Genomic DNA, 72,089 nt, shown 5'->3' with positions numbered 1-72,089 from the left:
TGGTCTATGTATCTGTTTTGGGTACCAGTACCATGCTGTTTTGGTTACTTTCGCCTTGTAATATAGTTTGAAATCAGGTAGCATAATACCTCCAGCTTTGTCCTTTTTGCTTAGGATTGTCTTGGCTATACAGGCTCTTTTTTGGTTCCACATGAAATTTAAAGTAACTAAACTTTAATCTCTAACACAGGCTCTGTAATGATCAAATTAGAGTAAATTTAAATAATTAATGAAACACACATCACTTATTCCTTTAGTTTTCAACTTCATTTCTTCTGGCAGCTCTGACTCTAGGTCTTGAGGATCTTCAGAGTTCTGCCAGACACATCAGCTCTATTTTTTCTAAGAGAGTTCCTCTAAGAAGTTTCTTTCTGCACTCTACTTCATCTGTCACCTCTCCTCAATTTCCATCTTCAAAAAATGGATGAAATAACTTTTACTGATGGCATCTCTTTTTTATGAATTTATATTTTTATTTCTTTATTAACTTTTAATGAGGTTTTAGGAGAAAAAGAAGATAAAGAATTTCACTCAAATCACCTCTTTAACCAGAAGCCCACAAGGCATTTTAAAATGTTGTCATAATTTTTTTCCCAAATGTGCCATTCATAAATGCATATGTGCAACATTTCCATTCACTTGTTAAATAGACATTCTGTAATTGCCGTGATTTATTTACGTCTGTTGGCTTAATTGTAAAGTTTTATACAAGCTTTGTGGCCCTGTCATGTTTGTGGATTAGAATCTTTGGAGACTTTTAACAGGTAATGTATCACTCTGGCTAATTTCTTCCTATTCAGAAGACATTTCCTGCCATCTGCTGTTATTGTGCTAGTTATCTACAACTACATAACAAACAACCCAAGAAACTTAGTGACTCAAGCAGCAACCATTTTGTTATTTACCATCAGTCTGTGATTTCACAGGGGCTTGGCTGAAAGGTTCTTCTGCACTCTCTTAGGGTTTCTTCTGTGACTGAAGCCAGAGGTAGTCAAGACTGGAACATGCAAAATGGCATCTCCCTGGAGACAGATTGAAAGCTGGAATCTTCCTCTGGCAGCTATCTTCAAAAGTGAATGTTTCAAGAAAACAACCATTAGTGTGTAAAAGACACACAATTTAAAACTTATCAATTGTTTATTTCTGGTATTTTCTATTTAATATTTTTGAGCCACAGTTTATTGCAGGTAACTGAAACTGCAGAAAACAAAACCACAGATAATTAGGACTACTGCACTCCTTACTTCTCCATATTGCATGCTTTTTGCATTATGCAGAGGGCTTAACCCTTATTAATTATGGAAGCCCAACCATTCTTCAAAGCCGTGCTTAGATTCTTCTTCATTCAATAAGACTTTCTTTGATCCGTTAATAAATCCTATTTCTTCTTTGGTCTATTATATTTTAAAATTAAAACGGCTAAGTGTTATATTCAAAGTATATACAAACATATATAGATATAAATATGTAGATATATATAATGCTTCCTTTTAAGTAAAAATCAAAATCAAGTGTAGTGACTAAATCTTTCTATTTGAATAAGGTCACTGGTGAATATCTCACACATAACAGATCCTAAACACATAGTTATTGAATAATGATTGTAATTACTTAATCTATTGAGCAACATATATTACGTGTCAGTTTTTCTAAGTGCTTTACATATCTAAATCTCTTTTTCTTTCTGACACAGACACACACATGCCTACACACACCTAAAGAGAAGGCACTTTTTAAATCTCCATTAAAAAGATAAATTAACTGGGGTTAAGAATATTTTTCAAACTTTTATAGTGAATCAATAGTAAAAAAGGAATTGGAGTCAGTCAATCTTGAACCAGAGACCATGATCTTAGTCCTCTTGCTTTACTGAATCATTATTCATTGACTTAAGTTTCTCAAAACAAAAACAAAAACAAACAAAAAAAAACTATAAGGAAAAAAAAGTTTGTAATTAATATTTTTTTCCTACTAATCTTGTATAGAATCATAGACATTCATAGGTAAAAATAACTTTAGTGTTAACTAATGCTTCTTCCAAGGAAGTGGTAACATTAGTGATTTTTTTCAAGAAAGATCGAAGATATGATTTGAGATTCTCTTATTTCCCTACAAGCTGTTACACTAGATTTAATATCACAAAAGTCCATTCCTACAGCAATTATGAATGTTCAGTATACCAGAAAAATTGAGAGAACAGGAAATAGTGGTTTGGAAAAAGGTTTAAAAAACTCCTCAGAAGATTCTGGAATCAATTCAAAAGGCATACTTTTCTTTGACACTTGGAAAATATTTAAGAAATGCACCAGTACATAGAAGAAATTGGAATGTTAAAAACATCTATGTATTGGAGTATATGTAACATATCGAGAGAGCAACAGGGAAATAAAGGGAGAGAGAGGAAAAGAAAGGGATGGAGGGAGAGACTGAGAGAGAGATAAAGAGAAAGTGAGCCACAAACAGAGACAGGCAGGCAGAGAGAGAATCATGTCAAAAGTGAAGCCAACAATATACTGTGAAAGATTTGAAAATTGAAAACATCCAAAAGAATACACCCATTTTCATTATCCTTGCTGAGCTTGTGGATATGGAGCACACCCCAAGCTTCTACAATATTTGTATTTATATGATCAAATATCTGATGATATTCAGACTCTGAAAATATTATAATGGTGAGAGAAAAGTTTTTAGAAACTAAGCAATATATTAGAAAAGTAGAGAGTAGATTGCCAATAAAATAAATTTTTCAACCTTAAAATTTGCTTTAGAACTATTTTTCGAAAACCAAAATAAACCTTGATATTAATAGAAAATGCCTCACAAACCATTTTATGTAATGAAATAAAAATGTATCACTTTTCTAAATGTCTCTGAAGATAATTTTCTTTCGTTTGTTGAGGGGATGTAATTATTCCCCATTTCTATCTTTGGGTGTCTTCTCAAACACAAAATATCACAATAAGGACATGCAAATATTTTGCCATTGGAAAGTTTAGGAAGGCAACATACTAATTTTAAAACTCTCTTTTTGAGAAAAAATATGAGGAAATTTTATTTTTTATATACTTAACTTCTTTTTTCTTCATATAGGGTAACAACAAAATAGATGTTAGCTGAAAGACCTCCTAAGGTATTCAGAAATGACTTCTGGGAAATTTTACTTATTACAACTCCTATTTATAACCTCATCACAAAACCACAGTTATTTTGTTGTTATTGTTGAATAGAGTAATTCAAAGTCATTTCGTATTCCACAAGCATATAAAAGAAAAATACACTAAGATTGCCTTTATTTTAAGCTACCTATTTTCCTTCTATTGAGTGATTTTTACCTTGAAAAATATTATGTAATAAGGATTTAAAATCACATGTTTTAATCAGAATCCAATCAGCAAAACAGAAATCAGTCTAGTTTTTTGTTTGTTTGTTTGTTTGTTTTTTGTGAAAGAAAGGAAGGAGGGTCTAGATTTGGGATTAAATACAGAGAACTGGTTAAACAAGTTTTGAAAGAGCTAAGAAGACAAAGAAGAGGCAGGGAGACACATCAGAGAATTGCAAAGCCAGAAAGCTGCCAACTTGCATGGATCTGGGAGACAGAGGTAGAGGTGCCATTTCTAGGGTGGAGAATCTGGGGCCATTAGAAGGAAGCTACAATCAGCAGGCAGACTCCACTCCAGAGACAGAATGAGACATCCTTTAAGATGTGTAAGAAAGAGAGAGGAGATGCTGCCTCTTTAAGAGATGCCATGAAGCAAAAAGACTTCCTGTTCAGGTGACAACTAACCTGATAATAAAGAGCAAGAACCCAGCTAACTATAATTCTCAACTAAAACGTGAAAAGGGGGAAATACAGTTTTTGGATATCAGAGCAAATACACAATTGGTCAGCACAGTTTAGAAATCTTATTTGTCCAAATTACTTGTAAATGTAAATTTAAGGCAATTCTACAATAATTCAAGAATGTATTGAAAGTACTTTTGTTGAATAATTTCAATGTAAAAGTTAAAGTATAGCACTTTCTGGTTGTGTTTCCTACAATGATAGAAACATTCTGTACATGTATGGTCCAATATTGTAATTACAAACCACCGAGAATTTGAAATTTGACTATTATGACTGAAAAACTGAATTTTCATTTCATTTAACTATAATTAAAATTAAGAGCTCTATGTGAAATATTAGTTACATCCAAGAGCTGTATGTGACATATTAACTACCATATTGTATAGCACAGAACTAGACATTAAGACAACCAAATTTGCACAAACTAGTTGATCTAGACCTCGTATGATGGCCCAGCACTTTGGGAGGCTGAGGTGGGTAGATTGTGAGGTCAAGAGAACAAGACCATCCTGGCCAATAAGGTGAAACACCATCTCTATTAAAAATACAAAAATTGCCGGGCGCGGTGGCTCAAGCCTGTAATCCCAGCACTTTGGGAGGCCGAGGCGGGTGGATCACGAGGTCAGGAGATCGAGACCATCCTGGCTAACACGGTGAAACCCCGTCTCTACTAAAAATACAAAAAAAACTAGCCGGGCGTGGTGGCGGGCGCCTGTAGTCCCAGCTACTCGGAGGCTGAGGCGGGAGAATAGCGTGAACCCGGGAGGCGGAGCTTGCAGTGAGCCGAGATCGCGCCACTGCACTCCAGCCTGGGCGACAGAGCGAGACTCCGTCTCAAAAAAAAAAAAAAAAAAAAATACAAAAATTAGCTGGGTGTGGTGGCATGCACCTGTAGTCCCAGCTACTTGGGAAGCTGAGGCAAGGGAATTGTTTGAGGCAGGGGAATCACTTGAACTCAGGAGGCGGAGGTTGCAGGGAGCCGAGATCACACCACTGCACTCCAGCCTGGCAACAGAGCAAGACCCAGTCTCAAAACAAAAAACAAGCAAACAACAACAACAAAAATCTATTTGATGTAGATGCCTTTGTAATTTACCTGACACATAATAACTAAAAATAAATTGACAATTGTGTCAATCTCCAGCAGAAAAAAAGGTGAAAATAAATTATGTTATCTAACGAAAGTAAATTATTAAGTATAATTACTTTAGGGTATCTTTACCCACCTCTTGTTTTTCAATGATTGAAACAAATTGTATTCTCAGTTCAGAAATATTGTCCAGTCTACTCAGAAATCTTTCTTAAACATAAAAATGATTTTTACTAAACCACTTATTTGCTCCTAAAGTTATCAGAAAAAAAATGTTGTTGTTGTTGTTTTTAGGAATATTGTATATATATTCAAAAATATTTAATGAGTGAAACACGCATAGAAAAAAGCTCAGTGAAGACAGAGAGAGAGGAGCACTCAATTGAGAGAGAATATAAAAGTCTAAATTATATAAAATTACAAAATCTATAAAATGTATTTACTACTTTACATTTAAATCAAATAACAATGAAGTTATTTCTGCTTAAAGTGTTTTTAGTGGCTCATGTTGTACCTACACAATAACTTTAGTTTTGCAAAGATTTCTGACATACATTTAGTTCTAAGGGAATTCTCAAATACATTTGGTGCAAGTGTATTTGCTGTTTGGTATTCTGGGAGCTGAAGATAACTTCATGTATTTGTGTTTTCTAAGTCTTTATTTACAACTCCAGTGTTTTCTGGCATTTGCTCCCAAGTTTTAGGCTTGGGCTATGCCTTCTTACATAATTGAAATAATGTATAACTTTGTGCTATGTAAGTTAAAATTTTAAAATAAGCATTTTCTCATGTCATTACAATTTCATAAAGCATAATTTTTGATGTATGTATAGCATAGGTAGATTTTAATTTACAATATAATTTTTATATTAGTTGTTATTTCAGTTGCTTTTTAGTTTTGCTGCTTTTGATAATTTTATCTGAGCATATTTTGAATCATTTTTAAATGATAATTTTCTAGAATTATTAGGTCAATGTTATAACTACTTTTAAAGCTCTACATATATACTGCTAAACTGCCATCTGGAAATAATGTTTGCTTTCGACTCATCTATTAATAAAATATATGATGGCCAGGCACGGTGGCTCACGCCTGTAATCCCAGCACTTTGGGAGGCTGAGGCAGGTGGATCACGAGGTCAGGAGATCGAGACCATTCCGGCTAACATGGTGAAACCCCATCTCTACTAAAAATACAAAAAAATTAGCCGACGTGGTGGTGGGCAACTGTAGTCCCAGCTACTCAGGAGGCTGAGGCAGGAGATTATATATGAGAATATATAATAAATCATGTTATTATAAATAAAGTAAGAAACTTAATCCAAATTTAGGTTATAAATAAAATGTTGAACTACTAGTCACAGTTACAGAATCAGTACAGAAGAACATTAGTTTAAACTGCCTTTGGGGTTAAATGGTTTTCAAGCTTTATTTTACAAAAGTGTCACATAAATTAAGAGTGCACCATGCTTTTGTTTAAATCCCTAAGTCAGAGAATGAAATACACTTTCACTACGGAAAAACAGATAGGATCCTGAAAAAAAATTAAATATTGTGATGGTCAGTTTTATGTGTCAACATAGCATGGCTGTGGTTCATAGTTATTCAGTTAAACACTACTCCTGGTGTTGCCGTGAAAGAATTTTATGGTGGCACGTCTTAGTCCATTTAGTGTTGCTATGAAGACATACCTGAGGCCTAGTAATTTATTAAAAAGAAGAAAATATTTATTTGGCTCATGATTCTTCTGGCTAGAAAACTGGGCATCTGAAGAAAGCCTCAGGTTGCTTCCACTCATGGTAGAAGGCAAAGAGGAGCCAGCGTGTGCAGGGATCACATGGCGAGAGAGGAAGCAAGAGAGAGGGAGAGAGGAGGTGCCAGGCACTTTTTGGCAACTACCTCTTGTGGGAACTAACTAGGTGAGAACTCATTCATCCCTCCCCTAGGGAGAGCATTAATATATTCATGATGGATACACTCTTTCTATGACTGAAACTCTTCTCATTAGGTACCACCTCCAACACTGGGGATCAAATTCAAGCAAGGGATTTGAAGAAGACAAACATCAAAAAAATGGCAAGGATCTTAAGAAAATTTTTCTTGATAATCTGAGTGGACTTTAATTGAAGTCTTTGAAAAAGTTTAAGTGTAGAACCTGAGGAAAAAAAAAAAGTCACTATGGATTACAGCTTCATCTCCTGCCCAAGAGATAACAGCCTGATCTTTCTGGCAGCCTGCCTTATAAATTTAGAACTTGTCTGTTGAGCCACCAGAGTGGTGTAAGTCAATTCCTTGCTCTGTGTGGGGATGGTGGTGGGGGCGGGGGGTATGGGTGTGGATGTGTCCCCTAGTGGTTCCATTTTTTTAGTGGAATTCTGTCTGATATAGGTATTATAATCATTAATATTTACATAGTTACATGCACATTGGTATAATAATGACAAATTTATATATTTTAAAGTTTGGGGTACAATTATCTTATTTTTGCATCTTGTGTAATTATTTTGCAGAACACAACACTTGATCTCCCACCCAAACATGTTCGTTGCCTAGTTTTCACCAGCATTATTTTTTGTGATCCCACCCTTGTCTCTTCCAATTTCAGCTACGATAAGACACAGGCATAATTCTTTATAACTCCCTTGTTTAAAACCTTTCAAATTTGGCTTTTCATATTTAACATTAATTTTGATACTTATCACATGGCCTACAAGGCCCTACATTATCTGGCCCTAGCCCACTACTCCAATTATATCCCTTGTCACTCTGCTACTTATTCACATTGTTTTAGCCAGCTACCCTTTCCATGTTTCTCAGGAGCTCATCCTGCACACTTTTACATGCCTAACTCCTCAAAATTCTTCAATTTTTAATTTTGTATCCTTTTTTGGAAGAGGCTTTCCTGGGAGCTCCATAGTATTTATGCCTTCACAGAATTTAATACTTTCTCTCATAATTATTATCACCATTTTAATGGTTTACTCATTCAAGTAATTATTTGTTTTATATATGTCTCCTCAGCTAGACAAAATGCATTGTGGTGGGTAGGTACCTGTATTGGTTCATTTTCACGCTAGGGATAAAGACATACCCAAGACTGGGCAATTTACAACAGAAAGAGGTTTATTGGACTTACAGTTAAACATGGCTGGGGAGGCCTCACAATCATGACAAAAGGCAAGGAGGAGCAAGGCAATCTTACCTGGATGGTGGCAGGCAAAAAAACCTTGTACAGAGAAACTCCTGTTTCTAAAACCTTTAGATCTCGTGAGACCCATTCACTATCACGAGAATAGCACAGGAAATACCCGCCCCCATGATTCAGTCATATCCCAGTGGGTCCCTCCCACAACACGTGGGATTTATGGAAGCTACAAGTTGAGATTTGGGTGAGGACACAGAGCCAAACCTTATCAGTTCCATATCTATTTGATTGGTTAGTTTTTTTTTTGTTTTGTTTTGTCTTGTTTTGTTTTTTTCCTTTAGGCTGGATTTCCCCCCCCCCCAAAAAAACAAACCCTGAGTAAAAGGCTCATGTAGAGATACTTATTTAGAAATGAGTTCTTCAAGATAAAGCATGAAGAACAGAGGAAATATACAGAAAATAAGGGAAGACAACATGAGGATATCTTAAATTGGCTACCACTACTGGTGACTGACATTCAATTCTACTTTACATTCTGAGGATCCTGATAAAAAGCATGTCAAAACTGTCCCCCAATGTAGATGAAAATAAGGGGTGTATTTATTTCTTGGCATTGTCTTCCCAGCATTAACTCTCCCACCCATTAACATTAAATTGTTCATGTGTGAATTGAGTTCCTGTGTCATCCTATGATACCGAATAAGAGATATCAGCAGAAAATAGGAAGTATGTGTTTTGAGGACAGAGGCAAGATGCAGTAAGATTATATCTGTGCAAAAGTGATCAAAGTTTACAGAGTAATAGTGGACACAGAAGTTAGTGTATGAGGTGTGGCTGACAGGATATGAAACAGTGCAAAAATGCATAAAATACAGCTCACCTCTTGCATGCTCCTAAAGGAGGTACAAACTATTACAAATAATGTAATGTATGTGAGTTAATGAAATAAGCTACCAGTACCCACCACCTCAGCTGATACCAAGGCCATTAACAATATTTGTATTTTATTTCTAAATCACAATTTATGGTTTGCTTTTACCCTTAACTGAAAAGTGATGGATCTATGTTACTTCCCTGATAAGATGACCGTAACCTTCATTTATGAGGAGCCTAAGTCCTTAATTTACTTTCCCTTGTTAAACTGAGGTTCCTTCAATACATAATCCACCATTATGAAAGGCTGAAGACATGCACCAGTGTATATACCTGATTCCAGACGTATTTATCCTTTCCTCGATTATATAGCTGCTATCTTAGTTCCCCATGATACACAGTGCCAATGACCCCATCATACTCCTAATCCCCCTAGTATATACACTATTTTCCCTACTGCTCCATTGGCATGAGAAGCACAAAGTGACTATGAGGCATATAAAACATTGCATAGAAATATTACTGTGCTCCCTAGTGAAAGCATTTTCCCATAGGAATCAGAATCTCTAGTCTTTTGCAGTCATGGTCACTGTAATGATAGGGACCAAATACATAAGTAAGTCATTGGACTGATGGTGAGGGAAAAAAATCCTGTGTCTACCCTTTGTTTCACAGATTACTGTTCAGTTACTGAGCACAGAGTTTTATATATCTCAGAATATTTAGAAGTATCTAGGAATCCACAGTTTTTCAGGCTCATCTTGAATTTCAGAGGACCATTCTTCTCCTATCAGGTTCTTGATTTTGATGGGAGAGATATATAAAGGCTCCATTTTCAGATATGTATGATGCTCTTCCACCCTTATGTAAGACCAGGGCCTAATGTTTAGCACAGTATGCCATGAAACTGTGAGAAGCAAGTCTTCTTAAGGCTACTACGGAAGTTCTCTGGCTTTCCAGAAATGGCTTGAGTTGTTTAGATGTTTAACTTAAGCATGCTATTTTATGTTTAAGGCTTCCAAAACAGTTACAAAAAGCACACATCTGTGCATTCCTGTGTAACCCTTCCCCTTTCATTTTAAATGTCACAGCTTCCTTATAACCCAATATATCATTTTCTCCCTGCACCTAATCCCAATCATTTCAGTGAAAGTCAGAATAATTTTGTTGCTACCACAAGTATATGGTGATTGCTCTCTTAATTACCAAAGTTGTAGAAACTTGATTCTCTGCTGATGATTATGTGATGCAACTTTAAAATCCTGCCTGAAGTTAACCAACTGCATTAGTCTAGACACTCACGAAGACAAAGGTAAAGGCTTATATGAAGACAGTTTATTGGTAATTTGATTTCAAGTAGTAGGTGAATGAGACTGGTAATCTGGAAAGCTAAGCAGGATAAATTAATACAAAGATATAGTTATCTACTCCTGTAGGATACTGGGGCCCAGTTTCAAAGAACATTTCAGGGTTCTTATGAATCTGATCATTTGTCTCCAAAAGAGATAAAAGAGGAATGTATTTCTTCTCTAGTGCTTATTCCCTGTTGGTCAAAGGCGACCTGGTGTGCATCAGTTCCTGCAAAATAGGTTGCACATTCATGAGTGTCAAATGATGTCCTTTAGGCATCCACATTAAAGCAACTGAGAAGCCCTTTGAAGAAAGCAAGAGGCACATGATGCAGCACACAAAGCAAGGACCTAACAGGTTTCACCTATGTAGTTTGTCATAGCCTATGTGGAATTTATCCCTAAAATAATAGCTGGAGTTAGAAAATGAGATCAAGAGATAGTGAAATTGTAAATAAAATGCAAGTATAATGCAATATCTGATCCTTAACACAAAACAGAAAATTAAAAGTATTTTAAATGAATAAAGGAATGCATGTGAGTAATATAAGATAATAGCTAGTGGCCACATGGCAGGATAGAATTACTTACCTAGATTTTAGCTGAAGAAGACATTGCTTATCAGTGAATACAGATGGGTGTCTACCTATATACTGTTACCTCCAAATACTACATAATTTAGAAAAATAGTATTATAGGATATCAATCAATCAACCGTTTACATGTATATAATATATATTCATGTACTTAAGTATGTAGCTTGGGGTAGGTGAAAAATCAAGGAGGTTCTTCCAAACACTTTTACTCCCCAAGTTTTCTCTTGCCTTTATATTATTTAAACATTCTTTCGCCAAATTTACAGAAAGGTTGCCAAGGAAACCAGAAATTAAGGCAAAATAAACATTGTTATTTATGCTAGGAAATAAAATATATACTGTTCAAACTGACCCTTTAGCTCCATGCTCTGTTGAAGACAGCATCATTGTCTTCTCTTTGGAGAACAGCTGCAGTAATTTTCCCAAATATTTTCGTTTTTCTTTTTGGTAGTTTCTATATAATTTAGATATAATTTTGAGAATTTGGAAGAGTAGATCTTCAGAATATCTAAGTACAAGAAAGTTCAAATGGTCTGGATCTGGCCCAGTGAGATAATAATTCACTTTTGAGAGCACACTGCATTTTGGAGTTGTGTGTGTGTTTATGGCCATGTCAGGTGTTTTCTCTGAGTTTCAATGACCTTAGCTAAACAGTTAGATTTTAAATGATGAATATCTTTAAATCTATTTTTTACTATTAGAAATGCATGATTCTATCTTCAAGGGTGCTTTATTGCTCATTTTTAATCAGATTATTAGATTTTTTCTTATAGGGTTCTTTGAGCCTGTTATATATTCTGGATATTAATCCCTTGTCAGATTCACTTTGTTGATTGTTTTCTCTGCTGTACAGAAGCTTTTAATGTTTAATGTTATTATTCATAAATAGAGACTTACTCCTGTTTTTTAAATATGTGTTTTCTAGGGTTTTTTACAGACTTCCCCTTCTTTCTTTCCTTTCTGTCTTTCTTTTCATGAAGGTGATTTTCTCTGGTGGTATGATTTTATTTCTTGCTTTTTATTTCTTGTGTATCAGTTGTATGTTTTAAAATTTGAGGCTACCAAGAGGCTTGTACATACTATCTTAAAACTCATTATTTTAAACTAATGACAACTTAATACTGATTGCATTGAAAACAAAAACATGAAAAGAAAACTAATAGAAACTCTATACCAAGCTTGTCTAACATGCTGCTGTGGGTAACATGCAGCCCAGGGTAACTTTCAATGCAGCCCAATACAAATTTGTAAACTTTCTTAAAACATGAGGTTTTTTGTGAATTTTTTTTATCTCATTAGCTATTATTAATGTTAGTGTATCTTACGTGTAGCCCAAAATAATTCTTCAAATGTGGCCAAAAGAATTCAAAACACTGGACACCTCTGCTCTACAATTTAACTTCTTGCCCCCTTTTTTTTTTTTTAACTTTTTGTTTCTCTTTATGTCTTATTGTACTACGCACTGAAAAGTTGTTGTAGCTATTGTTGTTTATTGGTTCATCATTTGGCCTTTCTACTTAAGATAAAAGTAATGGACACACCACAGTTACACTGTTATAATACTCTGTGTTTTTTGGTGTGCTATTGCCAGTGAGTTTTGTACCTTCAGATGATTTCTCTTGCCCATAAATATCCTTTTCTTTCTTATTGAAGAACTTCCTTTGGCATTTCTTTTAGGACAGGTCTGGTGTTGATGAAATCCCTTAGGTTTTGTTTGTCTGAGATAGTCTTTATTTCTCCTTCGTGCTTTGAGAAGATTTTCACTGGATCCCCTATTCTAGGGTAAAAGCTATTTTGTTTTGTTTTTCCCTTCAGCACTTTAAATACATCAGACCTCTCCCCTACCCTATAAGGTCTCCACTGAAAAGTCTGCTGTCAGACATATTGGAGCTCAAATATTTGTTGTTTCATTTCTCTTGCTGCTTTTAGGATCTTTTCTTTATTCTTGACCTTTGGGAGTTTGATTACTAAATGCCTTGAGGTAGTCTTTTATGTAGTAAAGCTACTTGATGTTTTATATTCTTCTTGTACATGAATGCTGATATATTTCTTTAGGTTTAGGAAGTTCTCTGATATTATCCCTTTGAATAAACGTTCTACCCCTTTCTATTTCTCTACCTCCTCTTCAGGGCCAATAGCTCTTAGATTTGCCCTTTGGAGGCAATTTTGTAGACATGCTTCATTATTTTTTCTTATTTTTCCTTTTGTCTCTTCCGTCTGTGTATTTTCAAATAGCCTGGCTTTGAGCTCACTAATTCTTTCTTTGTCTTGATTAATTTTGCTATTAAGAGACTCTGATGCATCATTCCATATGTCAGTTGCATTTTTTCAACTTGAAAATTTCTCCTTGATTCTTTTTAGTTATTTAAATTTTGGTTACATTGATTTGATAGAATTCTGAATTTCTTCTCTATGTTATCTTGAACGTGTTTGGGTGTCTTCAGAACAGCTATTTTGAAAACTCTGTCCAAAACTTCACATACCTCCATTTCTCCAGGAATTGGTTCCTGATGCCTTATTTAGCTCATCTGTTGAGGACATGTTTTCCTGGAAGATCTTCATGCCTGTAGATGTTTATCAGTGTCTGTGTATTGGAGAGTTAGCTATTTATTGTAGCCTTTGCAGTCTGGGTTTGCTTGTGCCTGTTTTTCTTGAGAAGGCTTCTCAGGTGATCCCAAGCCTAATATGTGACTATTGCAGACTTGTAAGAAATACCACTTTGGTAATTTTGGATGAGATCTGAAAAAAATTATCTGGATTACCAGGCAGAGACTTTTGTTCTTTTTCCTTACATTTTCCCAAAGTCTCTCTGTCTGCTATGCCACCTGGAACTGGTGATGTGATGCAAGCTCCTCTCTGGCTACCACCATTGGGACTGCACTGGGTCAGACCTAAAGCCAGCACAGCACTGGGTCTTGCCCAAGGCCCACTCTAATCACTAACTGGCTACCACCTATGTTCACTTAAATCCCTGGGGATCTATGATCAGAAAGTGGTAAAGCTTGCCAAATTTGTGTCCTTTCCTTCAGGGCAGTGAGTTTCTCCAGCCGCTAGGCAGGTCCAGAATTGCTGTCTGTCAGCCAGGGATTGGAGTTGAAACCTTAGAAATTTCCCTGCAACTAAGATAGTAGACAAATGGTATCTAATTAAACTAAAGAGCTTCTGCACAGCAAAAGCAACTACCATCAGAGTGAACAGGCAACCTACGGAATGGAAGAAAATTTTTGCTATCTACTCGTCTGACAAAGGGCTAATATCCAGAATCTACAAATAACTTACATAAATTTACAAGAAAAAAAAAAAAACATCAAAAAGTGGGCACAGAATTTGTACAGACACTTCTCAAAAGAAGACATTTACACAGCCAATAGACACATGGAAAAATGGTCATCATCACTGGTCATCATTTGATTTGCATCAAATGCAAATCAAAACCACAATGAGATACCATCTGATGCCAGTTAGAATGACGATCATTAAAAAGTCAGGAAACAACAGATGCTGGAGAGGCTTTGGAGAAATAGGAACGCTTTTACACTGTTGGTCGGAGTGTAAATTAGTTCAACCATTGTGGAAGACAGTGTGGTGATTCCTCAAGGATCTGGAACTAGAAATACCATTTGACTCAGCAGTCCCATTACTGGGTATATAACCAAAAGGATTATAAATCATGCTACTATAAAGACACATGCACACTTATGTTCATTGTGGCAGTATTCACAGTAGCAAATACTTGGAACCAACCCAAATGTCCATCAATGATTGACTGGAAAAAGAAAATATGGCACATATACACCATGGAATACTATGCAACCATAAAAAGTATGAGTTCACGTCTTTTTCAGGGACATGGATGAAGCTGGAAACCATCATTCTCAGCAAACTGTCACAAGGACAGAAAAGCAAACACCACATGTTCTCACTCATAGGTGGGAATTGAACAATAAGAACACATGGACACAGGGAGGGGAACATCACACACCAGGGCCTGTTGGGGGATGGGGGACTGGGAGAGGGATAGCATTAGGAGAAATATCTAATGTAAATGACGAGTTGATGGTTGCAGCAAAACAACATGGCACGTGTATACATATGTAACAAACCTGCACGTTGTGCACATGTACCCTAGAACTTAAAGCATAACCAAATTAATTAATTAATTAATTTTTTAAAAAAGATGATACTCAAATCACAATACAAAGTCCTTTCTGCTCTCTCCTTCCTTTCCACAGCTAGAGAAGCTTGTACCACCACCACTGCCAGATCACAAGGTTTCTGCCAGGCCACCACTGATGTTTACTTAAAGCCCAAAGGCTCTTCAGTTAGCTTGTGATGAGTGTTGCCCGACCTGGGACTCAGCCTTCAGGGCTGTGGACTCCTCTTTGGCCCAAAGCGGGTCCAGAAATCTTGTATCTATTCCTAGACTCAGGAACCTCATGAGCCTGCTTGCTGCTTTTATCCCCTGTGGCCAAATAGTACCAGAGGTGCAATACAAAGTCCCCTTTACTTTTCCTTCTGTTTTTCTCAAACAGAAGGATTCTTTCACCATAGCCACCTCAGCTACATGTACTAGGTCACACCTAAAGTCAACTCTTTTCAGAGCCCAAGGCCAGTGGCATACTACCTAGGGATCACTGCTGATTATTCATGGCCCAAGGGCTCCTTAGTCAGCAGGTCATAAATCCTACCAGGACTCGGTCCTTCTGTCAAGAAAATGGTTTCTCTTTTGTCCCAGAGTGTGTCTATAAATGTCTTCTGGGAGCTATGACCTGGAATGGGAGCCTCATCACTGCCTGGTTTCCTGTCCTACTATGGTTGAGCTGATACACAATATGCAAAACAAAGTCTTCTTTGTTCTTCATTCTCTTTGGCTCAAGCAGAAGGAAGGAATCACATTCATTGCTGTGAGCTACACTGTCTGGGTTTGGGGAAGGAGTGACACAAGCACTACCTTAGCTGCCCTGGCTATTCTCTCCCTAGATAACATTCCGCCCTAGTCCACTGGCTCCGAGCACAGCCTAGCACTAAGAGATGCCTAGGAATTGCAGTCCTTGTGTCCTTAACTGCCTTTCATGTTAACCTACGATCCCAGAGCACTTTGACCTATAGTGACGAGGCTTGCCAAGAAATTCAAGTTCTGATCACTGAAATGAGTGACTCCCCTGCAGTTAGATCTGGTGCAAATTATTCCTTTCTGCTCAGGCACTATCTGAGCCCAGCACAGCTTTGCTCTCCACTGCAACCAGGTAGCACTGAGTCCAAAGTAAAATCCTCCAGTTGGTGTGCTCTCTTTCTTCTGAATGCACAGATTCTTTTTCTGCACCTTGCAGCCACTGTTGGGGAAGCAGGAATGGTGGCTCTGGCAATTCAGGACTATTTCTCTAACCCTTTTCAATGGTTCTTTCAGTGATATAAAGTTAAAACCAGGTACTGTGATTGCTCACCTTATTTTTGGGGTCTTATGAGGTGCTTTTCTGACCATGAGGAATGATGTAGGCTTCTATTCCACCATCTTGCTCTGTCTCTTTATTTATTATTATTGTTTAATTGTTGCCATTCGTATTGGGCTTTATAACTTTATATTCTTTTTTCTCTTGAGTATTTGACTGTGGTAAATGTTATGTATAGTTGATTGGTTTTGTTTCTGAGTTTGTTCAGAGGACTAAGGCTCTCTATGGCTCTCTATGTGTTCCTAGGTTGTGGATAGTTTTCTGTGTGAGGTTCAGAGTCACTGTGTGTGGAGGAATATGTTTTTGTTTGGTGTTGTAATTCAAGCTACAGTCCAGTAGATGGCACTTAAGAGTGTAAGTAAATGCCAGAAGGTAAGGTTTTACTAGCAACAGGCCCCTTTTGTCTTTCAATGAATACATAGTAGCAGTGCTCTGGAAAGTGTGGCATTGAGGTGAAAGAATGATTTCCTCCTCCAAGTACATTCCCAGGTCTGGGTGACATCCTCTTCAACTAATGGCACCACATCTGTGTTTCTTTTGCTCCAACATCTGCTCTGCCCCCTCCCTTAGGGGCAGTCCCAGGTGAGTATTAGGTCACCAGGAGACCAGCAACTCCCCAGGAGCCCACCAATTCCCTGTGCTTGTGAGAGTCAGAGCAGGTAGTAGGACTTGTGTACTGGTGATCTGGTGGTGCCGTGGGTCAAGTGTCGAGGATCCCCAGGTGGGGTAGTGATACTGCAGGTATACAACCGGAAAGGTACCTGCAAGCCAGGATTTTCAGCCCAGCATATACTGTAGGGTCAACCCAGCTCACACTCCCCTGATCCAGTGGATTATCCTTTGGCATCTGACTGGGAGCAGGCCTGCTAAGTAGGCTTTTCCCAAGCTTTCTGTGACCAGATCACTGAACCATTCCAGATGTTTTAAGCTGCATGGCTCCTGACAGAAGAAGTTATTATGGCTGGCTGTCAGGCCTCACCCTTCCTAGACTGGTCTTGTGAAAGGAGAGACGCCCAGTGCCTGCACCACTATATGAACCTTCGTCACACTTTTCTCTGTGTTTTAAAAGTGGAGGCTCCTGTCTCATTTGAATTCAGGCCACATATCTCAACTTCATACCCCTAGGTGGTGTACTCAGATCCTGGGAAATTAGGACCAGGACCGGGAATTTGCCCTCTGGCTCCATGAGGTCGAGCACCAGTTGTGCTGGGGGTAGGAGCTGAACTGCTACCAGGCAAGCAGCAAAACACTTAGGCAGGGCAGCAGGGGCTGTGCTGTGGGCATGTTCTTGTGAGAGCAGCAAGGCAGGCAGTCTTGAAAGTGACTGGCAGGCAAAGGAACACATGGATAAAGTGTACGTCATTCCCACAACAATGGTGGCCTGCTTTCTCCCAGCAGACAGCAGCTGTGGCAGCCACTGAGTGCAGGATGGAAAGCTTAGATGGAAGGACACATTGCTGACATTTTGCTGCAGCTGCACTATGCAGTGAAACCTTCTGAGATTTGTGTGGGTTTCAGGTATGCCTCTGCCTGATCTCCACGCAGTTCTCTCTGCCAGTTCAAAGGTAGATAGGAGTTACAGTAATTCCTGTAACTATGATCCCCGAGATCTGTGACAGGATTGTGGTGCCCCAGAGTTCCTTCCATAACCCCTTTCTTACTTTCATTTTGGGACTGGAGGCCAGTCCTGGTACCCAGCATCTCGAAGCAGGCTCCCCAGCTCCCTCTGTTTTCAATTATGGTGTCTGCATTTTCTATCAACTTTCAGTGTTTTCTCTCTGTTTAACATGTAATGGTTCACTCAAAATTTTGGTTTCCTTTGGTGGGAGAGGCATTTTCTGGCTGCGTCTAGTCAGTCATCCCCTTGGATAGTTGTATATAAAAAAAAAACGCAATGCCTTTTTGAGACTCTGGATGTATTTATCTTACCACACAAAGCATTTCTGTTTACTTATGCCAGATAGCTGCGTTAGAGCTATCAGAAATCCCAGATAATGTGAACACATACATTATAAAGATTATCACATGATTCTAAGTTTCTATTACTCTCCGGGCTGGCCTATGTCCTATCCACTTCAATCTTAGGTTGCCACCTTTGTGGTTTTAAACCACATTTTCTCATATTCATCATGAAACTTTTCTTCTAGAAATCCCTGGATTCCAGCTCCTCAGAGACTATTGAAAGGTCTTTTCATGTTCTCAGGTGCACTTTCAAACTTTCCATTCTTCTATAAGGAAAAACAATACATGAAATACGAAGATGAAGATTCATCTTGTCTTTTCTCCTTCATCTTGGCTCCATAATTTATTTCTGTATTTGTGGCTCATAGTTAATCTTCAAATAGTGTTTATTTAAAATATTATACAGCTTTGGTAACAGTTGACATCAGAAATTGTATTACTCTGTTTTCTTTTTCTCTTTTTCTTTTTTTTTTTTTCGAAACGCAGTCTTGCTCTATTGCCCAGGCTGGAGTGCTGTGACACGATCTCAGCTCACTGCAAGCTCCGCCTCCCAGGTTCAGGCCATTCTCCTGCCTCAGCCTCCCGAGTAGCTGGGACTACAGGTGCCTCCCATCACACCTGGCTATTTTTTTTTTTTTTTTTTGTATTTTTAGTAGAGATGAGGTTTCACCATGTTAGCCAGGATGATCTCGATCTCCTGACCTCGTGTTGCCTGTCTCAGCCTCCCAAAGTGCTGGGATTACAGGTGTGAGTCACTGCGCCCAGCCTACTCTATTTTCATGCTGCTGATAAAAACATACCTGAGACTAGGCAATTAACAAAATTAATGGACTTGCAGTTCCATGTGACTAGGGAGGCATCACAATCATGGTGGAAGGTGAAAGGCATGTCTCACATGGCAGCAGACAAGACAAGAGCCCTTGTGCAGGGAAACTCCCCACTAAATTTTTTGTAGACGGAGTCTTGCTCTGTCCTCAGGCTGGAGTGCAGTGGCATGATCTCAGCTCACTGCAATCTCTGCCTCCCGGGTTCAAACCATTCTCCTCCCAGAGCCACTGCACCCGGCCAGAAACTTCCCTTTTTAAAACCATCAGATCTCTTGAGACTTATTCACCATTACAAGAAGAGCATGCGAAAGACCTGCCCACATGATTTAATTATCTACCACTGGATCCCTCCCACAATGTGGAAATTGTGGGGGATACAATTCAAGATGACATTTGGGTGGGGGCACAACCAAACCATATCAGAAGTGTTAGTAAAATTTAATTCATTTGTAATTGTAGAATCTGGACATATTAATATTTATAATTGACATTTTAAAAATTTAAATATTTTAAATAATTAGAATATTAAAAAAGAAAGAAATCCCTCAAACTGAAAAGACATTAAACAAATGCCATTTTTTAAATCAATTTGGAGACCTAACTACAAATTAAAAATATAACATCTTACTAATATATTCATAGTGGTTTCGAAGATACATAGTTATCAGGAGGGAATGATGGCTCATGCCTATAATTTCAGCACTTTTGGTTGCTGAAGGTGGTGGATTCTTTAAGGCCAGTAGTTTGAGATTACACTGGGCAAGAGCCTACCTCTAAAAAAACAAAATAATAATAATATTAAAAAAAAAAATAACCCATCGAGGCATGGTGATGTGCTCCTCAGGAGGCTGAGGCAGGAAGATCATTTGACCTTGGGAATTTGAGATTATAGTGAGCTAAGATTGTGCCACTTCACTTCAGCCTCGATGACAGTGCAAGCCCCTGTCAGAAAGAAAAGAAAGAAGGAAAGGAAGGAAGGAAGGAAGGAAGGAAGGAAGGAAGGAAGGAAGGAAGGAAGGAAGGAAGGAAGGAAGGAGAAAGAAAGAAAGAAAGAAAGAAAGAAAGAAAGAAAGAAAGAAAGAAAGAAAGAAAGAAAGAAAGAAAGAAAGAAAGAAAGAAAGAGAAAGAAAGAAAGAAAAGAAAGAAAGAAAAAGAAAAGGGAGGGAGGGAGGGAAGGAAGGAGGGAAGGAAGGAGGGAAGGAAGGAAGGAAAGAGAGAGAGGGAAGGGAGGGAGGGAGGGAAGGAAGGAGGAAGGAAGGAAGGAAGGAAGGAAGGAAGGAAGGAAGGAAGGAAGGAAGGAAGGAGAAAAGAAAGAAAAGAGAGAGAGGGAAGGGAGGGAGGGAGGAAGGAAAGAAGGAAAGAAAAATCATGCATGGCTGTCTTGCAGATATAAAGATTTGTTTTAAAATATATAATTAATGAGACAACTAGAAGATATTATAATTCAGTTGAAGGAGAAAGCAAAGAACCACATTTTTATATTCAGTGTTTATATCAATTTACACTGATTTCAGGAACACGTAAATCAATTTATAAAAACTGGGTTATTCATTGGGCAATAATCACTTGAATTTATTGGACAAAAGTAATGTGTATTAATATGCACAATAATTATTTGTATTTTTCTTAGCTTTGCAAAACAGCCTAGTCAAAAATTGCATGTTCTCCAGAGGGTCTACCATTTATTTTTTTAAAAAAAAACAGCAATCTTTTATGTGGATTCCAATTTCTTAATTTTTCTCTATGGTTGGATGATATGTAAAGACAAAGTAATTAAATTACATTTAGAATTTATTTAATGGTGTTACTCTTCCTATATAGTGCTGGTAGCTTTATTTTGAAACTATCATATTGTAGTATAAAGTACAATAAATAATAATATTATCATGTTCTTTAGAACCTTTTCAACATAAAGGAAATATATACCAGTAGAAAGTAAATTGCATTATATAATATCTCTGTAGTCCTTAATATTTAAATTAGATTTATTGGTGTGATATTATAATTTTTCTTTCTCTCTCTCTCTATATATATACACACATATATATAAATATATATAATATATTTGCTATCTATATTCACATAAAAGTTCTGTATAAAAGTCCTGGAAGCCTTAGCACTCAGAGTATAATGCAATCCAATTAATTTCTCAGAAAAAAAAGAACAAATATTTGGTAGGTATTTGTTCATTACAGTGGGCAAGAAATTAAAATATCCACATACCACCTATATGTAACCACCTAAGTGAAAACCTACCTTTAGGTATAACTTAGCTTCAAACCAATAAAATAAAAAGGATAATTGAAGGCAATGTTCTAGATTAAACATTGCCTAAAATAGATTTATCACTTTAAATTTAACAATCTAAAAAAGTGCCCGGCGCTGTGGCTCACTCCTGTAATCCCAGCACTTTGGGGGGCGGAGGCCGGTGGATCACGAGGTCAAGAGGTTGAAACCATCCTGGCCAACATGGTGAAACCGCGTCTCTACCAAAAATACAAAAAATTAGCCAGGCGTGGTGGCGGGCGCCTGTAGTCCCAGCTACTCAGGAGGCTGAGGCTGGAGAATCACTTGAACCTGGGAGGCGGAGCTTGCAGTGAGCGGAGGTTGTACCACTGCACTCCAGCCTGGCGGCGACAGAGTGAAACTCCGTCTCAAAGAACAAAAACAAAAACAAAAACAAAAAGAGAGGGGGTGAGGCGGAATACAAATAGCAAATACAAAAAATACAAAAACAGCCGGGCACGGTGGCTCACGCCTGTAATCCCAACACATTGGGAGGCCGAGGCAGGCGGATCAGAGGTCAGGAGATCCAGACCATCCTGGCTAACACGGTGAAACCCCGTCTCTACTAAAAATGCAAAAATTAACCCAGCGTGGTGGTGGGCGCCTGTAGTCCCAGCTACTGGGGAGGCGGAGGCAGGAGAATGGCGTGAACCCGGGAGGCGGAGCTTTCAGTGAGCCGAGATCGCGCCACTCACTCCAGCCTGGGCGACAGAGCGAGACTCTGTCTCAAAAAAAAACCAAAAAACAAAAAACAAACAAACAAAAAAAAAACACTGGGAACATTGTATGTTAGTTATTTATGTACTAATGTATTAGCATTCTGAGTGGATAATAGATGATGCTATGCAATTATTTTAGTTTTCTTAGATGTATAGCATTTTAATTACATAATGAAATGTTTTTTGAGATGCATAATGTAAAATTTATGGATGTAAGGTTATAATGTCTTGAATTCACTTTAAAATATTCTAATGACAACAAGAAGCTGCTGGAAGGATGGATGAAACCAGCATGGCACAATGTGGATAGTTTTGAACTCGAGTGATAAGTATGTAAGTGCTCACTGTGCTTTGGGGGTTTTTTGGTAAAAATTAAATGAAAATTAACGTGAATGTATTAATTAAAATGTTCTTATCAGAAAATCAGGAAACATGTTTCAAAATTCTTTTTCTGGTGTGCAATTTTGTATGATAAGTACTATTCAATTCTTAAATATTGGAAAAATAAAACAGAAATTATCCAATACCCTGAGACAAAAGACCACCTAGTATATTCTTACTTTTAAGCAAAGAGAAATAAGCATAATTACAAAAGAATATGTAAAAAAAAAATCTCTTCTGAATGTTACAAAGTGAAGAGTGGAGAATTCTTGTATTTTTAAGGAGGCGTATACTCAGAAAAATGAAGTCCTGTAACTTTCTTATTCTGAATCTTACATGTTGCAGCTTTTATCAGGAAGAATTTAAGATTGATAAATGCTTTTATAGTTTGCTATTGATTTTGGTTATTTCAGTGTCCATTAAATGTATGATGCATCTTGAATATTATTTCCACTAAGCTAACCTCGGTCATGTAGATGAAATAAGCAATCTTCCCTGTATTTGCACTCTAGAGACATACAGGCATAGGTAATGGTAATAATAAACATGACTTTTTTTTTGTTTTGGTGACATTTAAGTCTATTAGAAATGCTTAATATAGCTCATAGATCTTTTATATGAAACAGGCAAGGATTGAAAATAGTATAATTATTTTTCTACATAGGATATTATTTTTGTTAATATTGTAGACACTTATCCACATGTACAAAAATACAAACTGTAACTCTCAGTTCTTTAATGTTATCTGAAAAATCTCACTCAGAAGATAATTTTAACAGTTTCTTCTAAGTTGTATTTTTAAAGAAAGGAATTCACACTGTTTCAGATATCAGTAAAACAATTCAATAAAGACTATATATCAAGAAGCCTGAAATTCTTATTAGCAAGGTCTTATAATCTCATTAATTATTACATATATTTTATTTAAGATGTATGAAAATGAATACTCAGGGCAAGAAGTGGTCAAAATTTGCTTCACAGAGATCAAAGTAGATAGGTTAGTTGAAAAAGTACATTCAGAATATCTATTCTTCTGTAATGCCTTAGACAGCCAGATTCAATAAATCTGTTTGCTTAAATAAATCTTTGGACTAACCTCTTACTCTTCCAAATAAGACTTAAACAAAATAACATTTCCTGTAGACTCAAGAGAAAATAACATTTCCTGTAGCTATTTCAAGTTCCAAATGATTAATTAATCATTGAGTTTAAACACTCAGTCACTTTCCCACTGATAGAAAACTTTTCATCATGTGTATCTGTCATGTCTCATTTTCATGCATAGGCTCAAATTTCTCTTCATCTTCTTACCCTTTACAGGAGGCTCTTTTTTTAAGAACAATATTCCAAGCTTGAAATACTTAGCTGCAACAGTCCAATTAATCGCTATATCCTACCTCCCACAAAGATTGCTCAAAGGATGAGAGGTTAATTTATCAATGGCTTCTGCTTCCCAGATCACAGAAGCTCGTAGCCACATTATGACTGAAGTTCAAAGAATTGCTTAACTACAGAGGGGTGTGCAATTCTTTGAACTTCAGTCATAATGTGGCTATGAGCTACATGAATCAGAGACTTATTGACTTTATAGTATTTGTAGGTATCATTGTAATGGCTTTGATACTCCAGTATCTTACTCCCTATATTTGCTCATTACTGCTGTCTCTAGTGATTACAGGCTTCTTGATAGCTGTAAAAACGTCTGCTTCACCTGGTGGAATAAAGTGGTACCATAACACGGAAATTAGAAGGACTTACTGCCTATGCAATATAAGCATATGATATATACTTAGTAAAGTTTCAAGATGACAAATAATGTGATTCTCATATAACAATTTCTGTTATTTTGGGAGTCAGTTGTGTAGGATTTACCACAGATGTGAATATGGTTTAAATGTTAATTTTACTGGAGAAAAAAATATTTTCTTTGACCTGGAAAATTCAGAACCTCGAAAAATTGCCCACTTTATATTCAATATGTAGTTTGTAAAGTTTCTCACAGCATTATAATGAAAGGGTCAAAAAGAGGCATAGAGGCTGGCAGGTTAGCTTACAAGAAAAAGCCAAGAGGCCATAATACCAGAGAGTAATAATGCTAATAACAGTGGATGCTTACAGGTAGCTGTCACCGAAATCCTGAATAGATTTGTTTATTTATTACAGATTAATAAATAAATGATCCCAGTGAATATATGGATTGACACTCACCTGAAAACATATTTTTTTGATCCTAAAGCATCATACAAATGTAATTATGAAATGGTATTCTGAGAAGACAGCAGCAGATCCTGGAGAAGGTTTCAGAATATCGTTTAAGACAAAACATCCCAGTTTTTGGAGAACACTTATTTTCATGGTAGACTGAAGTGCACATTATATTTAGCTGCCTGTTGCTACATTTATTTGCCATATAAAGCTCAAACCACCTGGTTACTTTTTTCTTGCTCAATATCCTGTGGCATTTGGTAACACTTGTGGAATATTTCTCCACAGACTTGTACTAACTTCAAGCCTCACACACTAATTTCCCCTACGCATTTATCTCCGTAAACCTCAATGACATCCTAGTTATATTTAAATTGTGCTTTAAATCAAGAAATTATCAAAAGAACCATATTTTGAGAAAAAGTAGGAAAAACTGAACTTGCTGTTTGCTGGTGAAGAAGTATTATTGCAAAAGCAATAATTAAGAAAAATATCTTTACTTGTTTAAAGATAAGTTTGCTTTAAATAAAACATTGAACACAGTTAATGCTTCCTGATAGTTTACATAGTCAAAAATCCTCTTAATATCATCATTTAAATGTTTATATTTTACCTGAGGTTTAAAAATTTTATGCTATTTTTCCTCATAACAAATCTATGATATTAGTACTTTTTATGACCATTTTACATGTGAGAAAACTGAGACAAAGTGAGTATAAATAAACTTGACTAAGATCATATAAATCATGCGTCAACACCAAGATTCAAACTCACCAGTCTTGTTCTAAGAGTGCGTGATTTTACACACTCCTTTATATCATATTTCTGATATAAATATTGTCAAATATGATTCAGAATGCCATTTCATAATTACATTTGTATGATGCTTTAGGATCAAAAAAATATGTTTTCAGGTGAGTGTCAATCCATATATTCACTGGGATCATTTATTTATTAATCTGTAAAATAATTTTAGATAGCCTACTTTGTGTTAGCCATTGAGCTACACTCTGACAATGCAAAAGTGAAACTACATGTTGTCTATTCTCAAGTCTGTAGGAATAGATGAAACAGATGGTGTTTTCCACTGTTCATGATAAGTACTGGAAATACATAACTTTTCTTTAGGATTTTCTTTGAGTTTATACCACATAAGGGGCAAAACATACAGCACACTTCTGCTAAGGTTAAAATTGATACTAGTGACAGTGTCAGGGAATCTGAAGAAATTTAATTGTTCTAAAAGTGTACTGTGTAACTGAATGCTTTCTTTGGTATAAATTGTAAAAGTGGCCAGTTATTATCCAACCCTGTAAACTATGACAGATTTATTTCCTGAGGGCTGTGGAGCATATAGTCTTCCCCAGAAATATGCACTTCTTCTATGCTGGGTATATGGATTGGCTTTGCGTCCTCACCCAAATCTCATTTCCAATTGTAATCCCCATAATCCCCCTGTGTCAATGGAGGAATCTATTGGGAGGTGATTGGATCATAGGGGCTGTTTCCTATATGGTGGTCTCATGATAGTGAGTGAGTTCTTATGAGATCTGATGGTTTTATAAGTGTTTTACTGTTCCTCCTTTACACACTCTCTTGCCTGCCTCCATATAAGATGTGCCTGCTTCCCCTTCCACCATGATTGTAAATGTCTTGAGGCCTCCCCAGCCATACAAAATTGTGAGTCAATAAAACCCCCTTTTTTAAATCAATTACCCAGTCTCAGGCAGTTTTTTATAGCAGTGTGAGAAGAGACTAGTATGGTAAATTTTTACAGGTAGAGTGGGGCACTGCTATAAAGATAACTTAAAAATATGGAAACAACTTTGGAACTAGGTAATGGGCAGAGATTGGAAGAGTTTGGGGAGCTCAGAAGAAGAAAGAAAGATATGGGAAAGTTTGGAACTTCCTAGAGACTTGTTGAATGATTTTGACTAAAATGCTGATAGTTATGTGGACAATGACGTCCAGACTGAGGTACGTCAGAGATCCTCACAGCAGCTCCTCTCATCACAGTCTCCGAGGCCTAGGAGTGCAGGAGATCGGTCAGAGTGGTGGCAGAAACTACAGGACAAGGAGCAGGCCTTCTGAAAGGTCAGAAGGCTCTGCAAAGCTTTGGGGGAAAATAGCTTAAGGCAGCCATTCTCTAACCCTGAGGCAAAGGGGAAGAAGTAGGTACAAGGGAATGTAGGGGAATTTATTTTAACAGGCATGTTGAGTTATGTTGATCAAGAACCGATCTTTGATCATCTTACCCACAGATTGTGTTTGCGCCAGGCTTTTGGCATTATGTCTACACTGAATAAAAACAAGCAGTTCCAGTTTATCAGGGCTGCTGCACTTTAGCCACTAGAGCCAGGCAGACATCTAGCTGCTCTTACACTGCATACCTATGTCAGAGTACTCCTTTCATCAGCGCTTGGCCAGGGTCTGCATGACAGACCTGGTATAGGAGGGAAAAAATGGTTTAACGGACAGGGCCTTGGACCCCGCTGCTCTGTGCTGCCTCAGTCTTGAGGCCATGTCTCTCAGCTGCTCTACCGCCAGCTGTGGCTAAAAGGAGCCACCTACAGCTCAGGGCACTACTTCAGAGGATGCAAGCCCCAAGTCTTGGCAGCTTCCACATGGTGTTGGGCTTGCAGGTGCACAGAAATCAAGAATTGTGGTTTGGGAACCTCTGCCTAGATTTCAGAAGATGTATGGAAATGCTTAGATATCCAGGCAGAAGTCTGCTGCAGGGGCAGAGTCCTTATGGAGAACCTCTACTAGGGCATTGGAGAAGGGAAATAAGGGGTTGGAGCCCCGACACAGAGTCACCACTGGGGCACTGCCTAGTGGAGCTGTGAGAAGAGTGCTACCATTCTCCAGACCCTAGAATGGTAGATTCACCAGTGACTTGCGCCGTGTACCTGCAAAAGCCACAGGCATTCAACACCAGCTCTTGAGAGCAGCCATGGGGGCTGAACTCTGCAAAGTCACGGGGGTGGAGCTGCTGAAGGTGGTGGGAGCCCACCCTTTGCATCAGTGTGCCCCAGATGTGAGATATGGAGTCAAAGGAAATTATTTTGTAGCTTTAAGATTTAATGATTGCCCCTCTTTTGGACTTGCATGGGGCCTGTATCCCCTTTGTCTTGGCCAGCTTCTCTCATTTGGAATGGGAGCATTTATCCAGTGCCTGTACCTTTATTGTGTCTTGGAAATAACTAACTTGTTTTTATTTTACAGGATCCTAGGTGGAAGGGACTTGCCTTTTCTCAGATGAGACTTTGGACTTGAACTTTTGAGTTAATGCGGAATGAGTTAATACTTTGAGGGGGACTCTTGGGAAGGCATGATTGGTTTTTAAATGTAAAAGGATGTAAGATTTGGGAAGGTCCAGGGTGGAATGATGTGATTTTATTCTGTGTCTCCCCCCAAATCTCATCTTGAATTGTAATCCCTATGATCACCTCATATCAGAGGAGGAATCCGGCGGGAGGTGATTTGATCATGGGGGTGGTTTTCCCAATGCTGTTTTCATGATAGTGAGTGAGTTCTCCCATGCTCTGATGGTTTTATAAGTGTTTGAAAGTTGCTCTTTCACACACTCTCTCTCAACTGCCACCATGTAAGACACAGCTGCTTCCCCTTGCACCATAATTGTAAGTTTCCTGAGCTTCCCCAGCCATGCAGAACTGTGAGTGTATTACATCTGTTTTCTTTATAAATTACCCAGTCTCAGGCAGTTCTTTGATAGCACTGTGAAAATGGACTAATACAGAGAGGTATCCAGAAAAAATTCTGGGTTACTTTGATCAGGGAGATAGGCAGCCTCCATGATGCTTGAACAAACACAAAACTCCCATTAATTACCCACTCCAACTTCCTTAGCTGAAATCTATCAGATTGTCTGTGCTTTCTTCCACATAAATATCTAATTGATAGATTGCTGGTTGGTGACTTGTTTGTACACTGTTCTTGCACTTGGTAAACTTATTGATTGATTATACTTTTCACCAAAACTATTGATAGGGCAAAGATTAAGGGACATAAAGTCTTATTTGTTCCATGAATCCTTTCAAAGAAGGATTACCATAGCTGCAGATAGGAGAAGCATAGATATAGATATATTAAGTCATGTTATATGATGTCTAGTTATGAAGTTGAGTTTAGTCATGGAGTTGAGTTTAATTGTTAGTGTTTTTCCTCTTAGAATTTCAGCTAAACTTTCTTTGAATTCTTATAAAGTTATGGCATTTTATCGTTATTTCTTTTTTACTGGAATGTGTCTACTTATATACATTTATTTGTATCCTCCAATCTGTTGAAGATTGTATGGAACAGCATTGGAGGCACGCCTGACACTCCTCAGGGTAGAATGGAAGATAAGTTCACCCAAGGGGCTCCTCTCTGGTCTATTTTCAGGCAGAATGGTGGAAAACACCGACTATATTATTAAACATATCCAAGTTTAAATTCTGCTCTTTCACATGCCAGCTTTTGCAAATAAATGTTTAACTTCATCAAGTTATTTATGTAGGAAATGTTGATAATGAAGTTGGTTGACTGAAGCAGTTGCTGGGGAGAATTTAGTAAGATAATTAATGAATGTATTTAGCATCCAGTCAGAGATCATACAAAAATAAAAATACATGTATTAATGTATTGGATCTGTAATACGGGGAATAAAGTTAGGGCCTGAATTTCTCATGTATTCATTTGCACACATTTACTGTGCCCTCTTGTCATTTCTATCTCTATTCCCTGCATTGCAGGTAAACAACAAACCCTTTTCTGTTCAGGGCAGGGATTTCTTTATTTAGCGTTGTAAATCATTTGTAATTAAGGTATTACAGTCCTGTCTTTAGCATACTAAAGCGATACTAAAATTTTATAAGATGTGACTTCAAAATATTATTGAAATATTGACAAAGATATTATTTCTGGAAATTTTTAAATTGGAACTTTTTTATTTTTAGGGAGATAGAGAAGTATAAAGAAATCAAATTTTGACAAACTTTCAAACTCTCAAAAGCCAGAATTACTTCCATTTGATGAAAGGAAAGAAATGATCTAAAAAATGGAAGAAAGGTGCTAGGTTAATTAATTTTCATTGTAGAATGAAATAATAATAGATAAAAAGTGATGACTTGTAGTACTTCAAAAACTTATAGTATGAAGCATGCATTGTTACTTTTCTGATTAATCTACTATTATTATATGCTGCTATATCATTAAATAGAATCCAGGCCCTTGCAGCTTAGAAGAAAGGCTAACAAAGAAAGTTAATATACTAAGAAATTTATGAAAATAATTACTGTATACTAGGATAAAATATATACTAGCAACTTAAAACTGATTATTTACAAATTGTTTTATCTCATTTAAAAATTACTCTTTACTGTAAATTAAAACAAGTTTCCAAAAACTTAGAGGAGGCTTAAATTTATCTTTGATTAAGTTACTATGTAAATAAAACATCTTATAATTTTTATTATACAAATTATTATTATAAAATTATTTAATTTATTTATATCAACTTCTTTTTTAACCTAAATTTTATTGGTTCCACTTTTTCATTTATGGGCTATTTTGTGAAACTAATTTCTTAGCTACTTTATTCTTAAGCCCAAATATGTAACCATCTGAACTCTGTAACAAAATATACAAAGTGAAATGGTTACCTTTAACTCCATGTAAGAGGATGTAACTTTCTTATGCCAAAATCCATCTTAAAGCACCAAAAATTGGGTCTTCATTACATTCAAAATAATTAATTTGATTCTCTTCAAAAGAGAAAATAATGATGGCATTCCTAATTGAGAAGGAGTTTCAGAATTAACATTTTGGGTGCCATTAGAAAAATTTTACTTTTGCTTTCGAATGGGAACAGGTTTCTAATGCATTATTTACGCAGCAGACTGGAACCACTCCTTCTGTGTTCTCTCAGTTTTTTTCATCAATGTTCACAGAGCTCATTTTTCAAAATATGTATTATTTTCCCAATAAATCAAGCAAGCTCTATGGGAGCATATTACATCCTTTCATCTAGAAATATTACCGAAATGTAATATTTAAAACTTACCAAGTGTAACTGATAAACTCTCTTCACTGCAATAAATTTATAACAATCTAGATATGGTTGTTTTCTGAACCATATTTTCTCTTATCTAAACACCATGGATTATTTTAAACGACACTGTTCATTACCGAGTTCTCTTTCAATATGCTTTTTATTTTATTTATTTTTTATTTTTTTGCATGAAAAGTGCCTCTTAGCTTTTGGAGGGGAAAATACATAGAAAGTAAGAGAGATTATTTAGATATCATAGGTAATAAAAAATTATGAATTAAAAAAATAGACATTTTTAATTTGCAAGATATCTTAATTTTTTTCTTCAAAATTTAAAGCTACTCTTAACGCAAGTTACTTGTTTATATCTAGATAGCACAGAGAGTTTGATGACTTATCCTAGAGTGACAGAGTTCATTAAAATTTCCAAGATTGGTTATTTCTTACTCATCATCTAAAACCCTCTGGAGTTGTGATGGCAACTAGTTCTACTTCTGAACAGTTTAGTTTTAGGACTTGGTTTTACAGTAGTTACTGAGTAAGTAGAAGGAAAAAAAGATCTTAGTGATTTTTAATATAAGAAGGAGAAAAGGTTTGGAAGAAATTGGTGTTAGGTGAAAATATACACCTTATCAGTATGTAAACTGTAGTTTGGATTATCTTGCAGCTTTGATATCTATAATAAAAATAATTAGATCTATTTTTAAGATATATTTAATAATGTTATTTGTTATTTGGCTATGAATAAAGCATTAGAGTATGTCAATGCAGTATTTCTTTTTTTCTTTTCTTTTCCTTTTTTTTTTTTTTTTTTTTTAACAGAGTTTCACTCTTCTCACCCAGCTTGGAGTTCAGTGGCAAGATCTCGGCTCACTGCAACCTCTGCCTACTGGGTTCAAGCGATTCTCCTGCCTCAGCCTCCTGAGTAGCTGGGATTACAGGCACTCACCACCACACCTGGCTAATTCTTTTTTGTTTTGTTTTTTTGTTTGTTTTTTTTAGTAGAGACGGGGTTTCATGATGTTGGTCAGGCTGGTCTCCAACTCCTGACCTCAGGTGATCCACCCACCTCGGCCTCCCAAAATGTTGGGATTACAGGCGAGAGCCACCACGCCCGGCCGCAGTATTTCTTTTTAAAGAAGAATTACATAGCTCTAAGCTAATATATCTAGAGCCCAGCAGTATGAATTACAGAGTAACTTTTTTTGTTTTCTCTCAAGAGTTCTGATAAGGTCATTTTATCTGTACTTAGAAGCTATATGTTGCCAGAGGGATATGGTGATTAGGATAAACCCTTAGGTTTTCTAACGAAAATCATAAATGTGAAATACTAGGAACTTTACTCAATTTCTTGGCATAATTCCTTAGTTCCAAAGTGTCACCAAATTGAAAAAGCTGAGGCCTTATAATTAGCAATCAATTTCATTGTGTTTACATGAGAAAAGATTTTTTATAGAAGTAATACATTTCTGTTCTAAAATTTTTATTTGTCTATAACATTTAAATGTCTATCTGAATAAAGTATGTGATTTTTTTTTTTTTGTCAGTGGTCCAAATGTCTAGTAGATATTGTCCCTGTTTAGCCAGTAGTTTCTTCTCTATTGTGTTTAGTCAAGAATATGGAAGAAAAATTAAAAGTATGACATTAGGCACGCAATACTGTTGAGGAAAGTTTGTCATTCTAATGTATAAACATCTCCCTTTGTTTCATTTAATTAGAATATCAATGAAATCATGAGCTACAGTGGGATTTAAATTACCTAATCTTGAAGACCTTGATGGTTAAAGTGCTGTCTGTGAATCAATACTAACTGACAGTGATGAAAATGATGTCTGTGGATTTTAGGGATATTATAAATGAAAACATGAGGTAGAAGAATATGTATAGGTGAAGCTCAATTTCAGAAGATCTATAATTGATGGTTTAAAAAGTCTTAGAAATTAGGTGAGCAAATGTGGAGTATAAGATCCAGGACACATTGAGTGAAGGAAGAATACCTGCATTAGTTCTCTGAAGTTCGTTGGTTTCATTATATTTCTGAAGGCATGGTATTGACCTAATGGTGGCAATAAAGATAATCTAATGTCATTGGAGGAGAAGAGAATATTATAATAGTTCACTTTATGAGACTTCTAAGTGGTGCAAATGATTTCCTAGTTGAAATCTACTGACATGAATAACTATATACCAATCTTAATGTCACCCAAGGAATCTGTGACAAAGTCATAGGTAAAAGGCAGGTCATTCTTTCATTATTCACTGCTTTTGCTCTCTGATTATGATAGCTTCACAATTCTTTTATTTTTAAAGTTTCAGATAATTCAAGAGTGAAGGTTAATGCTATGGTTTGAATGTTTTTGTCCCCTCTAAAATTCATCTTTTAACTTCATACCCAATGCAAGAATATTAGAAGGGGTAGGCTTTGACGGTGGATTGGATCATGAGATCTCTGCCCTTATGAATGGAATTAGATGTCTTTCTAAAAGAGCTTGAAGGAGTTTGTTCTTTTTCCCCTTCTGCCTTCTGCCATATAAGGAAACATCCTTGCCTCCACAGGATGCAGCATCCAAAGCACTGTCTTGGACACAGAGACCAGACTCGCTTCAGACAATAATCTCAGCACCTTGAACTTGGACTTCTCAGCCTATAGAACCTTCAGAAATACATTTCAGTCCTTTACAAATGACCCAGTCTTGGGTATTTTGATTATAGCAACACAAAACAGACAAAGACAGTGACACATGGCTATCGTTTCCTAAGCAGTTATATTTCATAATATCTCTATTCAAGGAAATTACTATTCACTTTTTCAAAAAGATATTTTTCTCAAATTTTAAACATCATTTCTCCCAATAATGTTAAATTCATGAATTAGTGAAAGGCATTATAAAGTAATGGCTAAGAGCACAGATTCTGGAGCCAGACTGCTGAGGTTCGAACCTCAGTATTGCTACATACTGGTTGTGTGACCTTACATGAATTACTTAATATCTTTGTGTTTCAGTTTTCCCTTCTATAAAATGTTATGTGTATTTTAAAGATACTTAAATAAGTTTTATTTTATAATAGTTAAATGAGTTGAACAAATAAATGATGTATCAGAGTATAGAATATATTGTTTAAAAAGTCTAGGTTTAAAATTATATGCACATTTCTATGGTCTCAGCTTTTTTTTTCTCTCTCTGAATTTGAACGGGCATTTTGTTTAATAAGAAAAAGCGCTATTTCAATTGGTTTAATATAAACATGGAAACAATCATTTAGGAACTATGAACAGTAAATTAAAAATACTAATTATTATATCTGTGTTTTACAATCTCTAGCGAGGCTCCAAGATATTTGTATTGAATTTATAGAACTTTAAATTGTAAAAAAATAAACTCTCTATATTATTTTTACTTCTCATTTGTAGAAAGGAAAATTAATAATAGAAATAGAAGGTCATTAAAACACTGTGGGGCAAGAAAGAGAAAAAAAAAAGACTCTTGTAGTATCTAAGGTATTTTTAGTCAATATATTCCATCATTGAAATTATTATTGATGATTGATAATTGTAGAGAACTGTTTCATAATTTAAAATAATTTCCCATTTACATATTATATGAGCTAACATTTAAAATAGATTTAACTGATTGATTACTTACAATAAATAAACCAGCACATTTTTTGTTGTTTTTTTAGGGTATTTAAACTCTTTGATTACTTATCTAGTTGAGATTGCAACACATCCTCAGATATATATAAACTAGTTATTACTCTTCCTGTCAGAGATGAAAAATATATAGCAAAACTACTGCAGTTATGAAGAAATAAAATCTTAATGATGCATATTAGTAGAATACACCTATTTTTACACAGCATTTTATTGTTTTTTGTCAACAATAAAAGAACAATTAAAATGATTGGAGTCATTTGCCAATAAATACATAATCTGTAATCAATGTCAAGGTATTTCTTTGCAATCTCAGCTCCACAGTTCAATGACAATTCTATGAATATCATATAAAGAAAAAGCATACAATATTCAGAGCAAAACTGAAAATTCTGTCAGAAGCTCATCAGATTGATAGAACTCATCATTAGACTTCTGAATTACTAATCAGCAGAGGCAACCAAATCCAATATATTACTTTAAGATTTATTTTAGAAAATTGGACTTTTTTTTCAATAATTGATTCTCTGAATGCTTACTTAGGAAGTGGTAAAACATTTGCAGGTTTCAAAAATTATTATCATACAGATAAGACTGACAAGATGATGCCTCTGTTTATAGGCACAACTGACTTGAATGTTTTGACTGAACTGTTTATATGCTATTTATTTTCACCTTGCTGGTCAGCAATTTTTCTTTCTCTTAAGTATTGTGTTTGCATTAATGTTATGCTGCCTTCAGTTTGTGATTTTTGATTCCAAATTTTTAGGTTTTACATGTTTTATTGGCAAGTAAATTAATATCCAATAAATTATGATTCTAATATAAAAAGATATCAAATGTAATAAAAATTATATCATCCTTTACAGTAAAGTAGATTCACATATTTATGCAATAAGTGATCAAGTAGTATGTGATTGTCCTTGGGTAAACAAATTTGACATGGTCTCTACTCTCATGTAACTTTCATTTGGTGATTGAGAAAGAGGAAAATTAGATAATGAATTTTTACAAATGTAATTTTGCATAAGTGGTATATTTAAAAATATCAGAAATAAAGATTGTCCTGTGGGGGTTATCTGTGTTAGTTAGGGTACAAAGTAAGACCTCACTAAGAAACTGACTGAAGCAAAAACTAAAGGGTGAGAAAAAAAAAAGTCATATAAATAATGTTTTTCTCACCTTTCAGGCTAGTATATATTTAGGGCATAGAATAAAAATATAAATTCATGTCATACTTCATGCTGATAACTCAGAACACATAGCTGCTTTTATTAAACCAGCAATATTAAACTAGTCTCTGTTAAAGATTTATGTTATGTGAACTTGAATTCCTAAAGCATATGGCTTTGTTTCTGTAAGAATATTTATATTAGTACAGGCAAACACCTGTAATCTCAGCACTTTCGGAGGCCAAGTTGAGAGAATCGCTTGAGGCCAGGACTCAGGACCAGCCTGGGTAACATAGTGAGAGCCCATCTATACAAAATATAAAAAAGTTAACTGGGCATGGTGGCACATACCTGTAGTCTCAGTTACTCGACAGGCTGAAGTGAGAAGATGGCTTGAACACAGAAGTTCAAGGCTGCAGTGAGCTATACTTGTACCATTGCACTCCAGCATGGGCAACAGAGCAAATATTAGATATATTTATTTATCCCACGTTCTATCTTCTCTTCACCTCTCTTGAGTTCATATATATGAAAAGAAAGACGCATGAATAGGATTGATGAGAAAGGAGAGAGGTCTTAGATGAACCAGTTGGGGGATTTTCCAAGCTTCTTAAAGTATCCACTGTAATTCAAAATTGTCTTTGGTAAAATTTTTCCCTTTTGAAGATATTGCACTGAATAAGCACCATAATGGTAAAGAATGGTGAAGCATGTATTTGTATTAGTACAGACAAACACCTGTAATCTCAGCACTTTGGGAGGCCAAGGTGAGAGAATCGCTTAAGGCCAGGACTCAGGACCAGCCTGGCCTCAAGGACCAGTCACTCGGGGATTAGTCAGGATTCTCCAGAGAAACAGAACCAAAGGGATGGATGGATAGATAGATAGATAGATACATAGATAGATAGATAGATAGATAGGTAATGGAGAATTTATTAAGGAAATTGGTTTATATAATTATAGAGGCTGAGAAGTTTCACAACTCGTTATATGAAAGCTAGAGACTCTGGCATAATGGTAGCGAACCTTAATCCAAGTTCAGAGCCTTCAAAAACAGAGAAGAAGATGATGATGATGTAACTCTCAGTCCAAGGCAGAAAGCCTGAGAATCTAGGAGCCACTTGTGTCAGTCCTAGAGTAGAAAGGCCAGAGAACCTGGAATTCTTACATCTAAGGGCAGGAAAAGAAGAGCTTCCCAGATCCAGGAGAGAGAGAGAGAGAGAGAGAGAGAGAGAGAGCAAATCACCTTTCCTCTTTCTTTTTTGTTCTATCTGAGACCCTAGCAGATTGGATGGTGCCCGCTAGTATTGAGGACAAATGTCCTTCACTTAGTCTATCAACCCCTGCCAATCACTTCTGGAAAGACTGACATATAGAAATAATTCTTTAGAAGTTCTCTATATATTCGTTAATCCAGTCAACTTGATATCTAAAACCAACCATCATAATGCTTTTAAAAGTGTTAAAATGTAAATGTCTTTAATTTCTAGCATTTTTGGGATATATTGAATTTGTATCAATTTGGGGCATATTGAATTTGCTTATTTAACTGTAAACTGATCAGAATACATGTCCTTAAAGAGATTTTATATTCTAATTTGGTAATACCAACTGAAAATCGGTAGATACTTAACAAACATACTGTCAGAAAGAAAGACAGACAAAAATAGAGTTATTACTTCAATTCTAAAATTGCAGCTCATGGTTCATGTAAAACAGCTATCTCTTGTCTTTGCCTCACCTTTACATTTTCACCAGGATTGTGATTCTGGAAAGTGGGACAATTTGAGTTTCCTGCTTGATGGTTTCCTCACCAATATTTTTGGAGATCTTTGAGATTTCGTTTATCCTGATGTGTAATCGTACAGAAGTTATAGACAAATTGTTGAGCAAGGGATTGAGGGGAGAGCAAGAGGAAGCCCTTGCTTAGTAGATATAATATGCAACTGTGTCCCTTTAGATTTTCAGTCTCAGGTGTTTGCTTCTGTGATCCCCGAGTCTCCAGAAAGCCCCTGATGGGGAAAGAAGAGTCTGAAGCTTAAGTAAACGTAGGAAGTTCAGGGGCTGGAGTGGGAAGGGAAAGGTTTGGTAGAGGTAGACAGAGGGATGGGGGAATTAGAAGTGTTAAAGGGAAACAGAACAAAGAAATCAAGAGAGGTGAAGAGAAGATAGAATTTGGGGAAAAAGAAAGAAGCATGAATAGAATTTATGAGAAAGGAGAGGTCTTTGATGAGCCAGCCTGGGGAGTTTCCAAGCTTCTCAAAATATCCACTGTAATTCTAAATTGTCTTGGGTAAAATTTTTCCCTTTTGAAGATATTGAACTGAATAAGCACCATAATGGTGATGAATGGTGAATCATTTCGTCACTCAGGGAAAACAAGTACGTAATTATCTAATCCGTGATACCAATGGGTTAGATAATTAAATCAGAAATGAGACCTTAATAAAACCAGAAATAAGCCCTGCTCAATTAGTTTTCTCACACAATCCCCAGGTTGAGATTAGCAAATACTCCTGTCCAGTCCCTAGGTTCAAGGAACCAATGAGATTACCTCCTAAAATCCTTAGATTTAAGGAGCTGAAGGAAAACAAAAGAGGTTTCATGGAAGGGCCAAAGAAAAATCTCTGCCAGAAATAACCAAAGTAACTCTTTACCACACTACAAGATAAAAATATCCAGAGCAGGAGTTTAGGAGATTTGACTTATCACCTTGGATTTGGATCTTCCCAGCTAGAAGTGAGCACAAAGTCTCTAAGAAGCTGGCATTCATTCTTGGGTGAAGACATTAGGATCTAAGGGTTGCCTTGCGTGCCATTTGTGTCACAGCACCAGAAAACTGTTAAACTGTGTTTTTCAACACATCTGGACTTAATTAAGGAGAGATGTTATGTGAAAAGATTACTGTGGTAGTAACAAATGAATATTGTAATACAGGTATAGGGAATATTGAGACAGAAAGACAGTCTGACTGTTAGATCTACAAATGTTGCAAAGGTAGGAACAAGAGTGTTTTTCTTTCATAAGGGGGTATAAACCAGGACAGAAAAACCCAAGTTGGATGGAGTGGGTGGCATGTTCACACAGTTGATCAGGCAATCTCATTCCTTGTGGTCTGTCTATACTCAGGACGAGCCATTAAGGACACGTTGTATGCTGGCTCAGGCTGACGGTGGATCAAAATTGAGGACCTGAAGAAAGCAGAAGTCTTTTGTCCAGACTTATCAATGGGAACAAAGAGTTTTGTCGTCATTTACGAGGCAAAGAAAGGGAATTTGGAGGGTATGTGCCCTAGGTAAACAACGGGGAATGTCCATGAGTCTTATCTAAATTATATTGGGAAGAGTGGTAGGACATTTCCAAGAACAAAAAAAAGGATTGGGACATTTCTTTCACTGTTGCTATTTTCCAGGGACATAGGTTTGAGAGTGTAAAGTTTAATGTTGTAAATTCAAAATTGCAAGTTGTGTTAAGATCTGTTTCATGTGTCTCTTTTTCTCTTTGGGCCAGGACATCAAACTGGCAGAATCATGTTTTTCTTATGGCAGAAGCTCAATAAATAAAGGAGAAAGCACAAGAACAATGCATGTGCACATTCACTCAGCTTGTGCCACGCACGTTGGTCATAGCATCATGTTGTCCAAAGTCACATGACTTAGTCCGAATCCCAGGACTTAGTTTATGTATACCTAGTACAGGTAAGAGAAACAGCAAAATCACATAGCAAAGGAAGAGACAGAAGAAAGAATGAAGAATAGGTAACCCTAATAAAATGTCTCATACTTGTAGAATGTAGAACATCAAGATCTGAAGTCTAGATTTTTGTATTAGGAGAGATCTGGATGGAGATAACAGTGTAAGGACTTCATCTATCCTATGATCACAATACAACTGCATAAGGTTGCCTTCATATTGTATATTACACCTTCATAGTGCTTCACTGATTTTTTTTAATACCACTTATTCAACCCTTTTGACAAACCACCTTCATCTCCTACTTCACAGTTTGTGTTTTCTGTCATCTTCCTTGTCCCAGAACTTTATATCTAGAACAGTTATTAAAAATTTAGGATAATAGAAAGGAGCGTGTTATTTCTCTTCTGTACTTAAAAGTTTATACAAAGTAGTCAAAATCCAGATCAATCATGATTTTTTTCTTTTGCTTGTCAAATTTTGCATCTCCTAAAATATTCATCTCTGTACTTGTTGAACAACAAAATTGCTCCTTTGCTAATAAAAATGTGTCATTTTATATTGAGGTGTACCTGATTGCCATAGTTCACACTTGCTTTATTTCCTTTTTATTTTACTAATCGTCAATTTTTATTAAATTTTTTATTAATTTTTATTCTACTAATCAATCACTGACAAGCAATATCATTTCATTCATGGAACATGGAAATCTTATCTTAAGATTACTCTATCATATTTAACCATGTTGAATGAAAATAATAGGAATTTGAACAAAATGATTGGTCTGATGCCTAAAGGTTGGGAGAAAAAGTATCATGCAGTCACTATCTAAATCAACACAGCTTTTGAAATTATAGTTGAAATATACTATGCCCTTTGTATTTTATGCATGACTAAATAGAGATTGTGTGAAAATCATATGTCAGTGAAACTTTCGAATTATAGTTCATAGCTCAGTATAGAATGAGGGCCTTGTTATACATCTTCTGATATGCCTCTACTTATTTATTTAAAATATTTCATAATAACAGCAATTTAAAGAATACCAAAGAGGTTGTGTATTCCTTCCCGAAGAAACTAACTCCTCGCATCAGAGGATACTCCTTGGGCTACAGAGCAGGAACCAAAGCTGATATATCATTAAAATTTCTTGAATGAAAAGCAAGCCTTCTCTAGAGGAGGGAGATGTAAGGAATGTTCCACCACACTGTTTAACAGAACACTGGTGTGATTATTTAATCTGTTAAAATGAATTAAAGCAAAAAAAATGACAGCAATCCAGATATTTCTTGATTCAATTGAAAAACAACCATGTTAGAAAACAGACTAGGTAAATTTGAAGAAAAACAGGCACTTATAGTTGATTATTTATTAGATTTTGAACAAGTAAATACCTAAAATGTATCTTTGCTAACTAAGATTGACAGGTTTTAGAGAAAATAGAAAATTCTACAAAACCTCAAACTGAATAGAACTTTTCTTAATCAAGGGAATACCTGACATTATCAATTGTCAATGAAAACATAGTGAGTATTTGAGCAAGTTGAACAAATATTTGCTTGTTAAAAAGGTTGATGTTTCAAAGAAATGTAAAGGCTCAGAAAGTGTTGGATTAAAATTGAAAACAAATCAGTCAATCCCATCTACAGCACTGAAGAAAGGTAAAAAGAAATTCATTCTCTTCTATTGATGCTTCAGAGGAAAAAAAGTAGTTGTTTACTTATATAACGTTTTATATTTTATGTAAGAACTTCACGAGGTCAATAATAAATATTTTTTACCGCCTGAGTATATTTAATTTTCTGAAGAGTTAAGGCAATCATGTTTTAAGTAAAAATACTAACATCATTAATAAATTTAATACAGATAAATATTTATCAAGAATTTACAGGGTCTGAGATTTTATTGCACTTGTAAGCTAGCACTTCATCTGCCAAAGATAACGGATTCTGCAAGATGGCATGAGATCCTTGGATGAGAGATGGGACTATATTACTCATGGCATAGCAAACAATATGACTTTCATAATTCCATTAGTTACTCTTGCCCCCAAATACCACCGGGTCTTGTGTATTGGCCAAAGTATATCTTATGAACATAATAAATTTGTGTCATCACTAAGGAACCCCAAATTTAGGAAACCTCAATTTTAAAATAGTATGCTGACAAGCCTCACCATCTTTGTGTAAGAGGGAGAAATTATGCTTAGTGTTCTGGATAGCACATAAGTCTACTTTCTGCCCTAGGGGGAGATACTACATTTACAATTCTAGGCTTTTTATATGCAGACATCTTTGAACAAACAGTTCAGAACACAAGCTGTCAATACCTCTGCTCAGTGGTGCCAAAACACAAGAGACCCAAGGAAAATATTCACATAATATTCATTTTGCTTTTCTATACCATCTTGGCTTCTAGTAACTTTCCCATGAGTACACCAGTCCATCACCCACTTTGATACATCTGACCAATGGCATGGGACAGAAACTGTTCAATATTTTTCACACAGCATTCAACTAAAGTTAATGTAAACAGAACTCCATGTAGCAGAGTGCAACTACGATGCAGTTTTGACTTCAGCTACACCACCCAGTGTCCCAAGTAAGCAAATCCCCAAACCATCAGAATCTACCTTAGAAAGCCAAGGAGTTTCTCCTTATGTTTGTGTATTGGACTTTCCTTTTGGTTGATAACATTATTCTAGGTATGGCAGGATACACGAGCAAATGCACAGACTCTACTTTAGCCTGAATGGAGCAAAACAATAGCCATTCTGTCATGTATACAAATTCTGGCTAGTAAGTAATGTCTGACTAAATGACTCCAAGGGTTGAGGCGGTGTTTCTTCAACATTTAGCATTTTCTTATTTCCATTCCTTAGATGCAAGTCACCCGGCTTTTGAGAGAAAGGCAAAATAATTCCCAATTGCCACATAAGAAATCCAATTTCAATGGCATACATAATAACCCTGGAAATGAAGTTTTATTTATAATTATTACAGTCTTCCAGGTAGAACTTATATCTGGTGGAGTAGACAGGTTGATAGTGGCTCTAAAGCAGCATAACTGGCTGGTTGGCAGGCCTTAGGAGTTTCAGTTCTATTTGAATAATTGAGTATAGTTCTTGTTTTTGGAGGGACAGCCTGGGCAGTAGTTCAAGATGGTCTGTTTATCTACATCCCCTGTAGGATAGCATTTATTGACATAGGGAGAGTTGGGGAAAAATTCCAGAAACATTTTCCAGGGGAGGGGCAGAATCTGAGGCCATCCACATTGTTGGGAGAAAATGGTATTCTCCCATCTCCATGGTTTTCTCCTATTTCTGTATTTATTCAGAGCAGAAGCTTTGATAGCTATTGTTTTATAGTATTCATTCAGGGATCTTTGATTATCAAACCAGCTGGGAAGATAGAAGCCATGTCTACCTCCACTGTAGAGGGACAGAAGAGCAAATATTTTTTTATCCAGGAGAATAAAAATTGTGTCTTTTTTGGAGTAAATGTTAGGTAAGTTTTTTAGGACCCTCTTATAATATTTACTGTTTTTTAAACTCTATGTTCTTCTGTGGTGATGCAAATCCACTGTGTGTGTAGCAGCCCCCAGACTGTCCCACATACCTGTGAGGCTTGGGGACAAGAAGACCAAGTATGAATATGAAATTCATGATGCTTGCTGTGCCATAAGTAATGAAACCCTCTGTCTCTGACCCAGGAGTCTCATGTCTTTTGCCAGCATGTATGATACTGGTCTGCTAACATGCTATCTTGTAAGCCGGGTAAAATCTCAGCTGTTCCAGAGTTCTTGATAATGTTTAGTGAGAAGCAGGTTCACTGTGTACCAATTACCAAATATTACCAGATATTCTGTCTGATGAGACAGAATATCATGCAAACCACAAGTTACATGAAGCAGATGTATTACTTACAAAGAGGCAGCAGGGACAACAGAAGCCTAGAATTCATTACATACTGATCTCCCAAAGCTCAGGAAAGCTGCCTAGGGCAGACGGAATTTCTTCTGTGCATGCCCCACTTTGCACTGCTGTTGAAGGATCCTAAAAAAAAGCTGGCTCTGGGTTTTGTAATCTGAGGCCATGTCGCATGCTGGAATAAAGCACTGAACGATACTATGATGTGGAGGGGACTGGAACAGAGCCCAGGCTGTTCTAGCCAGCTCCCCTCTTAGCCCAGGATGTTGCATTTCCAGCATATTCTACAGTTAGTCTTGCAAACTACAAGTGAAAAAAGAGGTGGGGAGAACTGGGTCAGTCCCAGGCCAACCAGAGCACTGTCTTGCATTTCAAGTTTAGTATAAAAGTGTGTAAAAAGGAAATCATTAATTTGCTGTCTGGATTCTAAAATTTATAGTTCAAGGAAAGGAAATTTGATTATCTGCTTAATATTGGCTTCCATTGCAAATACTTGATAACCAACAACAAAAGAAGCAAATGAGTTGATTTTGGTAGAGTATCAGCAGAGGAAATGAAAATCTTATCAGGCCAGAACCCAACTTTATCAATCTGCCTATATTTCTGAAAATCAAGGAGGATGTTTTGTACCCTTAAACATCTTCGTAGTCTAATTTTAGACCACATGAATTCATGATGTCTGCCTTTATTCTCAAGGCTTTCCAAAAACAAAAACAAAACAATTTTCAACTTGACTCTCATGACTATTGAAAAATAATTAGTAATTGTGATCCCTTTGACTTCCCATGACACATTTAGATATTAGTGCTAGGACCTGAAAAATCAGTGTAGAAAATGGTCTTCTAATTCATAAATTCATACGGCAAGACTTTCCCCCTTTATATAGCAAGCCATGTTATTAACCAATTTTCCATATTATTTTCATGATAGTCTTATATTTTTAGTATTTGAAGAGGAAATGGAAATTGCCCTTAGGGAAACTCTGTGCTAAAATATAATTCAATAGTAGTTGGTAGTTAGGAAAATACTGAATTATTTTTACCTTATTGGAAAAAATACTCCATTTGAAAATACCAAATTGAGTTTATGATAAGGCATTAGATAGAGTATTCCGAATATAAATTACCATTGTGGGAAAGACTAAACAGAGAAAACTGGGTAAAAGGTAACAAAATGGCTTTCAATAAAAAGACAAATGTAACACAAAATCTTTTTATATGCCTAAAAATTATTGAGTGTCCCAAATTATTTTATGTAGATTATGTGTCAGTATTTATTATAGTAATATTTAAACACGATAAAGGGCTTAAAGTAATTATTTTTTTACTTGCTTAAAAATAAATCAATGATCACATAGGTAAGAATTTTATGAAAAATAACTACATTGCTTTTTAAATAAAGGTGCCAGACAGGTGCAGTGGCTCATGCCTGTAATCCCAGCCCTGAGGGAAGCCGAGGAGGGTGAATCTTTCAAAGTCAGGAGTTCGAGACCTGCCAGCCTGACCAACATGGTGAAACCCTGTCTCTACTAAAAATACAAAATTTGCCAGGTGTGGTGGCACATGCCTGTAATCCCAGCTGCTTGGGAGGCTGAGGTAAGAGAATCACTTGAACCTAGGAGGCGGAGGTTGCAGTGAGCTGAGATCACACCATTGCACTCCAGCCTAGGCAACAAGAGTGAAGCTCCATCTAAAAAAAAAAAATGCTTTAAATGTGAGAATTATGGCAGTATTATATTTTTGCAAACTTCTGTAATGTGCACCAAATGGAAAACAGCTGGATTATCTTATTTGCTTCTGCAACTTAGTTAATCTGTTTTTATAGGCTATTTTGTTAAAGTTTATAAAGAAAATTCCTCCTCACACAAACATGTAGCTTGTCCTCAGTCCATATTTTGAGAACTGCCCTACATTATGATAGCATCACAGTATCTGAAGGAACTTAAGCCATTACTTCATATTCTAAATACTTTTATTAGAGGAAACTGAGGTTCATGGAAGTGACTTATTGAAGGACATAGAGTTTGTAATGGAGCTATGATTAGAGGCAAGATATCCTAGTATTTTTCCGATGTTCCTTCTTTAACACAGCCATAGACGAACACACGTGGTTCCTTCTCCACTTAATTAATAAACAATACAATTTCACAAAGTATAAGATTGACCATTCTCCCAGAACTTCACCTATTTAATCACAAAATTATATGGCAAATCTTTAATTATGCAAATGAGATTAATTACTGACCCCAAATTGCGTTCTAAAATTGTATTGTCTTTTCTTGCTTTCAAATACATAAAATGTACTTCCCTATCTATAAATGTGCACTTTCCCTATCTAGCATTAATTTCACTACCATTTCCAGATCCTAGACTTATCATACATTTCTCTCAGTGTGTTAAAACCACTAAGTTGCTGACATTATCTAAAGTGGAATTGAAATGTTTCTTACAGACATGCACAATTTTGGTGTCCAAAATGATTGATTGTTTACATGACATCTACTTGCTAGGTAACAGAACAGAAGAAAAAGGATATAGCCTAAAGGACTAATTGAGGGATTACATAAAATTCCAAAATAGTTCATATTAATGGTGCTTACTGTTTGGCAAATAATAAGCTAAAAGCTTAGAAAAACATATGTAATGTGTTTTTCATAATTACCCTATGATGCAAAATTTTTTCTCACATTTTTTTCAGAAGAGGAAACAGAACAAAACAAATAGCTTCCCCAGGATCATGGTATGAGGGAAATCTACAAGTAAAAACCAGAACCTCACACCTGACATCAGACCCAATCAAATAACTATTATCTTAAATTGTCTTCTAAACAGAAATAAGTATTTAAATTTATTTACTGATTTAATATGTGTTCACTTTATTTGTCATCCTTATTTATTTTTCAGTGAATGGATATTAATATCCTCACAAATTTTCTATCTAAAATTACAGGTGGCTCCATTTGTTTCTTTATCATAATTGGGGTGGGAGGGGGGGAGAAACTGTACATTTAAAACCAGCATGAGATTTTATGCAATGCTGAAATGTCAGAGCATGTGTTAATGAACACCTCTGGTATTGTTTTTTAATAATGTGGTGGCTTAGTCAACTTAGGAACACCGAGCTTTAAATAAAAAGATGAAAATAGATGATAGATTGGGTACACTGAAAGATATTCATTTGGGGAATTAATTCACAATGTTGAAAACATCATTACTGCTAGACTGAAATAGATTTTTTTCTCTTATGAAGATTTATTTTTAATTTATTAATTTCAATGTTCATTACACTCTGATTATACTCTATTTCTGAGGAAATAAGATTGGAAGTGCCTTGCATTGTGTTCATTAGTTTTTATACAGAAATTATAGATTTGACATGTACTTGAATTCCTTGTACTTTCCCTGCCTTCATTTTCTATTTTAAATTGATTGTGGTTGGAAGGAAAAGAAAAAGAAAGAAAGAAAGAAAGAAAGAAAGAAAGAAAGAAAGAGAGAAAGAGAGAAAGAGAGAAAGAGAGAAAGAGAGAAAGAGAGAAAGAGAGAAAGAGAGAAAGGGAGAAAGGGAGAAAGGGAGAAAGGGAGAAAGGGAGAAAGGGAGAGAGAGAGAGAAAAAGAAAGAAAGAAAGAGAGAGAGAGAGAAAGGGAGGGAGGGAGGGAGGGAGGGAGGGAGGAAGGAAGGAAGGAAGGAAGGAAGGAAGGAAGGAAGGAAGGAAGGAAGGAAGGAAGGAAGGAAGGAAGGACACTCAGTTTCAAATCTGTCCCTGAATGATGAGACCTTATTTAAAGTATCATGAATGGTACATCTATGAAAGCTTTACTTTTAATAAAATTACCAATGAACCATGTAAGTCTTGAGGAAAATATAACACATATCTGTAATTCATAACTACTTTATAGCGATTTCTTCTTGTCACTTGATACTGATAATCGAAACTACCTCATTATTTCAGGGAAATTAATTTATGAGCATTAGAGAGAACATAAAAATAACTCTCCCACTTCTACACATTATAAATATATTGGATGCCTTTCATATGCAGTGTTTGGACTTTCGCAGTCAATTGAGCAAGGAACTTTTGAGTTGAGCATCAACTCAAATCAAGAGGTGTTCATTAATACACCCTCTGACATCATGGCACTCCACACACAACTCACTCTTACACATATCACTTTCCTATGCATTATTAGGAATTATGTGTGTATGTGTATATAGAGACACAGAGAATATTATGTGCATTGAAGAACATGATGATTGTTACTGTAATTAATAATTAAATGTAATAAAAATAATAAAGAGTTCAGAAAATGATTTGAAAATCTGTTAGAATCTGTTGGAGACTGAGAAAGCAAATGACTTTCTAGGAAGAATAAATAGCCTAAATAAAATCACGAAAACAGATTCAGGAAAAAAATAGCAGAGAAGATTAAAAAAAGGAGAGTATGAAAAAAATCAATTTTCATAATAAAAATATGTAATATTCTTCATTTGATTATCAATACAGTGCCATTTTACAAATAATAAAAATTGAAAATCATCAAATATGTGAAGTAATACAAAGGAAAGGAAAAATATTGTAATCCTATTTTCTATAGTTAACTACTTTCAACATTTTGGACTACATCTTGGTTGGCCTATACTTTGTTCCCATTAAAACTGGGATAGTTATTTAATAACAAAAGAAGGCTAATGTGCAAGGAAAAAGCTTAGGGTACTGTATTATCCTCCTGAAGCCCACTAACCACATGCAAGGCAAGCAGGAAAATAAATAAAATAAAATATAAACTAGGAACATAAAATAAAATGCTTGTATTGAAGGCATGTTTTTGAATATGTAAATAGATTTTAGAAAGGCTTCTTTTATTTTCATAATATTTTCACAATTTTAGCTGCCCTCAAAAATTATTAAATGGTGTGAAGACAAGGGCTAAGTTGGTGGTATGAGAACTCAAAAAACACTGCCTCAGATCGATAGATAAAATTCTAATATATATTTTTTTAATTTCATACTTACCCATAAGCATTAGATGATTCAAGAATTACTTTATACTTTATCTCTTAGAATATTATAAGATTCCTCAATCCTCATTAGATATATTTAAGCAATTATATGGTATTATGCATCATCTAGGGAAAAGTTCTAAATATATGCAAGTCGTCAATATATAGTTCTGCCTAGTAAATAAAATGACAAGCGAATATTACCCCATGCAATTTTGTGTACAAGCTCACAGCAGTACACATAGACACAAAAATGCATAAATGCACATTTACTTTCAAATAGCTATTTTTTAGTTCATAGTTTATATATAGTTTTACACCTTCTTTGTTTACTTTTTCAATTCAACAAATATGAATTTGTGTCAGTATTTTAAACAAATTTAAACATGTTGGGAAATAAAATAACTTAATTTTTCTAATACTATTCTAATGAACATCACACATTTTATCTTTTCATATTATAAGTGTTACTAAAATAAAAACCTTTTGCATTATAATTTTGATTTCTTACATTATAATTTTCCTAAGGTAAATAGAAATAATTTTTATGTCAAAATGTTAGATTATATTAAGATTTTTGAAATATGACACAAAATTATTATCCAAAAGAAAACAAATTATAATTCACCCAATATGTACAAGAGTGCAACTCTCTTTCAAGCTTATGAGGAGTGAGTACTATTGTTTCTTAAAAGTTTGCTTATCTGAAAAAAATTGTAACGTCACTTTAAGCATTTTTGTAGAATTATTTTATCACAATATTATTTATACTACCTATAAGTTGAAAGAAACTTAAGGGTATAATAATATAGGTATGGATAAAAAACTTTTGGTGTGTATAAAAAATTGAATATTATACACTAATTAAAAATTATATACTTGAAGCATATTAAATGTTAGTAAAATTTCTTACATAAATGGATAAAAGATGATCCATGTCATCATCAGGAGACATTGGGCTATTTATATTTTCTTCCACATTTCCAGTTATCTACCATATTTGGAAGGAAATATGTCAATTTCCTCTCAATGTACGATTATATGGGATGTTTACTTTTATTTTTGTACTTACTGTATTTTCATGTTTTCTACACTCATTAAAATCACCTGCAAAAAAGAAAAACAATTCAGATATGTTATGCACAAATTATGTTCTATTTATCTCTTCACTTTGGAAGATAATAATAATTTATAAATTTATTCAACATCTGTTTATGATATTTAATTGCAGTCATGAATAGTCATGTGTTTGATTTTAAGGATGTTTAACTTTTGTTTGTATATATGCACACACACATATACACACATATGACATTTTCTGTGAATTTATCGTATAAGTTCATCTTTTTTTCTATTATTTTATGTGTCTTATTTTCAAGTATTTCAGATTGTAGGAAAAGTAGCGATCTTTTTTCATTTCTGTAATTATGGTATATGCCCTTTAATACTTTGTACTTTTAAATCCAAATCCATAACACTGCATAAGTTTTAGTATTATTTGTCCCCATATTCATTCCTTCCCTGTGTTTTTCCCAGGAGAATGGGTGGTGGAAGGGGACACAGATCCCTTATGTCATTTCTGTGGCTACTGTGTTATCTGGCTTCCTGCTGGCTTTAAAAACCATGTGACACTAGAGATTGAAAAGTGTGAGAAAGAGAAATATCAGGAAATTTATTCACTACTCTCTTGGTATCAAGAGGTATCTCAGCAATAGCTGCGTCTCCTCTCTTTCTAGGTGGATCACTCTGCATTGAATCTAGCTGTTTTGGGGAGAGCTCAGCCCTTATGCTCTAGTAAGACCTCCTCCCTTTGTCCCTCAGGTCTAGGGGTAAAGTTGACTTCATGCTGTTGAAACTTTCTGGATTTCTACTCTGTCTCATAGCATCTCAAATTCTGCATCACTGTAGGATGGAGATCCTGCATTTTATTTGTTCTTGTAATTACTTGAGGTGGTTTCTATTTTTCTGATTAAGCCTAGAATGATACACTGTTGCAGGAATAAGCACGGTGTGGTGTTTTCAAGTGTGCCATTTCAGTTAATCCTTACCCATCTGTAAGAATCACAATAGAGATACAAGAAAAATGGAAGCCGAGACAGATTGGCTTCTTTAGGCCACATAATTAACAGGTAACAGACCAATAATTTGAGGTCAGGATCAGGATCATAGTTCCAGAATTCATATACCTGAGTAGTGAAGTAGGTCTACAGAGGTGAGTGTGATGGTGTTATTAATAATCCTCAAAGACACAACCCTGAATATTGAAATCTTAAAAGATCAAAATGATTGTGTTTAAAATCTCAAACATCTAAAATCCAGGAAAAACAAACAAACAAACAAAAAACAATTCCAAGATATGAAAACCCTGAATATTGAAAACCTGAAAGCCAAATTCTTGGGAAGGGATTAGTGTGTTTTTGGTTAGAAGCAGGAAAGTTGCATTATGTTAGGTGAAATTACTACCTCATTTGTTTCTTTCTTTCTTTTAATCTTTATTTAAGGTTAGGGGTACATGTGCAGGTTTGTTATAAAGATAAATTTGCATCATGAGGGTTTGCTGTACAGGTTGTTTTGTCACCCAGGTACTAAGCACAGTACATGACAGGTATTTTTTCTGTTCCTCTACCCTCAAGTAGGGTCTGTTGTTCGCTTCTTTGGGTCTGTTTTTCCCACTTATAAGTGATAACATGCACTGTTTGGTTTTCCATTTCTGCATTAGTTTGCTTAGGCTAATGGCCTTCGCCTCCATCATGTTGCTGCAAAGGACAAGATCTCATTCTTTTTTCATGGCTGCATAGTATTCCATGGTTTCTTTATAAAGTCTACTATTGATGGGCATTTAGGTTGATTTCATGTCTTTGCTAGGCTGAATAGCGCTACAATAAAAATACACATGCATGTGTTTTTTTGGTAGAATTATTTATATTCCTTTGGGTATATACCAATAATGAGATTTCTGAGTCGAATGGTAGTTCTGTTTTTAGTTATTTGAGGAATCGCCACACTGCTTTACATTCCCACCAGCAACGTATAAGTCTTCTCTTTTCCCTGCAACCTCTCCAGCATCTGTTATTTATGACTTTTTAATAGTAGCCATTCTGACTGCTGTGACATGTCTCATTGTGGTTTAATTTGTATTCTCGAATGATTAGTGATGTAGGATATACCATTCCAGACATAGGAACTGTAAAAGATTTCATGACGGAGATGCCAAAAGTAATCACAACAGAAGCAAAAATTAATAAATAAGATCTAATTAAACTAAAAAGCTTCTGCACAGCATAAGAAACTAGCAACAGAGCAAACAATCTACAGAATGTGAGAAAATATTTGCAAACTATGCATCTGACAAAGGTCTAATATCCAGAATCTGTAAGGAATAAATTTACAAGCAAAAATCAAACAACCCCATTAAATAGTGGGCAAAGGACATGAACAGACACTTTCCAAAGTAGACATACATGCAGTCAACAAGCATTTGAAAAAGTGCTCAAATGTTACCTCATTGTCTCTATTGGAAATTAAGTATGGTTTAAGGAGCTACATGTGGATGCCAAGTTGGCAAGAGGTGTACTTGTGGACTTAACTTTAAGTGTCAATTTGGCTGAATTAAAGAATGCCTAGAATTCTGGGAAAGCATTGGTTGGGATATGTTTGTGATGGGACTTTCAAAGGAGAGTAGTCTGTGAGTCTGAGTAGACCGGGGGGCAATATCTTCCCTCAGTGTTGACAGGCACCATTCAATTGACCAAGGCCCAGAGAGAACAAATACAGAAGACAGATTAGTCTAGATTCGTCTATTTTGAGAGCTAGGACAGACCTCTCTTCTGCTACTTTGCATATAAGAACTCCAAGCTTGCTGAGTTTTGGGCTTTAGGACTTAGAAGTGCTGCAAATGTTTTAAACATCATAGAAGTGAACATGCAGAAGAAAAATGTTAAGAAATTTTCCCTGCCAAATTATTCAGTCATAAACAACTTCTGGTCCTTCACACATAGTGCCAATTCACTACGCTATGTATGTCGTGTTTACATCATTTCCAATACTGGAGGTATACATTCTGTAAAGACTTTTAGAGAGTTCTAATTTGCTTTATGTGTTTTGTGCACATTTAACTCCACAAAAGTGCGCTACACAATGTCGGCTTTGTGTGTAAGCATTGTGTTTGTATATAAAGATGTTGATACTTCCTCAATAAATTAAGAGAGGACTTTTTTTAAAAAAAAATTATTTTATTTTTTACATTTGCAATTTTTAAAAGCAAAACTTTTAGAGTTCTCTGTTTTTTGGTCAATTGTATATGCATATGTGACCCATTGTGGTTTTTAAATCAGTTTTGCCAAATAAAGTTTTTCATAATTTTCAGGTAACTGTTGTCATAAAACTGGGTACACAAAATCATCAACCATAATTATATGCATTTATACATTTCAGTTTTTGACCTTTTCATGAATATAGTTTGTCTGCTCATAACGGTTAAACTGGTGCAACTGCCATTAGTATACCTCAGTGTTTATGCTTGTAAAAATGTATTTGTTATGCTCACCTAATTTTTTTGTGTAAAGTGACCTATGAAAGGTTCTGCTATGTATTTATATGTTTCTCCAATAAATCCACTTTCAAAAACATAAAGAGATATTATTTTAATTTTTTTTTCCAAATTATATTTTCAGGATTTTGATCTTTCAGGATTATGATTCTTGGAATTTAGACTGCTGGGATTTTGATCTTTCAGGATTTCAACATTCAGAATTATGGCATTTTTGATTGTGTCTATCAGCATTATGGCCCAAACTCAAATCGAACCAGATTGTAGAAGTCTTGGGTGTTAGGCTTGAAAATATATAAATAAACCTTTGTTAATATTTTAATTATATATAGTTTTAGAAACAATGTTTTGGAGAAAATAATGTTTATAATATTGAACTCCTAAAGCAGACCTAAATTAAGATTATTGCTAATTATCTGGTCATCTGCGAAAGATATTTAACTAGTAAATTATTAATGCTGAAGGATGGTGCTGACAGAAAAGTTTCATCCTCTGTGAGTAGTACTTTTCTTTCGTTCCATTCACATACAATTTATTTATCATTATCAGCATTGTCTTAGTTGTTCATGCAAATAATTCCAATAGATCAGACTTCAAACCCCAGCACAATTAGATTGGCTTACAAATGATGAGATTTATGTGGGTGTGTGTACATCTTTTTTTTTTCTTGCTAGCACTTTTACTCAGTGATTCAGTGGATGAAGGAATGAGAAAGAGCATTTTTTATTAAAGATTAAGATAACTACATATAAGAAAGAATGAAATGTCACTTAAAACATTTTATTAACAAAATAATGAAAAGAATAGTAAAGGAATAGATAATAAAATGATTACATAAGCAACAATCAGCTAAATCAAATATTTTCACTTCTGATGATAGTCTTAGATTCTTCAAAAAGTAAAATGTTAACAATTGAATGAAATTTGTGAGTATATTCATTCCTAATCCATTTTTTAATCATGTGGAGATATAACCACTTGCTTAATTTAGATGTTTATAATTCTCACACATATTGTTACATTTTGTATGATGTTATAGTTTGCATGAATAATCAATACATAGCATTTTCCCAGTTAATACCCTGTGTAAATGGAATCTTACCAAATGTATGTAGCTTCCTTTAAAATCACATTATGTTCATGAGATAAATCCACGTTGATAGATTTTTTGAACTGCTGTAGAGAAATCCATTTGCCTAGGGACATTTCAGATGTTTGTCCTTTCTGTTTCTTTTATAAACAATGTTTCAGTAATTTTTTTTTTTTTTTTTTTTTTTTTTTTTTTGAGACGGAGTCTCGCGCTGTGTCACCCCGGCTGGAGTGCAGTGGCGCGATCTCGGCTCACTGCAAGCTCCGCCTCCCAGGTTCAGGCCATTCTCCTGCCTCAGCCTCCGAGTAGCTGGGACTACAGGCGCCCGCCACCACGCCCAGCTAGTTTTTTGTATTTTTAGTAGAGACGGGGTTTCACCATGTTAGCCAGGATGGTCTCGATCTCCTGACCTCGTGATCCACCCGCCTCGGCCTCCCAAAGTGCTGGGATTACAGGCTTGAGCCACCGCGCTCGGCCTTTTTTTTTTTTTTTTTGACATTGAGTCTGTCTCTGTCACCCAGGCTGGAGTTCAGTGGCATCATCTCAGCTCACTGAAAGCTCCGCCTCCCGGGTAAAACGCCATTCTTCTGCCTCAGCCTCCCGAGTAGCTGGGACTACAGGCGCCCGCCACCACGCTCCGCTAATTTTTTGTTTGTTTGTTTGTTTGTTTTAATTTTAGTAGAGACGGGGTTTCACCCTGTTAACCAGGATAGTCTCGATCTCCTGACTTTGTGATCTGCCCGCCTCAGCCTCCCAAAATGCTGGGATTACAGGCGTGAGCTACCGCGCCCGACCTGTTTCAGTAAATTTAATCATACATATCTGCAGACGTGCATGAGAGTCCCTAGGGCATGTGTCCACAAGTGCAAACTTCTGACCTAAATTTATTTATCTTCAGAGCTGACTGATATTACTGAAGGATTCCCAAAGTGGTTATATAACTCTATTAAGGAAATACACGGAAATTTTCTTTTACTAACAAATCGCCAACTTAGCTTTAGTGGACTTTAATATTTGGTCAATAGGTGACTTGGAAATTGTATTGCATGAATGTTTTAATATTCATTGCTCTGGAAAGTCAAGCATTTTTCAAGTGTTTATTGCCCATTGGTTCATGACCTTCAGGCATGTTTTCTTTTTTTTTCTTTTCTTTCTGACTGTTCATCTTTTAATACTTAGTTTCCAGGTAATCTTCATATATTTTGGACAGTAATAATTTTGTCAGTTATAAGTTCCGAACACTGTCTCCAGTCTATGCCTTATTTTATCACGTTTTATGATGTCTTTTTATTATAAAGAGTATTTCTATTTTGTGGTCACTATATCTTTCCGTCTTAAATTGTATACATTAATTTTGATGCAGGATTTTTCTCGACCTCTTTGCCAGACTTGCGATGGGGGTGACACATTTACTCCACCCGCTGCGCTCAAACCCTTTCAGGAGGGAACGTGTGCATGAGCGAGTGTGGGATCCAGTCCACCGCTTTGGGCGCTGGCAGAAGCAAGCTCTGCGCAGGCCCCGCGGTGGCGCCTAGGTTGGGGTGCCTGTGACCTCTGAACCCCCAGAGGATATGTTACAGTGCTCCCTTAGCTCTGCCGTCCGTGGGCAGCGGTGTTATCAGCTTATTGGACCCCCTGCCTCCTCATGTGGGGTGGCTGCCCTCTGCCAGCAAGGGCAAAGGGGCAGTGTGACAGCCTTTTTTGGGTACCCACACTCGGTGGCTCCCGAGCTCTTGTCCAGTGTCCGAGAAGTGTGAGGTCGCCTGGACACTCGAAGGCAGGGAATTTTAAGTAATGGAAACGGCTCTCAGCGGAGAGGTGCTGGAGAGGGGAAGGGGCAGGAACGTAATCTTCCGCTGTGAGTCCAGCCATCTCCAGCTGGCTCTTCTTGGAAATCAAGTTGTCTCTCAGAAGGGAAGCTGTCTCTGCTCCAAAGTTCAGCTGTCTCTCTAAAATCAAGTCGCCTCTCTCCTGTCAAGCCTTCTCTCTCTCTCTGCCGACTGAGTCTAGGGTCATCACAGGCAGAGAATCGGGGGGTGGACTGGGCTGCAGGTAGTTTTGGAAAAGGCAACATTTCATTGGTAAAAATACATTATCCAAAAAGAACCAGTTGGGAGAGAGTGGACAAACAGGGATACAAGTTCTCATTTTGGACCGCAGTTTCAGACTTTTCTGCTTGAAGGTGGGGTTTCGCCAGGGACCTGCCCCTTTCTGCCTAGAATGTGTCTGGCTCCTGCCTCTATCGATTTCTCTGTACTTGAAACTATTTTATTTTCTCCGAAATGTTTCAAGGCCTTTCTTCTAGGATGTATCTTTAATTCACCGGAAATCAGTTTTGCGTGTGGTATTAAGTAGGGGCTCAATATTACTTTTTAACATGTGAATACAATAGTCTCAGAATCCTTAAATGAGTATTTTCCTCCAATAATTTAGGATATAACTTAGCTCAAAACCAGGATATTATATATGATTGGGCTTATTTCTGGAATCTCTATTTTGTTCCATCATACAATTTATCTATTATTGTGCATATTCCACCCTATTATAAAATAGGTGTATATGACTTGTTACTAGTATAGGAAAAATTCTTAACCCTTTTCCTTTCTATTCCCCTAAAGTTTTATGATCAGCTTGTTAATTTATTTGAGGAAATCCATTAAACTTTATTGGGTTAAACTAAAGACAAAGATTAATTTGAGATGTATGAGCATACTTAAAATATTTACTTTTCACAAGTATAGGATATATTTTTATTCGTGTTTTTTATGCATATCTTTAAAGAAAGTCAACTTTCTTATTAAAGGTTCTATGCAACATTCTCTAATTTTTGCTTATTGGCAGCTCAGTTTTTGCTGCTTAGCACTGAAACAATTATTTTTTCTAAGTACATCTTGTGTAAATAGTATATGGCAACAAAATTATTTTAAGCCACAGCTAATTTTTCTTTTTAATATTTTGATGTATAGATTTTGTCAATTAAGTTCAATCATTAATTTGCCATTTTAAATTTTGGAAATCAAATGGGTTGAATAAAAGCTATTTTATATTATTCATTTTCTGTATGTACAAATAGATCATCTGTGAAAAGAGTTTTGCTTTATCACTCAAATTTACATATTTCCTTTTACAATTTGTTGTGCATATGATTTAGGTATTATTCTCTATGAAATTGCCCCTTTAATATAATATTTTTATATTTTACATTTTATTATATATACAATCTATGTGCATTTACAGTTTGCTTGACTTTTACTATTGCTTTTCTTATTTTTTCTGTCTCATTGTATTAACCAAGTGTGTTCTAGAAGTTAGTGTTATTAGTGTTTTTAATACCTTTTGTAATCTTTTATTACAGCATTTTTTTCTATTGTATGAATTTCCACACTTATCCTATTTTCTATACTATGCAGTTTTGGTTAATTTTCTCAGTTGTCTTGTTAATCTCTATGTTTGGATGTCCAGGCATTAATATTAGTCCTTTGTTACTTTACAAATATAAAAGGCAGCAAATTTATTTACAAATGCTACTTCATCTTGAGCCCTCAAATTTTAATGTGTACTGTATTATTATTGAATACTAAGTATTTTCTAAATTCCATTAATGTTTTCATGGAATTATATAGTATATTCTAAGAGTAATTTTGAACTAATTTGTTTCCATGGACACTTAAAAAATATCCATAAGATATTTTAGTCATCTTGTTGTTTTATCTACAGTGTTGCATTGTTAGAAAACATAATCATATACAATTCTAAAGTAAAAGCTAATATGTGATTCTACCAAATGTTGATGAATGCACTCATCATCACATTTGATTTAAATTTATGTTTTTTGTTTGTTTGTTGGTTGTTGTTATTGCGTTTTGTTGTTATTTTGGCGTGTAAGAGTGCTATTACATTACCGGTTATAGAGGAAAACAGTCTGCCTATGATTATCTCTACAAGCAGAAACTTTCTATATGGTGTTTTTCTCTCACTATGTTTCCTTGAATTTCCATTGTGCATATTTCTAAGTAAGAATAATTCACCAAGTAAGAATAATTGCTTAGAGTCTGTGATAATAACCATGTAAATTTCTTGCTGAAGGGTTAGTTCACTTTATGTTTTTATTTATATCTGAAGTGATATAATGATTTAATGTAAGTATTTCCATAGTACCAATTGAAATGCCAGTTGAACTTTTGGGCTTCACAGGGAGGGAAGTGTTACAGAGGAATCTGCATAATATCTAATAATTGCTGAGATGTCATTTCATTGCCTTTGAGGAGTAATTTCCTAAATTATAGTTAGGTTCAGAATACCTAATGTATCTATGGCATAATTGGGAACACCTTTTGTTCATCAAATGTAATGATTGGGAAATATATGCAGTTATCAGCACCTTCTTGAAGTTTTGGAGAGCTTTAAAATGAAGCACCATACGTAAAACCAATATATAGCAATCCCTTCCTTGACCAAAGAAAAGAAAAACAAACCAAAAACACAATCAATTCTTACTCGACTGCGCCTTTTGAAATTTTATGCTGAGAATTTGGGAAAATGAAATATTATTCTTTGATCTTATTACACTTAGACATGAGGCAAAACAATGAAGTGTATCTTCATTCAAAAAGTAGCTCTTTACTCAAGTAAAGACAACTAGACATGGTAGAGCTGATATTGGTGCCAAAATGGAATAGATTCATTCTATCCAGAATTCTGACTCATCGACAAAGAATACCATGGCATTCTGATTTATACGTAAATAATGTCAACTGACCAATTCTAAAATTAGATGATCATGTTCAAATGCACATGAAGAAAGGACTAGATAATTAACCCGTGAATGTGAAGAAAATTGAAGATTAAATATATTTACATCTTGTAACTGGTATGCTCATAAAGTGCCAAGTTTGCCTGCCCAGGCGCACCGTTCCTTCGGGCAATAATGATTTCCTAATTTATGTCAATTGAATCTTAGGAAATAAAATATTATTCTACTTTTATTCTTCAAAGCTTTTACAGTAAAATTCTAACTAAGGAGGCTTGTTTTCATCTACTCCCTTGCTGCTGTCTAATTTTTTAATGTAATTGGCAAAGGAAAAATATTATATTGTATTTTTGATTGAAAAAACAATGAATTTGGCATTTTCAGATAATAAAGTAAGACTTTAAATGAGTTGTGTATCTCATTGAGATTAATCAAGCCTTTCCAATATGCACGACCCAATCAAAGTTCCTCCTTGGTCTAAATAATTTTAATTAAGCAATTCTACCTTCTGCAGCGGTCATTACCACTGGATAATTGACTGAATCAGTAATGAAGCATTCGGCGAATACTAAACAAACAGCAAGGTTAATTATCTGGCAGAGATGTCTGTTATGGAAGTACAGTGCTGGCCTTCCAAGTTTTCTAATCCCCTGCAGCACCTCTTAGTAAATTATAATAATCCTCATTCAAATATATTGTGCAACTGCAATTGCTTTGCACCATGCTGGGTCAGATCAAGTGATCAAGAACCTTATTTAAATATAATGATGGTAAAGTGTGCTTTTAAAATTAGCCTACTTCTGTTGGGCAGCATGTTTACCTTCTATAATTTAATTATTTCTTTGATTTTAAATTTTGGGATAACTTTCCAAATTCTGCAGGTTGGTACTAGCAGAACTGACAACAAAGATATATTTTGCCTAGAGACACAGTCCAGAAGGTTTATATGATGCAATATATAATCCCACAGCTTATCTGATATTTTTATATTCACTCAGCTATTGTTTTTCCCCTTCTTTCCATCTTGCCAATAAATCTGTTTGTCCTTGGGTACCTGATGAGTTAGATTGTTTTCAAGAAGCACACAGCTGCATTTTGTATTTAGCTGCATTTTATATTTAATTTCATTCACCTGATTTTATGCCTTAAAACTGTTTAATATTTTCATGTAGCAAAACAGTATTTGAAATATATACCACAGGAATTCATTTTTAATAGTAAAATGAAACATTAATAAAAATAATGTTAAGCTAAAATGATTTGCTTTTGGACCTACAGGAATATCAAGTCTTCCCTTTCTTTTTGTCATATTTAATAAGATTCTCAGCATAATTTTCTGAACTCTTTTGCTAGGTCACAGAATTTTTAAAATATTTTATAAACTCTTATAGATTTTCCAACATTATAATTGGACTCCTATTACATAAATATGTTAAAATCTACCTAAGGAATAATTAAAATTTTACTAAGAAGCTTTTAGAAAGTAATAAAAGCATCTTTCTTTTCCATCTTTTATCTGAATATAAAAGTCAAAGCAATGTATGTATCTGATAGAATTGTGGAATAACAGAAAAATAATGATTAGAAATGTATTAGTATGGATTATATTTGAAATATTATCTTGCTTTATTCTTATGAGAATAAACCAAAGTTAATTCACATTCCCCAACAAATGGTAAGTCACAATATGTACTAATGATCTACCAGTGGTACTAAGTATTTTCACTTATTATGCAAAAGTCAGCACGAACTTCGACTTTTTAATTCCATACATGATAAAAATATTATATCATATATTGTGTAAAAGATAATATATAAAATTATGTAAATTTTTATATAAAATATTATTAAAATATTATAAAATATAAAAATAATATAAAATATTAACTTCTGCCACCTGACATCTGTAATCCCAGCACTTTGGGAGGCTGAAGCAGGTAGGTCACTTGAGGTCAGGAGTTTGAGACCAGCCTGTCTAACACAATGAAACCACGTCTCTATTTAAAAAAAAAAAAAAAAAAAGTCAGGTGTGGTGGCACACACCTGTAATTCCAGCTACTCAGGAGGCTGAGGCGGGAGAATGGCTTGAACCTGGGAGGCAGAGGTTGCAGTGAGCTGAGATAGCGCCACTGCACTTCAGTCTGGGGAACAGAGCAAGACTCTGTCTGAAAAATAAATGAATGAATGAATGAATGAATGAATGAATAAATAAATATTAAACTCGCTTAGTAGTGAAGTAGAAAATATGAATTATATAGATCCAGTTGGCTCTAGTGTTGGCAACATTTTCACTGAGCTATTTTCTTATCTGGAAGCCAAATGCAATAATTTTTTTTTCATAAAAATATAAATGATGCTTATGGCTATGGAATTGTTGGAATCCTTTGATAGTCAAATCAACATGACACAGATGTTTTTTTCTTATGGGATTTAAGAATACTCTGGTGCCTCAAACTAAAAATGAATTCAAAACTCCACAAAAAGGTGTTACAATTAGTTTTCTAAATTGGAAATAAAGAAAAATGCTCAGAGCTGCAGTACTGAATTACCATGAAATGTATAGGGAAGATTTTTCTCCTGCTGTAAGCTCTCTTTCCAACGAGAAAAGAATTTTCTGTGGCTTTTTATTGTCATTTATTTATTTTTGCTACTGGTCCATCTTTACCCATATAAACAAACAAGAAATCTGATGTAGCGTAAAAGAACAACAAAATCTTTCAAGATATCTTGTCTGTTTCTCAGCTTTAATTAAAAGTAAAATATGGCAAAAATCCTGGGGGAATATATGAGCATTTTAGTCATGGGCTAAATCCTGTAAGTACAAATTATATTTTAGTTAAATTTATTGAAATGTTTTATGCTAATAAGATGAAATATTTCTTAAATTTACATTTTTAATTATTTCTCTAATTAATTTTATAAGATTTTGCTCACTCTTTGTACGTACAGGTAGTATCATTAATTGTACTTTATGCATAGTGTTCTTAGTTGTAAGTCATTATCAAATGCCTATTTAATCTTACATAATGATGGTTAATAGCAGTAGTTGACTTCTAATAACCAAGTTCGTTCACTACAGACTTTTTCTCAGGAACAGGGGCAGTCTCAAATAAAACATTAATAAGCTTTAAGAAAAAAATATATATATATATTTTACAAGGGATTCTCATTATTTTGATAAGAATAAAAATTGACGAAAATGAACAAACTGACAGCACACAATAGCACATTTTATAAAAACCTAGGGCTGGCTTAATTTACCAATTATTTTAAATACATGACCAGTTATTAAAAAGTAATTTGTGGCATTATATTTTTCATTTTGATTTTTCTTCCTAAAATAGAACATTTTCATAAATTGAACTCCTTGCATCTTGTTTCTCAAAAAATTATCCCACACAGAAAAATTCATATCAGATGACATATATTTCTGTTTCATGCAATTTATAGAATTTTGAGATAATGTAAATTAGCATTAGTAGAAAAATATTTGCAAGATGTGACCGTGGCCATCTATATACATACATTTTTACATAATTAACATAAAATTTGGGCATTAGATATTTTTGCAAATACTTTCTAGAACAATATCTTAAATTTAGTCACCTAGAAAACTAAGCAAAACTTTTGTATAATCACATAAAATTTACTTTAATGATTTAAAATACTAAAGATTTAGGGATATAGGAATTTCAGTTCCACAAATCAAGCTAACAAAATTTGAAGTACATTTTACACTCAAAAAACAATGGAGACAACAGATTTTCATGGTATCCCTCCTGAATAGATCCCCAGCTCCCTCCTGGGGCATGCGGGTCTGTAAGTCTCCTGCAGGGGTTCTTGCTATGAAAAATGCTAAGTGATTCTATCCAGCCAGAAAAAGGGCAAGCTCTAACCTCCTCAGAATAACTTCAGGAAAAACAAAAGCGCTTAACAATTAGCACTAAAATGGCCAGGAAGGAAAAGATAGAGAATGTCAGAAATAAAAAGACTTCAACACATCTTACTTAGAGGGGTATATTTCTAGATATTCGGTGTTAGTCAGAATGTATTTCCCCTTAAAATCATGTATGCTCTTTAAAAGTCTTCATTTTTTTTAGACATTATATGTACTTAAAACATTATTATACTCAGCAAAATAAGTATCTGTAAAGCAAAGTGAATAAAGTGTTAAAAACCATCCAGTACTTTTTATCCAAATAGCCAATAGAAAAGATGAAGCAAATATTTTAAATCTGCCTCCTTTGACAGGGAGTTATCAAGTTAAACAAATCATTTTTGTGAAAATGATGAGATAATAGCTGGGGGTCTATGTATGCCTTTGCTATATTAATGCATATTATCCTCTGTGGTCCCCAAATCAGAATTTTAAGATATTTTAAAATTGAACTGATCCATGTATATGAAACTCCCACCACAGGCACACTCACTCACACACATTCACACATACATACCACATAGACTACAAAGACTTTATTTCCAAATCGCTTCTCTTTCTCGGTATTTAAAAGTGATATCTATCAGAAAAATAACCCTGGTTTTCATTCAAAAAAATCAAACATCAATAATCCTAGCCAGAGAAAATATACTTACTAGCTTTTTTGATGTTTATAACATTTCTGATAAGAATTAATACCTTTTTACCTCTTGTTCTAAATACGGAAGCAACAAACAAACAAAACTTGAAAGATCCCTAAAGGCATTATGACACTAAAATAGGTATAATTTATTTCTCCCCATATTCTTTCAGTCTCTGCTCATCTTATAAATATTTGGCCTCTCTTTTAGACTGAATTCAGGAAGAGAAACCCAATCAGTTTTCAGGTTTAATTTCAAAGTTTCACATTAGTCACACTACCTTGCCAAGTTAGTTATGTAAAAGTCTCCCTACACCCCGAATTGAATGAAAGAAATAAATAGCTCCTAGTAGAAATTATTTTTACATAACACAAGAAATGCAAAGTAAAAAAAAAAGGCTGAGTTCATGTCCTTTGTAGGGACATGGATGCAGCTGGAAACCATCATTCTCAGCAAACTATCGCAAGAACAGAAAACCAAACACCGCATGTTCTCACTCGTAGGTGGGAATTGAACAATGAGATCACTTGGACACAAGAAGGGGAACATCACATACCGGGGCCTGTCATGGGGTTGGGGGAGTGGGGAGGGATAGCATTAGGATATATACTTAATGTAAATGACGAGTTGATGGTGCAGCACACCAACATGGCACATGTATACATACGTAACAAACCTGCACATTGTGCACATGTACCCTAGAACATAAAGTATAATTAAAAAAAAAAGAAAGTTTCAAAAACAAATGCAACCTCTTACTATTTAGGAAAAAATATTATCATATATTTTTTTGGATAGTTGTCAAAGCTGCAAGAAAATTTTAATATTCTTTATTATTTATCTGCTGTGCAAAAAAAACTTTGTATTTTTCCTTTTTATACACTATTTGTAGTTCACAAACCATGATAAATTATGCAGTTATAAATATTAAAAAATGGCTGGGCGTGGTGGTTCATGCCTGTAATCCCAGCATTTTGGGAGGCTGAGGGATGGGTGAATCACCTGAGGTTGGGAGTTCCAGACCAGCCTGACCAACATGGAGAAACCCTGTCTCTACTAAAAATACAAAATTAGCCGGGCGTGGTGGTGCATGCCTGTAATCCCAGCTACTGGGGAGGCTGAGGCAGGAGAATCACTTGAACCTGGGAGGTGGAGATTGTGTTGAGCTGAGATTGCACTATTGCACACCAGCCTGGGCAACAAGAGCGAAACTCTGTCTCAAAAATAAATAAATATATAAATGTAAAAATAAAAAATTCATATGTTTCTAAATTAGTGGGGAGGATTCATTGATTAGTCATAATTATCACTACACTTTGTCTCTGTTTCGGCTAATCTGGCATTACAGACAGTCCCAATAGTTAAAACTAATATAATTTTGCAAAGCATATGTAATCCAAATCATTTTAATTCAAAAGTATGTTTGTGTTACAACGTATTTTTTTAACATCTCAATTGTTAATTCCTAAGTACCTACTATGTACCAATAACTGGCGATAGAGCAATTACAGAAATACCTACTCTCAAACATGCTACATTGGAGGAAATGCTGACAATTAAGACCAATGTAACAAAGAGACATAAGAAGTATTTAAATTAGAGTATGCTTAGGGGTGCTATGGTTGTATAGAGGTGTGGGTAATCCAACACAAGTGGGAGGTGAGTAGAAGATAGGAAGTTTTCTTATTGAAGATTTTATATCTGCCTGAAGTACGAGAAAGCAGAATGTGATCAGGAGGTGTGTAGAGATCATTTCAAGCAACTGTACTATATATGCAGTGATACACAGGTGTGAAATAAAAGCCCAAAAGAACATGTTCTCAGAATTGCATGTAAGTTGATATGATTGGGACATATGGAGGACGTAAGGAATATTTTGAATTTGAAAATGAAAAGACATATGGGGTCCAGATCATTAAAAGTTCTATAGGTAATCCTAAGGAGTTTGGACTTCATCATAAAGAGTACCGTATTCGTCTTTTATTCCACGAGCTCAAGAGACATGGCTGTTTACTGCTCTTGCTTATTTCTGAGTTGAATCATTGTTCTCATTTGTTTTGGAGGGCTTTCAGCACTTCTGATGCTATTGTAAGTAGCTTTCTATTTCAAATTCTCCCTGCAGGGCTATTGGTAAGGGCTCTGTTACACTGATTCAGCTTTGACCCATAAAGACTATTAGAAGCAATGCTCCTCTGAACATTCGTGTGCATGCTTCCCCATACACAAATGAAAGAGTTTCCAAGGCTGCATGTCCAGTGCAGTAGACACTTGGATTTTGTTGTTCCAATTGACACGTGTTCTAAGCATAAATACCCACTGGATTTTGAAGACAGTACAGAAAATAATGTAATATAAGCACTTTCATAATGATTACAGGTTGAAATAATATTTCAGGTATGAGTTAAATCAAATACATTATTAAACTTTGTATTTTTTTTTTTTTTTTTTTTTGAGACAGAGTCTTGCTCTGCAGCCCAGGCTGGAGTACAGAGGCGCTATCTCGGCTCACTGCAACCTCTGCCTCCCAAGTACAAGCAGTTATCTGCCTCAGCCTCCCCAGTAGCTGAGATTACAGGCACCGGCCACCACGCCTGGCAACTTCTGCATTTTTAGTAGAGACAGAGTTTCACCATCTTGGCCAGGCTGGTCTTGAACTCCTGACCTTGTGATTCACCCGCCTCGGCCTCCCAAAGTGCTGGGATTACAGATGTGAGACATTGTGCCCAGACCATATCCTCTATTTTTTAAATGAGGCTATAGTAAATTTAAATTGTAGTTATCAGGAAATTTAAATGTACATATGAGGATTGAATTATATTCCTATTTGACAGAGTTACTCTAAGGTATATGATTAGGGGTCGATTAGCTATACAGGTAGCTTCATCTTTACTAAAAAATGTCAAGTGGTTTTGTAAAGTAGTTGTAACAATTCATACTCTCACCAGCAATTCCTAAAACTTCTAATTTGCTCCACATCCTTTCCTAAAGTTAATATTTTCACAGTTTGAACGTTTGTTTAATCCAATGATGTGTAAAGGCATTTACCAGGTCCCTGGTGACTTCATGTACGTTGTCAACTTTGTTAGTTTATATGCTGTTTTTGGCATAGCATTTTCTATTAACATTCCATAATTCTATAAATATTAACAAGTGAATATTCATAGCTCACAGAGCCCTGCAGAGAAGAGATTCTCTATACATTTATAACTTTGATAATATGTGGTCATATTTTTATGCATATATACCTAGTGAATCTCTCGAAGCACTAAACACAAATATTCAAGCAGCCTGAAAGTGAAAATAACATATTTTATTACCATGTGTGTAGTATCAGATTAATATTGGGCCAGATTCTGTACTCCAAATAGACATATATATTTAAAAACAAGTCTGATGTTGTTACTTTTTATATTTTTATTTTTTACTTTTTAAGAAGAATGTTCATTCTTTTACTGATACAAATGCAATGAATAAGTTCCTCTCCACTGCCAAAGCTTTAAAACAAAGCTTATATAACGTTACAAAGTTCTATTTCACCTGTCTCAGGGCTTTAGAGACAGGAAGCAGATGTTTGCTGGAGAGCTGTTTGATAGCAAATCTTTGTTTCAAGATGCTAAATCTCTTATGAGGAAAACAAGGCAATTTGGCTATATTTACAATGGAAAGAAGTGCTTACAATTTAAAGCTGTCAGCAAATTATCCTTCACACATATCATAAATTCAATTTATTGAAATTCACCTTGTGATTACTTTCAGGCTTTTATAATCCCAAATTGAACGGAGCGCTCAAACCAAGGTAGAGTCCATAAAGGAGAAGCAAGTACAATCACAAATCTTTTGTTCAGAAATCTGAATTCACCTTGCTACTGCATGTAACAGTCCATTTCTAGGCGTAAGGCACCAGATACTGTTTTTGTTTTCCTTAAGAAAGTATACAAAAGATTGGCAGCAAAAGTGTCATCATGGAAGTCTGAAAAAAAAAAAAAAAAAACAAGGTTAATCTCTGCAGGCTTAACTGAAATGTTACCTGTGAGGTAAACTGGATAGAGTAAAATATGTGTTTGTGCACACTTGAGCTATGAGAAGAGTGAGTAAATATAAATATTAGAAAAGTTTTTTTTTACCTTTTATCTATTCTAATTTGAATGTTAAATATCAAAACATTGAGACTTGATTATAAACATTACTAATTTTACTCATTAATTCTTGAGTTAGGCTAGACATAAAGTAACAAGATAACTGAAATTACAATTTCTAGATTCTTAAAGTGTGAAAAATGCATTGAAACAAAAAGTATGTACTTAAATATTATATCTTCAGTATTGTCTATAAAGTATTTGACACTTTTATAAAATGTGAATTGAGCAGTTAAGCAAAAGCAAGTGGACTAAATTTAGCGTTCAATGTCTCTATAAAAAAGTAATTTTTTGTTTCAGAGCCTCTAAGAAAATTATGCAACAGGAAATAATCACAGTATTCTTAACTAAAATTTTGATTTAATTTTTAGAAACAACGTAGTATTTTCATCCACTTACTCTTTTCCTTGATCTTGAACAGCCCTTTCAGCATATTGGTCTTTGCACTCTCATAGCTTGCGGTTTTGAGTCTGTCATCCACCAGCCTATGAGTTCTCTGTAAAAGAGACTGTGTTAGATTCTCAGCTGACCACTGACACATGATACAAGCTCAGAAAATAAAATGACAGAATAAATGAATAAAATAAAGAGCTGTGGATGTGCATGTATTTGGTGATTTATATGTTATGTTCAATTTTAAATCTCTGTATATTCTTTTATTTTACTCATATATTTTATATACAAAGCCTTTACTCCTAGTTATGTCAAGAATAGAGAAACTTTTCATAGGACTTAATCTGTCTGCCAGGTCTAGAGGCACAATACTGAGGATATTACAAATCTTTTGCTTTCAAAAGTATGAGAAAATAAAGAAACTGAAGGACATCCTGAAGCACAGAATATCTAAGGAAATATATGATGCACTGAAAAGAAGTCAGAAATGATGTGAGGATACTACTCATAGATATGGTAGGAAGAAAATGATGTGATTAGATTGATTAGTGGAGATTTGCTAGAGTGCATCCAACATACACACACACACACACACAAACATGCATGTGGATAAATATTCTCACCATAGTGTTGCTCAGTCACAACATATTGTCCCATAATGACGATCAGTGTCCACCATTATGAGGAGTGACCCAAAGTTTCACACACACTTTACTACAACAATGACAACACTCATTTCTTTTTTATCTTCCCAAAGTTTAGCTACTAAGGAATGGAAGGAACTTTCAGATAATGTGAATTAAGGAGAGAAGACAAGGAGAAAAATTTATTTCAAATCCCCAAGTACAATTACAAACACTTTATTTTAATGGATTCTGTAATTTTGTCTTTGAATTCACTTTCACACATTTCGATATATTCCAGAATGTTCTAAAATATTGAATAAATAAGAAATGCTCAAAATACTTCACCCAATATATCATTTTTATTCTTAGTTGAAAATGTATATAGTCGTTGAGAAAATTATTTTCTGTAACAATTGGGAGCCATTTTGCTGATGAAAACATGCATTAAAATAAATAAATATTTCAAGTTAGTAATAGATTGCTACTGAATTATGTGAACTAGAATCTACCATGCCCTGCAAAACTTAATAATATTTTTAAGAGTTGAATATCTGATTCTGCTTATCTTTCAAAGCATCATCTCAGGAAATGAGTAAACTGACAATTTGGACAGCTAATTCAGGCTTTAGAGTAGTTTTCTTTACTAGTGAAGAAAGTATTTCAACAGATCTTATCCACCGTCATCACTTCCATAAATTAAATAAATAAATAAATAAAAATGAATAAATAGAAATGTACTAACAGCATATTTTTGGTTAAGAAGAGTAACAGAATTATTGAATGTTCCACAAAAGAAAAATAATGATTCTGATTCTCAAGTTGGACTCAGGAAAAACAAAGTTATATAGCAAGAGGACATAGGTAAAAATTTATTCCTGTGCCAATACAAGCTATTGCACATAAGTTCAACCAGCTCAGTTTAGTGAATACATTTCTCTATGATCAATTTTTTTTAACAAGGTGCTTCATAGTGCCTCAAAAAATATTACTACACTGATTTTAACAGCATATTAAAGTAATCATATATCATAATCGAATGGGATTTATCCCTGGATTGCAGAGAAGTTTCAGCATATTCAAATTAACAAGCATAATATATCACAGTAACAAAGTATGAAAATCCTGTGGTCATCTTAATACATGCAGAAAATATATCTTACAAATTTAACATCCTTTCCTAAAAAAAATTCAACAAATTAGGTATGAAAGAAATGTATGTCAACTTAATAAAAGTCATATATGGCAAGTCCAGAACTAACATCATACCAAACAACAAAAAGTTGAAACCTTTCTCTCTATGATGAGGAACAATGCAGGGTTGTCCACTCTTGCCTTTCTATTCAACACAGTCCTGGAAGTCTTAGCCAGAGCAATTAAGCAAGAAAAAGAAGTAAAAGGTATCAAAACTGTAAAGAAAGAAGTACAATTATCTCTGTTTGCAGATGACATTTGATATAGTTTCACTGTGTCCCCACCCAAATCTCATCTTGAATTGTAACTCCCACAGTTCCCACGGGATGAACCAAGTGGGAGGTGACTAAAATACGGGGGCAGGTTTTTCCTGCACTGTGCCCGTGATAGTGAATGAGTCTCATGATTTCTGATGGTTTTACAATGTGACTTTCTCTGCACAAGCTCTCTGTTTGCCTGCTGCCACCCTTGTAAGATGTGACTTGATCTTCCTTGCCTTCTGCCATGATAGCGAGACTTCCCCAGTCATGTGGAATTGTATCCAATTAAACCCTTTTCTTTTGTAAATTGCCTCGTCTCAGGTATGTCTTTATCGGTAGTGTGAAAACAAACTAATACAACATCATTTTGTATGTAGAAAATTTCAAAGGCTCCACGAAAAAATTGTTAGGATTAACAAATCCTATACATTGCATAATACAAGATTATGCAAAAGCCACTTGCATTTCTGTACACTAATAACAAGCTACCCAATAAAAGAAATTAAGAAAACAATCCCTATTATAGTAGCATCAAAAAAAAAATCAGTAAATTCAATCAAGGGAGTAAAATATTTGTATATTGAAGACAAGGAAACATTGATGAAAGAAATACACAAATAAATGGAAAGATAGCCTGTGTTCATGGATTGAAAGAATTAATATGACATTACTATGATCCATTTCAATTATTCATTTTCTATAATCATTCAATACATTGTTACTATTTTAAATATCTGTATTTTAGAGTTAAGATTTCTAAAAAATTGTATACAATAATTTATTTTAATTATTTTTTTTACTTTTTTTATTATGTAGATTCAAATTACTCAATACTATTTTTCTTCTACCTGAAGAACTTCTTTTAATTTCTTATAGGACACATCTTGGGTGATTAATTTTTTTTTACTTTTTGATTGTTCCCCCTTTTATTTTAAAATACGTTTCTGTAGATACAGAATTCTAAATTGGTGGAATTTTTCTTTCAGCACTTTAAATGTTTTAAGTCAGTCTCTTAATGCATGCATGCTTTCTGACAAAAAGGCACTATAATTTTTATACTTGCTCCTCAATAAGTAAGATTTTTCTCCCCTTGTTTCTTTCTTGATTTTCCCATTGCTTTTGGTTTGAATGCAGTTTGACTACTAAATGCGCATTTTTCATTTTTATCCTGTTTCGTGTTCCCTCAACTTCCTGGGTTTATATTTTCAGATATATCATTAATTTTTAACGTTATCCATAATTATTTATTTAAATACTTCCTCTGGTCCATTCTCATTATTCTACCACAGATATTCAAATTATTATGTGCATGTTTCAGCATTTAAATTGTATTACACTTCTTGACAGTCAGTTTTGAGATTTTCATTATGCTTTTTTTTTCTTCTTCTTCTCTTTGTATGTCAGTTACGAAGGATCTAGTGACCTATTTTCAAGCTCATTGATTCTTTCCTCGACTGAGTCCGGTCTCCACATGTGTCCATCAAAGGCATTCTTTATTTTTATTATAGGGCTTTTGATTTCTATTTGCTTTAGAATTTTTCTTGTCTAATACCTCTGCTTTCACTGCCCATCTGTTTTTGCATACTTTCTACCTTACCATTAAATCCATTAGCATATTAATTGTAATCATTTTAATTCCTTGTCTGATATTTCCAACATCTATAACAGATGAGTTTTGTCCTGATGCTTGCTTTGTCTATTCAAATTATTTTTTCTTAACATTTAGCATACTTTGTAAATTTTTAGAAAAGTCAGAGGTCATTTATTGGGTAGAAAAACTGAGGTAAATATTCCTTTAGTGGGTACTTTGCTAATCTGACTGGGAGTTGGGCTGTGTTATTTATTTTATGTAACTGTAGGTGTCAGATGGTAGAAATTCTGCCTGTGGGGTTTTTGGTTTGGCCCCTGTTATCTTTGGGCATCCTGGAGAGCTCCAACCTAGAGTTTGTGTTTTGTGGCTTTTTCAAATGTATTTAATAATATCCTGTTATACTGTAGCCCTCTAGGTGTGGCAAGAAGGTGTGGAAATCAATTACTCTATAATATTATAATTAAATATTATCCTGAAAATTGTAACGAATTTTGCATAACATAAAATGTACCTTCTTAACCACTTCTAACTGTACAGTTCAGAGATAATAAATGCATTCATTATGTGCAATCATCAACATCATACCTTTCCACGACTCTTTCTATTTAGTAAAACTAAAGCATTAAACATTCAATTCACATTAAATTTATACCTATTAAACATTAAATTCACATTTCTTCTCTCCCAAACCCCTGGAAACCA

Source organism: Theropithecus gelada, chromosome 2, assembly GCF_003255815.1.
Source record: "Theropithecus gelada isolate Dixy chromosome 2, Tgel_1.0, whole genome shotgun sequence".
Lineage (NCBI taxonomy): Eukaryota > Metazoa > Chordata > Mammalia > Primates > Cercopithecidae > Theropithecus > Theropithecus gelada.
This window is presented reverse-complemented; position numbering follows the sequence as displayed.